This window comes from Engystomops pustulosus, chromosome 6 (assembly GCF_040894005.1).
Source record: "Engystomops pustulosus chromosome 6, aEngPut4.maternal, whole genome shotgun sequence".
Lineage (NCBI taxonomy): Eukaryota > Metazoa > Chordata > Amphibia > Anura > Leptodactylidae > Engystomops > Engystomops pustulosus.
Window position 1 is genome coordinate 2,850,764 of NC_092416.1, and position 68,825 is coordinate 2,919,588.

At 49.9% G+C, this 68,825-nt stretch overlaps 2 protein-coding genes across 4 annotated transcripts; one reads left to right on the forward strand and one right to left on the reverse strand.

Annotated features, from left to right (window-relative positions):
- Window positions 1-24,705: 24,705 nt before the first annotated feature.
- LOC140066219 (zinc finger protein 574-like) lies at window positions 24,706-31,634 on the forward strand. Its single transcript, XM_072113753.1, has 2 exons — window positions 24,706-25,009; window positions 28,267-31,634. The coding sequence occupies exon 2, from the start codon at window positions 28,284-28,286 to the stop codon at window positions 30,996-30,998; it is 2,715 nt and encodes a 904-aa protein (XP_071969854.1). The 5' UTR covers window positions 24,706-25,009; window positions 28,267-28,283; the 3' UTR covers window positions 30,999-31,634.
- Window positions 31,635-35,373: 3,739 nt separating this feature from the next.
- Window positions 35,374-59,631, reverse strand: GSK3A (glycogen synthase kinase 3 alpha). 3 transcript variants are annotated; one of them, XM_072113756.1, is made up of 11 exons: window positions 49,952-50,308; window positions 44,202-44,389; window positions 42,327-42,410; window positions 42,140-42,250; window positions 41,538-41,668; window positions 41,349-41,455; window positions 39,235-39,332; window positions 38,885-38,980; window positions 38,611-38,797; window positions 38,157-38,225; window positions 35,374-37,649 (listed from the first exon to the last, which is right to left on the reverse strand). In XM_072113756.1, exons 1-11 carry the CDS (start codon window positions 50,082-50,084, stop codon window positions 37,585-37,587), a joined length of 1,269 nt encoding a protein of 422 aa, XP_071969857.1. In that variant the 5' UTR covers window positions 50,085-50,308; the 3' UTR covers window positions 35,374-37,584. The 3 variants fall into 3 exon arrangements, with proteins under 3 accessions (XP_071969857.1, XP_071969856.1, XP_071969855.1); XM_072113755.1 differs by lacking the exon at window positions 49,952-50,308 and adding an exon at window positions 59,498-59,631 and having other exon boundaries at window positions 38,611-38,980; XM_072113754.1 differs by having other exon boundaries at window positions 38,611-38,980; window positions 49,952-50,323.
- Window positions 59,632-68,825: the final 9,194 nt, after the last annotated feature.

Below are 68,825 nucleotides of genomic sequence, written 5' to 3' on the forward strand. Positions count from 1 at the left end.
GCTGTCACTATTCTAGGCTGTACAGAGAAGGATAGAGCGGAGCTGTCACTATTCTAGGCTGTACAGAGAGGGATAGAGCAGAGCTGTCACTATTCTAGGCTGTACAGAGGGATAGAGCGGAGCTGTCACTATTCTAGGCTGTACAGAGAGGGATAGAGCAGAGCTGTCACTATTCTAGGCTGTACAGAGAGGGATAGAGCAGAGCTGTCACTATTCTAGGCTGTACAGAGATGGATAGAGCGGAGCTGTCACTATTCTAGGCTGTACAGAGATGGATAGAGCGGAGCTGTCACTATTCTAGGCTGTACAGAGAGGGATAGAGCGGAGCTGTCACTATTCTAGGCTGTACAGAGGGATAGAGCGGAGCTGTCACTATTCTAGGCTGTACAGAGAGGGATAGAGCGGAGCTGTCACTATTCTAGGCTGTACAGAGAGGGATAGAGCGGAGCTGTCACTATTCTAGGCTGTACAGAGAGGGATAGAGCGGAGCTGTCACTATTCTAGGCTGTACAGAGAGGGATAGAGCGGAGCTGTCACTATTCTAGGCTGTACAGAGAGGGATAGAGCGGAGCTGTCACTATTCTAGGCTGTACAGAGAGGGATAGAGCGGAGCTGTAACTATTCTAGGCTGTACAGAGAGGGATAGAGCGGAGCTGTCACTATTCTAGGCTGTACAGAGAGGGATAGAGCAGAGCTGTCACTATTCTAGGCTGTACACAGAGGGATAGAGCGGAGCTGTCACTATTCTAGGCTGTACAGAGGGGGATAGAGTGGAGCTGTCACTATTCTAGGCTGTACAGAGAGGGATAGAGCGGAGCTGTCACTATTCTAGGCTGTACAGAGAGGGATAGAGCAGAGCTGTCACTATTCTAGGCTGTACAGAGAGGGATAGAGCGGAGCTGTCACTATTCTAGGCTGTACAGAGAGGGATAGAGCGGAGCTGTCACTATTCTAGGCTGCACAGAGATGGATAGAGCAGAGCTGTCACTATTCTAGGCTGTACAGAGATGGATAGAGCGGAGCTGTCACTATTCTAGGCTGTACAGAGAGGGATAGAGCGGAGCTGTCACTATTCTAGGCTGTACAGAGAGGGATAGAGCGGAGCTGTCACTATTCTAGGCTGTACAGAGATGGATAGAGCGGAGCTGTCACTATTCTAGGCTGTACAGAGAGGGATAGAGCAGAGCTGTCACTATTCTAGGCTGTACAGAGGGATAGAGCGGAGCTGTCACTATTCTAGGCTGTACAGAGAGGGATAGAGCGGAGCTGTCACTATTCTAGGCTGTACAGAGAGGGATAGAGCGGAGCTGTCACTATTCTAGGCTGTACAGAGAGGGATAGAGCGGAGCTGTCACTATTCTAGGCTGTACAGAGAGGGATAGAGCGGAGCTGTCACTATTCTAGGCTGTACAGAGATGGATAGAGCGGAGCTGTCACTATTCTAGGCTGTACAGAGATGGATAGAGCGGAGCTGTCACTATTCTAGGCTGTACAGAGAGGGATAGAGCGGAGCTGTCACTATTCTAGGCTGTACAGAGGGATAGAGCGGAGCTGTCACTATTCTAGGCTGTACAGAGAGGGATAGAGCGGAGCTGTCACTATTCTAGGCTGTACAGGACAGAGAGGGATAGAGCGGAGCTGTCACTATTCTAGGCTGTACAGAGAGGGATAGAGCAGAGCTGTCACTATTCTAGGCTGTACAGAGAGGGATAGAGCGGAGCTGTCACTATTCTAGGCTGTACAGAGAGGGATAGAGCGGAGCTGTCACTATTCTAGGCTGTACAGAGAGGGATAGAGCGGAGCTGTCACTATTCTAGGCTGTACAGAGAGGGATAGAGCGGAGCTGTCACTATTCTAGGCTGTACAGAGAGGGATAGAGCAGAGCTGTCACTATTCTAGGCTGTACAGAGATGGATAGAGCAGAGCTGTCACTATTCTAGGCTGTACAGAGAGGGATAGAGCGGAGCTGTCACTATTCTAGGCTGTACAGAGAGGGATAGAGCGGAGCTGTCACTATTCTAGGCTGTACAGAGATGGATAGAGCGGAGCCGTCACTATTCTAGGCTGTACAGAGTCGTATAGAGCGGAGCTGTCACTATTCTAGGCTGTACAGAGAGGGATAGAGCGGAGCTGTCACTATTCTAGGCTGTACAGAGATGGATAGAGCAGAGCTGTCACTATTCTAGGCTGTACAGAGTCGTATAGAGCGGAGCTGTCACTATTCTAGGCTGTACAGAGAGGGATAGAGCGGAGCTGTCACTATTCTAGGCTGTACAGAGAGGGATAGAGCGGAGCTGTCACTATTCTAGGCTGTACAGAGATGGATAGAGCGGAGCTGTCACTATTCTAGGCTGTACAGAGAGGGATAGAACGTAGCTGTCACTATTCTAGGCTGTACAGAGAGGGATAGAGCGGAGCTGTCACTATTCTAGGCTGTACAGAGATGGATAGAGCGGAGCTGTCACTATTCTAGTCTGTACAGAGATGGATAGAGCAGAGCTGTCACTATTCTAGGCTGTACAGAGAGGGATAGAGCAGAGCTGTCACTATTCTAGGCTGTACAGAGAGGGATAGAGCGGAGCTGTCACTATTCTAGGCTGTAGAGAGAGGGATAGAGCGGAGCTGTCACTATTCTAGGCTGTACAGAGAGGGATAGAGCGGAGCTGTCACTATTCTAGGCTGTACAGAGAGGGATAGAGCGGAGCTGTCACTATTCTAGGCTGTACAGAGAGGGATAGAGCGGAGCTGTCACTATTCTAGGCTGTACAGAGAGGGATAGAGCGGAGCTGTCACTATTCTAGGCTGTACAGAGAGGGATAGAGCGGAGCTGTCACTATTCTAGGCTGTACAGAGAGGGATAGAGCGGAGCTGTCACTATTCTAGGCTGTACAGAGAGGGATAGAGCGGAGCTGTCACTATTCTAGGCTGTACAGAGATGGATAGAGCAGAGCTGTCACTATTCTAGGCTGTACAGAGAGGGATAGAGAGGAGCTGTCACTATTCTAGGCTGTACAGAGAGGGATAGAGCGGAGCTGTCACTATTCTAGGCTGTACAGAGAGGGATAGAGCGGAGCTGTCACTATTCTAGGCTGTACAGAGAGGGATAGAGCAGAGCTGTCACTATTCTAGGCTGTACAGAGACGGATAGAGCGGAGCTGTCACTATTCTAGGCTGTACAGAGAGGGATAGAGCAGAGCTGTCACTATTCTAGGCTGTACAGAGAGGGATAGAGCGGAGCTGTCACTATTCTAGGCTGTACAGAGATGGATAGAGCAGAGCTGTCACTATTCTAGGCTGTACAGAGATGGATAGAGCGGAGCTGTCACTGTTCTAGGCTGTACAGAGAGGGATAGAGCGGAGCAGTCACTATTCTAGGCTGTACAGAGAGGGATAGAGCGGAGCTGTCACTATTCTAGGCTGTACAGAGAGGGATAGAGCGGAGCTGTCACTATTCTAGTCTGTACAGAGATGGATAGAGCGGAGCTGTCACTATTCTAGTCTGTACAGAGATGGATAGAGCGGAGCTGTCACTATTCTAGGCTGTACAGAGAGGGATAGAGCAGAGCTGTCACTATTCTAGGCTGTACAGAGGGGGATAGAGCGGAGCTGTCACTATTCTAGGCTGTACAGAGAGGGATAGAGCGGAGCTGTCACTATTCTAGGCTGTACAGAGATGGATAGAGCGGAGCTGTCACTATTCTAGGCTGTACAGAGGGATAGAGCGGAGCTGTCACTATTCTAGGCTGTACAGAGAGGGATAGAGCGGAGCTGTCACTATTCTAGGCTGTACAGAGAGGGATAGAGCGGAGCTGTCACTATTCTAGGCTGTACAGAGATGGATAGAGCGGAGCTGTCACTATTCTAGGCTGTACAGAGAGGGATAGAGCGGAGCTGTCACTATTCTAGGCTGTACAGAGAGGGATAAAGCGGAGCTGTGACTATTCTAGGCTGTACAGAGAGGGATAGAGCGGAGCTGTGACTATTCTAGGCTGTACAGAGAGGGATAGAGCGGAGCTGTCACTATTCTAGGCTGTACAGAGAGGGATAGAGCGGAGCTGTCACTATTCTAGGCTGTACAGAGAGGGATAGAGCGGAGCTGTCACTATTCTAGGCTGTACAGAGAAGGATAGAGCAGAGCTGTCACTATTCTAGGCTGTACAGAGAGGGATAGAGCGGAGCTGTCACTATTCTAGGCTGTACAGAGAGGGATAGAGCGGAGCTGTCACTATTCTAGGCTGTACAGAGAGGGATAGAGCGGAGCTGTCACTATTCTAGGCTGTACAGAGAGGGATAGAGCGGAGCTGTCACTATTCTAGGCTGTACAGAGAGGGATAGAGCGGAGCTGTCACTATTCTAGGCTGTACAGAGGGGGATAGAGCGGAGCTGTCACTATTCTAGGCTGTACAGAGAGGGATAGAGCGGAGCTGTCACTATTCTAGGCTGTACAGAGAGGGATAGAGCGGAGCTGTCACTATTCTAGGCTGTACAGAGGGGGATAGAGCGGAGCTGTCACTATTCTAGGCTGTACAGAGATGGATAGAGCGGAGCTGTCACTATTCTAGGCTGTACAGAGATGGATAGAGCGGAGCTGCTGTCACTATTCTAGGCTGTACAGAGAGGGATAGAGCGGAGCTGTCACTATTCTAGGCTGTACAGAGACGGATAGAGCGGAGCTGTCACTATTCTAGGCTGTACAGAGAGGAATAGAGCGGAGCTGTCACTATTCTAGGCTGTACAGAGACGGATAGAGCAGAGCTGTCACTATTCTAGGCTGTACAGAGAGGGATAGAGCGGAGCTGTCACTATTCTAGGCTGTACAGAGAGGGATAGAGCGGAGCTGTCACTATTCTAGGCTGTACAGAGAGGGATAGAGCGGAGCTGTCACTATTCTAGGCTGTACAGAGGGATAGAGCGGAGCTGTCACTATTCTAGGCTGTACAGAGAGGGATAGAGCAGAGCTGTCACTATTCTAGGCTGTACAGAGACGGATAGAGCGGAGCTGTCACTATTCTAGGCTGTACAGAGAGGGATAGAGCGGTGCTGTCACTATTCTAGGCTGTACAGAGAGGAATAGAGCGGAGCTGTCACTATTCTAGGCTGTACAGAGATGGATAGAGCGGAGCTGTCACTATTCTAGGCTGTACAGAGAGGGATAGAGCGGAGCTGTCACTATTCTAGGCTGTAGAGAGAGGGATAGAGCGGAGCTGTCACTATTCTAGGCTGTACAGAGATGGATAGAGCAGAGCTGTCACTATTCTAGGCTGTACAGAGATGGATAGAGCGGAGCTGTCACTGTTCTAGGCTGTACAGAGAGGGATAGAGCGGAGCAGTCACTATTCTAGGCTGTACAGAGAGGGATAGAGCGGAGCTGTCACTATTCTAGGCTGTACAGAGAGGGATAGAGCGGAGCTGTCACTATTCTAGTCTGTACAGAGATGGATAGAGCGGAGCTGTCACTATTCTAGTGTGTACAGAGATGGATAGAGAGGAGCTGTCACTATTCTAGGCTGTACAGAGAGGGATAGAGAGGAGCTGTCACTATTCTAGGCTGTACAGAGAGGGATAGAGCGGTGCTGTCACTATTCTAGGCTGTACAGAGAGGAATAGAGCGGAGCTGTCACTATTCTAGGCTGTACAGAGATGGATAGAGCAGAGCTGTCACTATTCTAGGCTGTACAGAGATGGATAGAGCGGAGCTGTCACTGTTCTAGGCTGTACAGAGAGGGATAGAGCGGAGCAGTCACTATTCTAGGCTGTACAGAGAGGGATAGAGCGGAGCTGTCACTATTCTAGGCTGTACAGAGAGGGATAGAGCGGAGCTGTCACTATTCTAGTCTGTACAGAGATGGATAGAGCGGAGCTGTCACTATTCTAGTGTGTACAGAGATGGATAGAGAGGAGCTGTCACTATTCTAGGCTGTACAGAGAGGGATAGAGCGGAGCTGTCATTATTCTAGGCTGTACAGAGAGGGATAGAGCGGAGCTGTCACTATTCTAGGCTGTACAGAGAGGGATAGAGCAGAGCTGTCACTATTCTAGGCTGTACAGAGAGGGATAGAGCGGAGCTGTCACTATTCTAGGCTGTACAGAGAGCGATAGAGAGGAGCTGTCACTATTCTAGGCTGTACAGAGAGGGATAGAGCGGAGCTGTCACTATTCTAGGCTGTACAGAGAGGGATAGAGCGGAGCTGTCACTATTCTAGGCTGTACAGAGAGGGATAGAGCGGAGCTGTCACTATTCTAGTCTGTACAGAGAGGGATAGAGCGGAGCTGTCACTATTCTAGGCTGTACAGAGGGATAGAGCGGAGCTGTCACTATTCTAGGCTGTACAGAGAGGGATAGAGCGGAGCTGTCACTATTCTAGGCTGTACAGAGAGGGATAGAGCAGAGCTGTCACTATTCTAGGCTGTACAGAGAGGGATAGAGCGGAGCTGTCACTATTCTAGGCTGTACAGAGACGGATAGAGCGGAGCTGTCACTATTCTAGGCTGTACAGAGGGATAGAGCGGAGCTGTCACTATTCTAGGCTGTACAGAGAGGGATAGAGCGGAGCTGTCACTATTCTAGTCTGTACAGAGATGGATAGAGCGGAGCTGTCACTATTCTAGGCTGTACAGAGAGGGATAGAGCGGAGCTGTCACTATTCTAGGCTGTACAGAGAGGGATAGAGCAGAGCTGTCACTATTCTAGGCTGTACAGAGAGGGATAGAGCGGAGCTGTCACTATTCTAGTCTGTACAGAGAGGGATAGAGCGGAGCTGTCACTATTCTAGGCTGTACAGAGAGGGATAGAGCAGAGCTGTCACTATTCTAGGCTGTACAGAGAGGGATAGAGCGGAGCTGTCACTATTCTAGGCTGTACAGAGACGGATAGAGCGGAGCTGTCACTATTCTAGTCTGTACAGAGAGGGATAGAGCGGAGCTGTCACTATTCTAGGCTGTACAGAGAGGGATAGAGCGGAGCTGTCACTATTCTAGGCTGTACAGAGAGGGATAGAGCGGAGCTGTCACTATTCCAGGCTGTACAGAGATGGATAGAGCAGAGCTGTCACTATTCTAGGCTGTACAGAGAGGGATAGAGCGGAGCTGTCACTATTCTAGGCTGTACAGAGAGGGATAGAGCGGAGCTGTCACTATTCTAGGCTGTACAGAGGGATAGAGCGGAGCTGTCACTATTCTAGGCTGTACAGAGAGGGATAGAGCGGAGCTGTCACTATTCTAGTCTGTACAGAGATGGATAGAGCGGAGCTGTCACTATTCTAGGCTGTACAGAGAGGGATAGAGCGGAGCTGTCACTATTCTAGGCTGTACAGAGAGGGATAGAGCGGAGCTGTCACTATTCTAGGCTGTACAGGACAGAGCGGAGCTGTCACTATTCTAGGCTGTACAGAGAGGGATAGAGCGGAGCTGTCACTATTCTAGGCTGTACAGAGGGATAGAGCGGAGCTGTCACTATTCTAGGCTGTACAGAGAGGGATAGAGCGGAGCTGTCACTATTCTAGGCTGTACAGAGAGGGATAGAGCGGAGCTGTCACTATTCTAGGCTGTACAGAGAGGGATAGAGCGGAGCTGTCACTATTCTAGGCTGTACAGAGAGGGATAGAGCGGAGCTGTCACTATTCTAGGCTGTACAGAGATGGATAGAGCGGAGCTGTCACTATTCTAGGCTGTACAGAGAGGGATAGAGCGGAGCTGTCACTATTCTAGGCTGTACAGAGGGGGATAGAGCGGAGCTGTCACTATTCTAGGCTGTACAGAGATGGATAGAGCGGAGCTGTCACTATTCTAGGCTGTACAGAGATGGATAGAGCGGAGCTGTCACTATTCTAGGCTGTACAGAGAGGGATAGAGCGGAGCTGTCACTATTCTAGGCTGTACAGAGACGGATAGAGCGGAGCTGTCACTATTCTAGGCTGTACAGAGAGGGATAGAGCGGAGCTGTCACTATTCTAGGCTGTACAGAGACGGATAGAGCGGAGCTGTCACTATTCTAGGCTGTACAGAGAGGAATAGAGCGGAGCTGTCACTATTCTAGGCTGTACAGAGACGGATAGAGCAGAGCTGTCACTATTCTAGGCTGTACAGAGAGGGATAGAGCGGAGCTGTCACTATTCTAGGCTGTACAGAGAGGGATAGAGCGGAGCTGTCACTATTCTAGGCTGTACAGAGAGGGATAGAGCGGAGCTGTCACTATTCTAGGCTGTACAGAGAGGGATAGAGCAGAGCTGTCACTATTCTAGGCTGTACAGAGAGGGATAGAGCAGAGCTGTCACTATTCTAGGCTGTACAGAGATGGATAGAGCGGAGCTGTCACTATTCTAGGCTGTACAGAGAGGGATAGAGCGGAGCTGTCACTATTCTAGGCTGTACAGAGAGGGATAGAGCGGAGCTGTCACTATTCTAGGCTGCACAGAGAGGGATAGAGCGGAGCTGTCACTATTCTAGGCTGTACAGAGACGGATAGAGCGGAGCTGTCACTATTCTAGGCTGTACAGAGGGATAGAGCGGAGCTGTCACTATTCTAGGCTGTACAGAGAGGGATAGAGCGGAGCTGTCACTATTCTAGGCTGTACAGAGAGGGATAGAGCGGAGCTGTCACTATTCTAGGCTGTACAGAGAGGGATAGAGCGGAGCTGTCACTATTCTAGGCTGTACAGAGAGGGATAGAGCGGAGCTGTCACTATTCTAGGCTGTACAGAGATGGATACACCGGAGCTGTCACTATTCTAGGCTGTACAGAGAGGGATAGAGCGGTGCTGTCACTATTCTAGGCTGTACAGAGAGGGATAGAGCGGTGCTGTCACTATTCTAGGCTGTACAGAGAGGAATAGAGCGGAGCTGTCACTATTCTAGGCTGTACAGAGAGGGATAGAGCGGAGCTGTCACTATTCTAGGCTGTACAGAGAGGGATAGAGCGGAGCTGTCACTATTCTAGGCTGTACAGAGATGGATAGAGCAGAGCTGTCACTATTCTAGGCTGTACAGAGATGGATAGAGCGGAGCTGTCACTGTTCTAGGCTGTACAGAGAGGGATAGAGCGGAGCAGTCACTATTCTAGGCTGTACAGAGAGGGATAGAGCGGAGCTGTCACTATTCTAGGCTGTACAGAGAGGGATAGAGCGGAGCTGTCACTATTCTAGTCTGTACAGAGATGGATAGAGCGGAGCTGTCACTATTCTAGGCTGTACAGAGAGGGATAGAGCGGAGCTGTCACTATTCTAGGCTGTACAGAGAGGGATAGAGCAGAGCTGTCACTATTCTAGGCTGTACAGAGAGGGATAGAGCGGAGCTGTCACTATTCTAGGCTGTACAGGACAGAGCGGAGCTGTCACTATTCTAGGCTGTACAGAGAGGGATAGAGCGGAGCTGTCACTATTCTAGGCTGTACAGAGAGGGATAGAGCGGAGCTGTCACTATTCTAGGCTGTACAATGAGGGATAGAGCGGAGCTGTCACTATTCTAGGCTGTACAGAGAGGGATAGAGCGGAGCTGTCACTATTCTAGGCTGTACAGAGAGGGATAGAGCGGAGCTGTCACTATTCTAGGCTGTACAGAGGGATAGAGCGGAGCTGTCACTATTCTAGGCTGTACAGAGAGGGATAGAGCGGAGCTGTCACTATTCTAGGCTGTACAGAGAGGGATAGAGCGGAGCTGTCACTATTCTAGGCTGTACAGAGAGGGATAGAGCCGAGCTGTCACTATTCTAGGCTGTACAGAGAGGGATAGAGCGGAGCTGTCACTATTCTAGGCTGTACAGGACAGAGCGGAGCTGTCACTATTCTAGGCTGTACAGAGAGGGATAGAGCGGAGCTGTCACTATTCTAGGCTGTACAGAGAGGGATAGAGCGGAGCTGTCACTATTCTAGGCTGTACAGAGACGGATAGAGCGGAGCTGTCACTATTCTAGGCTGTACAGAGATGGATAGAGCGGAGCTGTCACTATTCTAGGCTGTACAGAGATGGATAGAGCGGAGCTGTCACTATTCTAGGCTGTACAGAGAGGGATAGAGCAGAGCTGTCACTATTCTAGGCTGTACAGAGATGGATAGAGCGGAGCTGTCACTATTCTAGGCTGTACAGAGATGGATAGAGCGGAGCTGTCACTATTCTAGGCTGTACAGAGATGGATAGAGCGGAGCTGCTGTCACTATTCTAGGCTGTACAGAGAGGGATAGAGCGGAGCTGTCACTATTCTAGGCTGTACAGAGAGGGATAGAGCGGAGCTGCTGTCACTATTCTAGGCTGTACAGAGAGGGATAGAGCGGAGCTGTCACTATTCTAGGCTGTACAGAGGGATAGAGCGGAGCTGTCACTATTCTAGGCTGTACAGAGTGGGATAGAGCGGAGCTGTCACTATTCTAGGCTGTACAGAGACGGATAGAGCGGAGCTGTCACTATTCTAGGCTGTACAGAGAGGGATAGAGCGGAGCTGTCACTATTCTAGGCTGTACATAGAGGGATAGAGCGGAGCTGTCACTATTCTAGGCTGTACAGAGAGGGATAGAGCGGAGCTGTCACTATTCTAGGCTGTACAGAGGGATACAGCGGAGCTGTCACTATTCTAGGCTGTACAGAGACGGATAGAGCGGAGCTGTCACTATTCTAGGCTGTACAGAGAGGAATAGAGCGGAGCTGTCACTATTCTAGGCTGTACAGAGATGGATAGAGCGGAGCTGTCACTATTCTAGGCTGTACAGAGATGGATAGAGCGGAGCTGTCACTATTCTAGGCTGTACAGAGAGGGATAGAGCGGAGCTGTCACTATTCTAGGCTGTACAGAGAGGGATAGAGCGGAGCTGTCACTATTCTAGGCTGTACAGAGAGGGATAGAGCGGAGCTGTCACTATTCTAGGCTGTACAGAGAGGGATAGAGCGGAGCTGTCACTATTCTAGGCTGTACAGAGAGGGATAGAGCGGAGCTGTCACTATTCTAGGCTGTACAGAGAGGGATAGAGCAGAGCTGTCACTATTCTAGGCTGTACAGAGAGGGATAGAGCAGAGCTGTCACTATTCTAGGCTGTACAGAGAGGGATAGAGCGGAGCTGTCACTATTCTAGGCTGTACAGAGAGGGATAGAGCGGAGCTGTCACTATTCTAGGCTGTACAGAGAGGGATAGAGCAGAGCTGTCACTATTCTAGGCTGTACAGAGAGGGATAGAGCGGAGCTGTCACTATTCTAGGCTGTACACAGAGGGATAGAGCGGAGCTGTCACTATTCTAGGCTGTACACAGAGGGATAGAGCGGAGCTGTCACTATTCTAGGCTGTACAGAGAGGGATAGAGCGGAGCTGTCACTATTCTAGGCTGTACAGAGAGGGATAGAGCGGAGCTGTCACTATTCCAGGCTGTACAGAGATGGATAGAGCAGAGCTGTCACTATTCTAGTCTGTACAGAGATGGATAGAGCGGAGCTGTCACTATTCTAGGCTGTACAGGACAGAGCGGAGCTGTCACTATTCTAGGCTGTACAGAGAGGGATAGAGCGGAGCTGTCACTATTCTAGGCTGTACAGAGAGGGATAGAGCGGAGCTGTCACTATTCTAGGCTGTACAATGAGGGATAGAGCGGAGCTGTCACTATTCTAGGCTGTACAGAGAGGGATAGAGCGGAGCTGTCACTATTCTAGGCTGTACAGAGAGGGATAGAGCGGAGCTGTCACTATTCTAGGCTGTACAGAGGGATAGAGCGGAGCTGTCACTATTCTAGGCTGTACAGAGAGGGATAGAGCGGAGCTGTCACTATTCTAGGCTGTACAGAGAGGGATAGAGCGGAGCTGTCACTATTCTAGGCTGTACAGAGAGGGATAGAGCCGAGCTGTCACTATTCTAGGCTGTACAGAGAGGGATAGAGCCGAGCTGTCACTATTCTAGGCTGTACAGAGAGGGATAGAGCGGAGCTGTCACTATTCTAGGCTGTACAGAGAGGGATAGAGCGGAGCTGTCACTATTCTAGGCTGTACAGGACAGAGCGGAGCTGTCACTATTCTAGGCTGTACAGAGAGGGATAGAGCGGAGCTGTCACTATTCTAGGCTGTACAGAGAGGGATAGAGCGGAGCTGTCACTATTCTAGGCTGTACAGAGAGGGATAGAGCGGAGCTGTCACTATTCTAGGCTGTACAGAGATGGATAGAGCGGAGCTGTCACTATTCTAGGCTGTACAGAGATGGATAGAGCGGAGCTGTCACTATTCTAGGCTGTACAGAGATGGATAGAGCGGAGCTGCTGTCACTATTCTAGGCTGTACAGAGAGGGATAGAGCGGAGCTGTCACTATTCTAGGCTGTACAGAGAGGGATAGAGCGGAGCTGTCACTATTCTAGGCTGTACAGAGAGGGATAGAGCGGAGCTGTCACTATTCTAGGCTGTACAGAGAGGGATAGAGCGGAGCTGCTGTCACTATTCTAGGCTGTACAGAGAGGGATAGAGCGGAGCTGTCACTATTCTAGGCTGTACAGAGGGATAGAGCGGAGCTGTCACTATTCTAGGCTGTACAGAGTGGGATAGAGCGGAGCTGTCACTATTCTAGGCTGTACAGAGACGGATAGAGCGGAGCTGTCACTATTCTAGGCTGTACAGAGAGGGATAGAGCGGAGCTGTCACTATTCTAGGCTGTACATAGAGGGATAGAGCGGAGCTGTCACTATTCTAGGCTGTACAGAGAGGGATAGAGCGGAGCTGTCACTATTCTAGGCTGTACAGAGGGATAGAGCGGAGCTGTCACTATTCTAGGCTGTACAGAGACGGATAGAGCGGAGCTGTCACTATTCTAGGCTGTACAGAGAGGAATAGAGCGGAGCTGTCACTATTCTAGGCTGTACAGAGATGGATAGAGCGGAGCTGTCACTATTCTAGGCTGTACAGAGATGGATAGAGCGGAGCTGTCACTATTCTAGGCTGTACAGAGAGGGATAGAGCGGAGCTGTCACTATTCTAGGCTGTACAGAGAGGGATAGAGCGGAGCTGTCACTATTCTAGGCTGTACATAGAGGGATAGAGCGGAGCTGTCACTATTCTAGGCTGTACAGAGAGGGATAGAGCGGAGCTGTCACTATTCTAGGCTGTACAGAGAGGGATAGAGCGGAGCTGTCACTATTCTAGGCTGTACAGAGAGGGATAGAGCGGAGCTGTCACTATTCTAGGCTGTACAGAGAGGGATAGAGCGGAGCTGTCACTATTCTAGGCTGTACAGAGAGGGATAGAGCGGAGCTGTCACTATTCTAGGCTGTACAGAGATGGATAGAGCGGAGCTGTCACTATTCTAGGCTGTACAGAGAGGGATAGAACGTAGCTGTCACTATTCTAGGCTGTACAGAGATGGATAGAGCAGAGCTGTCACTATTCTAGGCTGTACAGAGATGGATAGAGCGGAGCTGTCACTATTCTAGGCTGTACAGAGGGATAGAGCGGAGCTGTCACTATTCTAGGCTGTACAGAGAGGGATAGAGCAGAGCTGTCACTATTCTAGGCTGTACAGAGAGGGATAGAGCGGAGCTGTCACTATTCCAGGCTGTACAGAGAGGGATAGAGCGGAGCTGTCACTATTCTAGGCTGTACAGAGAGGGATAGAGCGGAGCTGTCACTATTCTAGGCTGTACAGAGAGGGATAGAGCAGAGCTGTCACTATTCTAGGCTGTACAGAGAGGGATAGAGCAGAGCTGTCACTATTCTAGGCTGTACAGAGAGGGATAGAGCGGAGCTGTCACTATTCTAGGCTGTACAGAGAGGGATAGAGCGGAGCTGTCACTATTCTAGGCTGTACAGAGAGGGATAGAGCAGAGCTGTCACTATTCTAGGCTGTACAGAGAGGGATAGAGCGGAGCTGTCACTATTCTAGGCTGTACACAGAGGGATAGAGCGGAGCTGTCACTATTCTAGGCTGTACACAGAGGGATAGAGCGGAGCTGTCACTATTCTAGGCTGTACAGAGAGGGATAGAGCGGAGCTGTCACTATTCTAGGCTGTACAGAGACGGATATAGCGGAGCTGTCACTATTCTAGGCTGTACAGAGATGGATAGAGCGGAGCTGTCACTATTCTAGGCTGTACAGAGAGGGATAGAGCGGAGCTGTCACTATTCTAGGCTGTACAGAGACGGATAGAGCGGAGCTGTCACTATTCTAGGCTGTACAGAGAGGAATAGAGCGGAGCTGTCACTATTCTAGGCTGTACACAGAGGGATAGAGCGGAGCTGTCACTATTCTAGGCTGTACAGAGACGGATAGAGCGGAGCTGTCACTATTCTAGGCTGTACAGAGAGGAATAGAGCGGAGCTGTCACTATTCTAGGCTGTACACAGAGGGATAGAGCGGAGCTGTCACTATTCTAGGCTGTACAGAGAGGGATAGAGCGGAGCTGTCACTATTCTAGGCTGTACAGAGAGGGATAGAGCGGAGCTGTCACTATTCTAGGCTGTCTATAGAGGGATAGAGCGGAGCTGTAACTATTCTAGGCTGTACAGAGACGGATAGAGCGGAGCTGTCACTATTCTAGTCTGTACAGAGACGGATAGAGCGGAGCTGTCACTATTCTAGGCTGTACAGAGAGGGATAGAGCGGAGCTGTCACTATTCTAGGCTGTACAGAGAGGGATAGAGCGGAGCTGTCACTATTCTAGGCTGTACAGAGAGGGATAGAGCGGAGCTGTCACTATTCTAGGCTGTACAGAGAGGGATAGAGCGGAGCTGTCACTATTCTAGGCTGTACAGAGATGGATAGAGCAGAGCTGTCACTATTCTAGGCTGTACAGAGAGGGATAGAGCAGAGCTGTCACTATTCTAGGCTGTACAGAGAGGGATAGAGCAGAGCTGTCACTATTCTAGGCTGTACAGAGAGGAATAGAGCGGAGCTGTCACAATTCTAGGCTGTACAGAGAGGGATAGAGCGGAGCTGTCACTATTCTAGGCTGTACAGAGACGGATAGAGCGGAGCTGTCACTATTCTAGGCTGTACAGAGAGGAATAGAGCGGAGCTGTCACTATTCTAGGCTGTACACAGAGGGATAGAGCGGAGCTGTCACTATTCTAGGCTGTACAGAGACGGATAGAGCGGAGCTGTCACTATTCTAGGCTGTACAGAGAGGAATAGAGCGGAGCTGTCACTATTCTAGGCTGTACACAGAGGGATAGAGCGGAGCTGTCACTATTCTAGGCTGTACAGAGAGGGATAGAGCGGAGCTGTCACTATTCTAGGCTGTACAGAGAGGGATAGAGCGGAGCTGTCACTATTCTAGGCTGTCTATAGAGGGATAGAGCGGAGCTGTAACTATTCTAGGCTGTACAGAGACGGATAGAGCGGAGCTGTCACTATTCTAGTCTGTACAGAGACGGATAGAGCGGAGCTGTCACTATTCTAGGCTGTACAGAGAGGGATAGAGCGGAGCTGTCACTATTCTAGGCTGTACAGAGAGGGATAGAGCGGAGCTGTCACTATTCTAGGCTGTACAGAGAGGGATAGAGCGGAGCTGTCACTATTCTAGGCTGTACAGAGAGGGATAGAGCGGAGCTGTCACTATTCTAGGCTGTACAGAGATGGATAGAGCAGAGCTGTCACTATTCTAGGCTGTACAGAGAGGGATAGAGCAGAGCTGTCACTATTCTAGGCTGTACAGAGAGGGATAGAGCAGAGCTGTCACTATTCTAGGCTGTACAGAGAGGAATAGAGCGGAGCTGTCACAATTCTAGGCTGTACAGAGAGGGATAGAGCAGAGCTGTCACTATTCTAGGCTGTACAGAGAGGGATAGAGCGGAGCTGTCACTATTCTAGGCTGTACAGAGAGGGATAGAGCAGAGCTGTCACTATTCTAGGCTGTACAGAGATGGATAGAGCGGAGCTGTCACTATTCTAGGCTGTACAGAGAGGGATAGAGCAGAGCTGTCACTATTCTAGGCTGTACAGAGAGGGATAGAGCGGAGCTGTCACTATTCTAGTCTGTACAGAGAGGGATAGAGCAGAGCTGTCACTATTCTAGGCTGTACAGAGAGGGATAGAGCGGAGCTGTCACTATTCTAGGCTGTACAGAGAGGGATAGAGCGGAGCTGTCACTATTCTAGGCTGTACATAGAGGGATAGAGCGGAGCTGTCACTATTCTAGGCTGTACAGAGAGGGATAGAGCGGAGCTGTCACTATTCTAGGCTGTACATAGATGGATAGAGCGGAGCTGTCACTATTCTAGGCTGTACAGAGAGGGATAGAGCGGAGCTGTCACTATTCTAGGCTGTACAGAGAGGGATAGAGCGGAGCTGTAACTATTCTAGGCTGTACAGAGACGGATAGAGCGGAGCTGTCACTATTCTAGTCTGTACAGAGAGGGATAGAGCGGAGCTGTCACTATTCTAGGCTGTACAGAGAGGGATAGAGCAGAGCTGTCACTATTCTAGGCTGTACAGAGAGGGATAGAGCGGAGCTGTAACTATTCTAGGCTGTACAGAGAGGGATAGAGCGGAGCTGTCACTATTCTAGGCTGTACAGAGATGGATAGAGCGGAGCTGTCACTATTCTAGGCTGTACAGAGATGGATAGAGCGGAGCTGTCACTATTCTAGGCTGTACAGAGAGGGATAGAGCGGAGCTGTCACTATTCTAGGCTGTACAGAGATGGATAGAGCGGAGCTGTCACTATTCTAGGCTGTACAGAGATGGATAGAGCGGAGCTGTCACTATTCTAGGCTGTACAGAGATGGATAGAGCGGAGCTGTCACTATTCTAGGCTGTACAGAGAGGGATAGAGCAGAGCTGTCACTATTCTAGGCTGTACAGAGAGGGATAGAGCGGAGCTGTCACTATTCTAGGCTGTACAGAGAGGGATAGAGCGGAGCTGTAACTATTCTAGGCTGTACAGAGAGGGATAGAGCGGAGCTGTCACTGTTCTAGGCTGTACAGAGAGGGATAGAGCGGAGCTGTAACTATTCTAGGCTGTACAGAGACGGATAGAGCGGAGCTGTCACTATTCTAGGCTGTACAGAGAGGGATAGAGCGGAGCTGTCACTATTCTAGGCTGTACAGAGAGGGATAGAGCGGAGCTGTCACTATTCTAGTCTGTACAGAGAGGGATAGAGCGGAGCTGTCACTATTCTAGTCTGTACAGAGAGGGATAGAGCGGAGCTGTCACTATTCTAGTCTGTACAGAGACGGATAGAGCGTAGCTGTCACTATTCTAGGCTGTACAGAGAGGGATAGAGCGGAGCTGTCACTATTCTAGGCTGTACAGAGAGGGATAGAGCGGAGCTGTCACTATTCTAGTCTGTACAGAGATGGATAGAGCGGAGCTGTCACTATTCTAGTCTGTACAGAGATGGATACACCGGAGCTGTCACTATTCTAGTCTGTACAGAGATGGATAGAGCGGAGCTGTCACTATTCTAGGCTGTACAGAGGGATAGAGCGGAGCTGTCACTATTCTAGGCTGTACAGAGAGGGATAGAGCAGAGCTGTCACTATTCTAGGCTGTACAGAGAGGGATAGAGCAGAGCTGTCACTATTCTAGGCTGTACAGAGAGGGATAGAGCGGAGCGGTCACTATTCTAGGCTGTACAGAGGGATAGAGCGGAGCTGTCACTATTCTAGGCTGTACATAGAGGGATAGAGCGGAGCTGTCACTATTCTAGGCTGTACAGAGAGGGATAGAGCGGAGCTGTCACTATTCTAGGCTGTACAGAGAGGGATAGAGCGGAGCTGTCACTATTCTAGGCTGTACAGAGAGGGATAGAGCGGAGCTGTCACTATTCTAGGCTGTACAGAGACGGATAGAGCGGAGCTGTCACTATTCTAGGCTGTACAGAGAGGGATAGAGCAGAGCTGTCACTATTCTAGGCTGTACAGAGAGGGATAGAGCAGAGCTGTCACTATTCTAGGCTGTACAGAGAGGGATAGAGCGGAACTGTCACTATTCTAGGCTGTACAGAGAGGGATAGAGCGGAACTGTCACTATTCTAGGCTGTACAGAGACGGATAGAGCGGAGCTGTCACTATTCTAGGCTGTACACAGAGGGATAGAGCAGAGCTGTCACTATTCTAGGCTGTACAGAGATGGATAGAGCGGAGCTGTCACTATTCTAGGCTGTACAGAGAGGGATAGAGCGGAGCTGTCACTATTCTAGGCTGTACAGAGAGGGATAGAGCAGAGCTGTCACTATTCTAGGCTGTACAGAGAGGGATAGAGCGGAGCTGTAACTATTCTAGGCTGTACAGAGAGGGATAGAGCGGAGCTGTCACTATTCTAGGCTGTACAGAGATGGATAGAGCGGAGCTGTCACTATTCTAGGCTGTACAGAGATGGATAGAGCGGAGCTGTCACTATTCTAGGCTGTACAGAGAGGGATAGAGCGGAGCTGTCACTATTCTAGGCTGTACAGAGATGGATAGAGCGGAGCTGTCACTATTCTAGGCTGTACAGAGATGGATAGAGCGGAGCTGTCACTATTCTAGGCTGTACAGAGATGGATAGAGCGGAGCTGTCACTATTCTAGGCTGTACAGAGAGGGATAGAGCAGAGCTGTCACTATTCTAGGCTGTACAGAGAGGGATAGAGCGGAGCTGTCACTATTCTAGGCTGTACAGAGAGGGATAGAGCGGAGCTGTAACTATTCTAGGCTGTACAGAGAGGGATAGAGCGGAGCTGTCACTGTTCTAGGCTGTACAGAGAGGGATAGAGCGGAGCTGTAACTATTCTAGGCTGTACAGAGACGGATAGAGCGGAGCTGTCACTATTCTAGGCTGTACAGAGAGGGATAGAGCGGAGCTGTCACTATTCTAGGCTGTACAGAGAGGGATAGAGCGGAGCTGTCACTATTCTAGTCTGTACAGAGAGGGATAGAGCGGAGCTGTCACTATTCTAGTCTGTACAGAGAGGGATAGAGCGGAGCTGTCACTATTCTAGTCTGTACAGAGACGGATAGAGCGTAGCTGTCACTATTCTAGGCTGTACAGAGAGGGATAGAGCGGAGCTGTCACTATTCTAGGCTGTACAGAGAGGGATAGAGCGGAGCTGTCACTATTCTAGGCTGTACAGAGAGGGATAGAGCGGAGCTGTCACTATTCTAGGCTGTACATAGAGGGATAGAGCGGAGCTGTCACTATTCTAGGCTGTACATAGAGGGATAGAGCGGAGCTGTCACTATTCTAGGCTGTACAGAGAGGGATAGAGCGGAGCTGTCACTATTCTAGTCTGTACAGAGATGGATAGAGCGGAGCTGTCACTATTCTAGTCTGTACAGAGATGGATACACCGGAGCTGTCACTATTCTAGTCTGTACAGAGATGGATAGAGCGGAGCTGTCACTATTCTAGGCTGTACAGAGGGATAGAGCGGAGCTGTCACTATTCTAGGCTGTACAGAGAGGGATAGAGCAGAGCTGTCACTATTCTAGGCTGTACAGAGAGGGATAGAGCAGAGCTGTCACTATTCTAGGCTGTACAGAGAGGGATAGAGCGGAGCGGTCACTATTCTAGGCTGTACAGAGAGGGATAGAGCGGAGCTGTCACTATTCTAGGCTGTACAGAGGGATAGAGCGGAGCTGTCACTATTCTAGGCTGTACATAGAGGGATAGAGCGGAGCTGTCACTATTCTAGGCTGTACAGAGAGGGATAGAGCGGAGCTGTCACTATTCTAGGCTGTACAGAGAGGGATAGAGCGGAGCTGTCACTATTCTAGGCTGTACAGAGAGGGATAGAGCGGAGCTGTCACTATTCTAGGCTGTACAGAGACGGATAGAGCGGAGCTGTCACTATTCTAGGCTGTACAGAGAGGGATAGAGCAGAGCTGTCACTATTCTAGGCTGTACAGAGAGGGATAGAGCAGAGCTGTCACTATTCTAGGCTGTACAGAGAGGGATAGAGCGGAACTGTCACTATTCTAGGCTGTACAGAGACGGATAGAGCGGAGCTGTCACTATTCTAGGCTGTACACAGAGGGATAGAGCAGAGCTGTCACTATTCTAGGCTGTACACAGAGGGATAGAGCAGAGCTGTCACTATTCTAGGCTGTACAGAGAGGGATAGAGCGGAGCTGTAACTATTCTAGGCTGTACAGAGACGGATAGAGGGGAGCTGCCACTATTCTAGGCTGTACAGAGACGGATAGAGGGGAGCTGTCACTATTCTAGGCTGTACAGAGAGGGATAGAGCGGAGCTGTCACTATTCTAGGCTGTACAGAGAGGTATAGAGCGGAGCTGTCACTATTCTAGGCTGTACAGAGAGGGATAGAGCGGAGCTGTCACTATTCTAGGCTGTACAGAGATGGATAGAGCAGAGCTGTCACTATTCTAGGCTGTACAGAGAGGGATAGAGCGGAGCTGTCACTATTCTAGGCTGTACAGAGAGGGATAGAGCGGAGCTGTCACTATTCTAGGCTGTACAGAGAGGGATAGAGCGGAGCTGTCACTATTCTAGGCTGTACAGAGAGGGATAGAGCGGAGCTGTCACTATTCTAGGCTGTACAGAGATGGATAATGCGGAGCTGTCACTATTCTAGGCTGTACAGAGAGGGATAGAGCGGAGCTGTCACTATTCTAGGCTGTACAGAGACGGATAGAGCGGAGCTGTCACTATTCTAGGCTGTACATAGAGGGATAGAGCGGAGCTGTCACTATTCTAGTCTGTACAGAGAGGGATAGAGCAGAGCTGTCACTATTCTAGGCTGTACAGAGAGGGATAGAGCGGTGCTGTCACTATTCTAGGCTGTACAGAGAGGGATAGAGCGGAGCTGTAACTATTCTAGGCTGTACAGAGACGGATAGAGCGGAGCTGTCACTATTCTAGGCTGTACAGAGAGGGATAGAGCGGAGCTGTCACTATTCTAGTCTGTACAGAGAGGGATAGAGCGGAGCTGTCACTATTCTAGGCTGTACAGAGAGGGATAGAGCGGTGCTGTCACTATTCTAGGCTGTACAGAGAGGGATAGAGCGGAGCTGTTACTATTCTAGGCTGTACAGAGAGGGATAGAGCGGAGCTGTCACTATTCTAGGCTGTACAGAGAGGGATAGAGCGGAGCTGTTACTATTCTAGGCTGTACAGAGATGGATAGAGCGGATCTGTCACTATTCTAGGCTGTACAGAGAGGGATAGAGCGGAGCTGTCACTATTCTAGGCTGTACAGAGATGGATAGAGCGGAGCTGTCACTATTCTAGGCTGTACAGAGACGGATAGAGCGGAGCTGTCACTATTCTAGGCTGTACAGAGACGGATAGAGCAGAGCTGTCACTATTCTAGGCTGTACAGAGAGGGATAGAGCGGAGCTGTCACTATTCTAGGCTGTACAGAGACGGATAGAGCGGAGCTGTCACTATTCTAGGCTGTACAGAGAGGGATAGAGCGGAGCTGTCACTATTCTAGGCTGTACAGAGACGGATAGAGCGGAGCTGTCACTATTCTAGGCTGTACAGAGAGGGATAGAGCGGAGCTGTCACTATTCTAGGCTGTACAGAGAGGGATAGAGCGGAGCTGTCACTATTCTAGGCTGTACAGAGAGGGATAGAGCGGAGCTGTCACTATTCTAGGCTGTACAGAGAGGGATAGAGCGGAGCTGTCACTATTCTAGGCTGTACAGAGAGGGATAGAGCGGAGCTGTCACTATTCTAGGCTGTACAGAGAGGGATAGAGCGGAGCTGTCACTATTCTAGGCTGTACAGAGATGGATAGAGCGGAGCTGTCACTATTCTAGGCTGTACAGAGAGGGATAGAGCGGAGCTGTCACTATTCTAGGCTGTACAGAGAGGGATAGAGCGGAGCTGTCACTATTCTAGGCTGTACAGAGAGGGATAGAGCGGAGCTGTCACTATTCTAGGCTGTACAGAGATGGATAGAGCGGAGCTGTCACTATTCTAGGCTGTACAGAGAGGGATAGAGCGGAGCTGTCACTATTCTAGGCTGTACAGAGAGGGATAGAGCGGAGCTGTCACTATTCTAGGCTGTACAGAGAGGGATAGAGCGGAGCTGTCACTATTCTAGGCTGTACAGAGAGGGATAGAGCGGAGCTGTCACTATTCTAGGCTGTACAGAGAGGGATAGAGCGGAGCTGTCACTATTCTAGGCTGTACAGAGAGGGATAGAGCGGAGCTGTCACTATTCTAGGCTGTACAGAGAGGGATAGAGCGGAGCTGTCACTATTCTAGGCTGTACAGAGAGGGATAGAGCGGAGCTGTCACTATTCTAGGCTGTACAGAGAGGGATAGAGCGGAGCTGTCACTATTCTAGGCTGTACAGAGAGGGATAGAGCGGAGCTGTCACTATTCTAGGCTGTACAGAGATGGATAGAGCGGAGCTGTCACTATTCTAGGCTGTACAGAGACGGATAGAGCAGAGCTGTCACTATTCTAGGCTGTACAGAGACGGATAGAGCAGAGCTGTCACTATTCTAGGCTGTACAGAGAGGGATAGAGCGGAGCTGTCACTATTCTAGGCTGTACAGAGAGGGATAGAGCAGAGCTGTCACTATTCTAGGCTGTACAGAGAGGGATAGAGCGGAGCTGTCACTATTCTAGGCTGTACAGAGAGGGATAGAGCGGAGCTGTCACTATTCTAGTCTGTACAGAGAGGGATAGAGCGGAGCTGTCACTATTCTAGGCTGTACAGAGAGGGATAGAGCGGAGCTGTCACTATTCTAGGCTGTACAGAGAGGGATAGAGCGGAGCTGTCACTATTCTAGGCTGTACAGAGGGGGATAGAGCGGAGCTGTCACTATTCTAGGCTGTACAGAGAGGGATAGAGCGGAGCTGTCACTATTCTAGACTGTACAGAGGGATAGAGCGGAGCTGTCACTATTCTAGGCTGTACAGAGAGGGATAGAGCGGAGCTGTCACTATTCTAGGCTGTACAGAGAGGGATAGAGCAGAGCTGTCACTATTCTAGGCTGTACAGAGAGGGATAGAGCGGAGCTGTCACTATTCTAGGCTGTACATAACCCCCCCAGCCGCCATCTCCCCCCCCCCCACACACCCCCAGCCTCCATCTCCCCCCCCCACACACCCCCAGCCTCCATCTCCCCCCCACACACACCCCCAGCCTCCATCTCCCCCCCCACACACCCCCAGCCTCCATCTCCCCCCCACACACACACCCAGCCTCCATCTCCCCCCACACACACCCCCAGCCTCCATCTCCCCCCACACACCCCCAGCCTCCATCTCCCCCCCACACACACACCCAGCCTCCATCTCCCCCCACACACACCCCCAGCCTCCATCTCCCCCCACACACACCCCCAGCCTCCATATCTCCCCCCACCAGCCTCCATCTCCCCCCCACACACCCTCAGCCTCCATCTCCCCCCCTACACCCCCAGCCTCCATCTCCCCCCCCACCAGCCTCCATCTCCCCCCCACACACCCCCAGCCTCCATCTCCCCCCCCACCAGCCTCCATCTCCCCCCCACACACCCCCAGCCTCCATCTCCCCCCCCTACACCCCCAGCCTCCATCTCCCCCCCCCACCAGCCTCCATCTCCCCCCCACACACCCCCAGCCTCCATCTCCCCCCCTACACCCCCAGCCTCCATCTCCCCCCCCCACACCCCCAGCCTCCATCTCCCCCCCCACACCCCCAGCCTCCATCTCCCCCCCCACACCCCCAGCCTCCATCTCCCCCCCTACACCCCCAGCCTCCATCTCCCCCCCCCACACCCCCAGCCTCCATCTCCCCCCCTACACCCCCAGCCGCCACCCCCCCCCACACCCCCAGCCTCCATCTCCCCCCCCACACACCCCCAGCCTCCACCCCCCCACACACACCCCCAGCCTCCATCTCCCCCCCACACACACCCCCAGCCTCCACCCCCCCCCCACACACACCCCCAGCCTCCACCCCCCCCCCCACACACACCCCCAGCCTCCACCCCCCCCCCACACACACCCCCAGCCTCCACCCCCCCCCCACACACACCCCCAGCCTCCACCCCCCCACACACACCCCCAGCCTCCACCCCCCCACACACACCCCCAGCCTCCACCCCCCCAGACACACCCCCAGCCTCCACCCCCCCCCCACACACCCTCAGCCTCCATCTCCCCCCCCACACACCCTCAGCCTCCATCTCCCCCCCCACACACCCTCAGCCTCCATCTCCCCCCCACCCCCAATCTCCCCCCCCACACCCCCAGCCTCCATCTCCCCCCCACCCCCATCCCCCCCCCCACACCCCCATCTCCCCCCCACACCCCCATCTCCCCCCCACACCCCCAGCCTCCATCTACCCCCCACCCCCAGCCTCCATCTACCCCCCCCCACCCCCAGCCTCCATCTCCCCCCCCACACCCCCAGCCTCCATCTCCCACCCCCCCCCCCCAGCCTCCATCTCCCCCCCCACACCCCCAGCCTCCATCTCCCCCCCCCCCCCCACACACACACCCCCAGCCTCCATCTCCCCCCCCCACACCCCCAGCCTCCATCTCCCCACACCCCCAGCCTCCATCTCCCCCCCCCCCACACCCCCAGCCTCCATCTCCCCCCCCAGCCTCCATCTCACCCCCACCCCCCCAGCCTCCATTGTTACATCACCTTCCCGCTCTGGCAGTGCCCCCCACCCCTCAGTAACCCCCCATCTCCTCCTGGCAGGATACAGCAGCACAGTATAATCTGCGGCTGCGCGCTCTGCAGAAGGATCTACGGCCGTCAGTCAGTCACGTGATACCGGGATTGGATTTGGCTGCTACATTCGCAGAGCACCGCAAAGCGTTCTGGGATCGCGCCGCCTCGTCCTGATCATCAGGTACGTCATCAGGAGAGGACTCCGCCCCCACGCCAGGCCCCGCCTCCCCATAGCAAGGCGAGCGGCAGCCAATCACTGGAGAGGATGCTGGAGGGTGCGCGGAGACACGGCAGCGGAGGAGGAGGAGGAGACGGCGAGTGTGAGAGCGGGAGAGCGGGAGGAGAGGCTCCGGAGCAACACATACACAGGCCGCCCGACCACAGGGGGCAGTATACACAGAGCCCGGCCATAGCCACCAATCAGCGGCCAGGGAGAGACGAGAGCCCGCATCTGATTGGCTGATGGTGAACTACAATCACAACAGCAGAATAGTGAGTGCAGCTCTGGGGTATAATACAGGATGTAACTCAGGATCAGTACAGGATAAGTAATGTCATGTATGTACACAGTGACTGCACCAGCAGCAGAATAGTGAGTGCAGCTCTGGGGTATAATACAGGATGTAACTCAGGATCAGTACAGGATAAGTAATGTCATGTATGTACACAGTGACTGCACCAGCAGCAGAATAGTGAGTGCAGCTCTGGGGTATAATACAGGATGTAACTCAGGATCAGTACAGGATAAGTATTGTCATGTATGTACACAGTGACTGCACCAGCAGCAGATAGTGAGTGCAGCTCTGGGTATAATACAGGATGTAACTCAGGATCAGTACAGGATAAGTAATGTCATGTATGTACACAGTGACTGCACCAGCAGCAGATAGTGAGTGCAGCTCTGGGTATAATACAGGATGTAACTCAGGATCAGTACAGGATAAGTAATGTCATGTATGTACACAGTGACTGCACCAGCAGAATAGTGAGTACAGCTCTGGAGTATAATACAGGATGTAACTCAGGATCAGTACAGGATAAGTAATGTCATGTATGTACACAGTGACTGCACCAGCAGCAGAATAGTGAGTGCAGCTCTGGGGTATAATACAGGATGTAACTCAGGATCAGTACAGGATAAGTAATGTCATGTATGTACACAGTGACTGCACCAGCAGCAGAATAGTGAGTGCAGCTCTGGAGTATAATACAGGATGTAACTCAGGATCAGTACAGGATAAGTAATGTCATGTATGTACACAGTGACTGCACCAGCAGCAGAATAGTGAGTGCAGCTCTGGGGTATAATACAGGATGTAACTCAGGATCAGTACAGGATAAGTAATGTCATGTATGTACACAGTGACTGCACCAGCAGCAGAATAGTGAGTGCAGCTCTGGAGTATAATACAGGATGTAACTCAGGATCAGTACAGGATAAGTAATGTCATGTATGTACACAGTGACTGCACCAGCAGCAGATAGTGAGAGCAGCTCTGGAGTATAATACAGGATGTAACTCAGGATCAGTACAGGATAAGTAATGTCATGTATGTACACAGTGACTGCACCAGCAGCAGAATAGTGAGTGCAGCTCTGGAGTATAATACAGGATGTAACTCAGGATCAGTACAGGATAAGTAATGTCATGTATGTACACAGTGACTGCACCAGCAGCAGAATAGTGAGTGCAGCTCTGGGGTATAATACATGATGTAACTCAGGATCAGTACAGGATAAGTAATGCCATGTATGTACACAGTGACTGCACCAGCAGCAGAATAGTGAGTGCAGCTCTGGGGTATAATACAGGATGTAACTCAGGATCAGTACAGGATAAGTAATGTCATGTATGTACACAGTGACTGCACCAGCAGCAGAATAGTGAGTGCAGCTCTGGAGTATAATACAGGATGTAACTCAGGATCAGTACAGGATAAGTAATGTCATGTATGTACACAGTGACTGCACCAGCAGCAGAATAGTGAGTGCAGCTCTGGGGTATAATACAGGATGTAACTCAGGATCAGTACAGGATAAGTAATGTCATGTATGTACACAGTGACTGCACCAGCAGCAGAATAGTGAGTGCAGCTCTGGAGTATAATACAGGATGTAACTCAGGATCAGTACAGGATAAGTAATGTCATGTATGTACACAGTGACTGCACCAGCAGCAGAATAGTGAGTGCAGCTCTGGGGTATAATACAGGATGTAACTCAGGATCAGTACAGGATAAGTAATGTCATGTATGTACAGTGACTGCACCAGCAGCAGAATAGTGAGTGCAGCTCTGGGGTATAATACAGGATGTAACTCAGGATCAGTACAGGATAAGTGATGTCATGTATGTACACAGTGACTGCACCAGCAGCAGAATAGTGAGTGCAGCTCTGGAGTTTAATACAGGATGTAACTCAGGATCAGTACAGGATAAGTAATGTCATGTATGTACACAGTGACTGCACCAGCAGCAGAATAGTGAGTGCAGCTCTGGGGTATAATACAGGATGTAACTCAGGATCAGTACAGGATAAGTAATGTCATGTATGTACACAGTGACTGCACCAGCAGCAGAATAGTGAGTGCAGCTCTGGGGTATAATACAGGATGTAACTCAGGATCAGTATAGGATAAGTAATGTCATGTATGTACACAGTGACTGCACCAGCAGCAGAATAGTGAGAGCAGCTCTGGGGTATAATACAGGATGTAACTCAGGATCAGTACAGGATAAGTAATGTCATGTATATACACAGTGACTGCACCAGCAGCAGAATAGTGAGTGCAGCTCTGGGGTATAATACAGGATGTAACTCAGGATCAGTACAGGATAAGTAATGTCATGTATGTACACAGTGACTGCACCAGCAGCAGGATAGTGAGTGCAGCTCTGGGATATAATACAGGATGTAACTCAGGATCAGTACAGGATAAGTAATGTCATGTATGTACACAGTGACTGCACCAGCAGCAGAATAGTGAGTGCAGCTCTGGAGTTTAATACAGGATGTAACTCAGGATCAGTACAGGATAAGTAATGTCATGTATGTACACAGTGACTGCACCAGCAGCAGAATAGTGAGTGCAGCTCTGGGGTATAATACAGGATGTAACTCAGGATCAGTACAGGATAAGTAATGTCATGTATGTACACAGTGCCTGCACCAGCAGCAGAATAGTGAGTGCAGCTCTGGGGTATAATACAGGATGTAACTCAGGATCAGTACAGGATAAGTAATGTCATGTATGTACACAGTGACTGCACCAGCAGCAGAATAGTGAGTGCAGCTCTGGGGTATAATACAGGATGTAACTCAGGATCAGTACAGGATAAGTAATGTCATGTATGTACACAGTGACTACACCAGCAGCAGAATAGTGAGTGCAGCTCTGGTGTATAATACAGGATGTAACTCAGGATCAGTACAGGATAAGTAATGTCATGTATGTACACAGTGACTGCACCAGCAGCAGAATAGTGAGTGCAGCTCTGGGGTATAATACAGGATGTGACTCAGGATCAGTACAGGATAAGTAATGTCATGTATGTACACAGTGACTGCACCAGCAGCAGAATAGTGAGTGCAGCTCTGGGGTATAATACAGGATGTAACTCAGGATCAGTACAGGATAAGTAATGTCATGTATATACAGTGACTGCACCAGAAGCAGAATAGTGAGTGCAGGTGTATTATGGACTATGATCAGTTCTGTTATTCATTGGTTTCCCGTTCTCTTCTTGCAGTCGTGCGGGAGACGTCCATGATGGCGGAGGGCGCTCAGGCTCCGGTGGTCTTCCAGCACCAGTACATGTGCTCAGAGTGTGGGCTTCTCTTCAATGCTCTGGAAGACGTCCTGGTCCATCAGCAGAACCATGTGGGCAGTGGTCTCCAGTCGACTCTCTCCCAGGACGTGTCCCTGCAGTTGGGGGAGCTGCAGGGTTTGGTGCAGGAGAGTCAGTACCAGTGCCTGGAGTGCGGTCAGATGCTGCTGTCCCCGGACGAGCTGCTTCATCACCAGGAGATGCACATGCGCGACTTCCCCCAGGCTCCGGCTTCTCCCTCCAATGGCCAGATCCACTATCAGTGCTCGGAGTGTAAAGATCTCTTCACTTCCCCAGAGCTGTGGCTCGCCCACCGCCAGAAACACGACAAGCCGGACCCTCAGCAGAGTGTGGTCCTCCAGACGGGATCTGGTGTGCAGACCGTGCTCAGCCTGCAGAACGTCCTGCTAGATGAGCGGACCCTGAACGGTTGGGGGGTGGAGGTCCCGGCTGTGGTGCCCTCCACTGACAACACTGCAGAACCTGTGCCAAGGAAGAGCGCCCCTGCAGCGCCAGCGCCGGGAGAGGTAGTGCATCCCTACGAGTGCTCTGAGTGCAGCCAGGTCTTCCACACCCCCGAGGAATTTCTCGATCACCAGGGTCGGCACTTTGTGGAATCCGAGAAAGAAAGTTCTGCGTCTCCACTTTATGGAAGTAACGACAGTGCGAACCCCTCCTCCAGTATCCTGGACAAACTGCGCAAAGACTGGATGATAGAAGATAGAGAGGAGCTGACCAGGGACAGGTTTGGGGTGGTGCATAGGGTGTACCAGTGCCAGGAGTGTAAGAAGGAGTGCGCCAGCCCTGAGGAGCTGCGGCGGCACCGCAAGGAGCACCAGAACGAGGAGTACCCGTGCCCCGACTGTGACCGTCTCTTCACCTCCGCCAGCAGGCTGCAGTCTCACCGGCGCGTGCACGTGGAGGGTACACTACAGTGTCCCAACTGCTACAAGGTCTTCAAAAAGGAGGCCTCGCTGGAGCAGCACATGCGGGTGCACCGGGGGGAGGCCCTCTACCTGTGTGTGGACTGTGGGGTAGGTTTTGGCACTGAAATCACCTTGGTCTTGCATCGGAAAAGCCACACGGCGGACCCTCTGCATCGCTGTCACTGCGGGAAAACCTTTAGTAACATGACAAAGTTCCTGTACCACAGACGGACTCATGTGGGTAAGAGCGGCACACGGGTCCCCAGAGCGGAGCGGCCCGCATGGCCGGGCATAGAGAAGCCGCTGGCGCTGGGCGACTTGTCACAGATTTCAGCAGTTCTGGCTCCACTGACCTCCCCCGCTCCTGTGACGTTAGTGGCCTCTCCTGTGGACCTACCAAACCCTAAAGAGAGCGGTGAAGCCAGAGAGAATGGAATCACCACCCACGTGACATCGGAAGAGCCTAAGACACTGCCGGGGCCTGAAAGCTTCAAGTGTCCGCAGTGCAGCAAAGAATTCCCCACCCGTCTTAAAATGGTGCAGCATCGGCGTGCGGTGCACGCAGCAGAGAGGAAGCACAAGTGCAGCGTGTGCGGGAAGCACTTCAAGAAGCAGGTGCACCTGCGGAACCACATGCGGACTCACACGGGCGAGCGCCCCTTCCAGTGTTCAGCTTGCGGCAAGGCCTTCGGTAGCCATGCCAATCTGACGCGCCATCACCTCACCCACACGGGAGAGAAGCCATACAAGTGCGAGGTGTGCGGCCGCAGCTTCACCCAGAACTCTAACCTGCAGCAGCACCGGATCCTGCACAGCGGCTCTCGCCCCTTCTCCTGCAAGGTCTGCGGTCTACAATTTAACCGAGCTTCCAAACTCGCCCTACACCAGATCAAGCACACGGGGGTCCTGCCCTACAAGTGTCCCGAATGCGACAAGACGTTCCTGCGCAAGAAGTTACTACAGCTTCATGAACTGGAGCACCAGGGTAAAGCGCCGATCCACTGCAAGGAGTGCGGTGCCGTGTTCATGGACGATGCGCTGCTGTCTGACCACCGATGCTACAGTAAAACCTTGCGCCAGTATATTTGTCCTACATGTCATAAGATGCTCAACTCGGAGTCCAGTCTGAGCCTCCACCTCCTCCTGCACACCGGGGAGCGCCCCTTTAAGTGCCTTGTATGCGCCAAATGTTTCACCACTAAGCGACAGGCGACGATGCACCAGAGGTGTCACTCCGGGGTGCGGCCTCACAAGTGCAACTTCTGCGGGAAATCCTTCTCTGCCTCGTTCAGTCTGCGGCTCCACCTCAGGATACACACGGGCGAGCGCCCTTATCCCTGCTCGGACTGTGGCAAAAAGTTCCGCCAAACCGCCCACTTACGGGAGCACCGGCGCACCCACACGGGCGAGAGGCCGCACCACTGCCAGGACTGTGGGATGACCTTCGTCCAGTCCCTGCATCTAGCAGAGCACAGACATGTCCATAGCGGAGAGAGACCGCACTCGTGTGTAGACTGCGGCAAGCGCTTCAAGTCGCTGTCTAATCTGCGGAGTCATGTAAAAAGCCACCAGCCCCTCCCCCCGCCGCAGCAGACTATCATGTGCACCGAGCTGGGGGAGACCATCGCCATCATCGAGAGCGTCGAGCCGCTCCCTCTAGCTGAAACCATTGAGATCTACCAGGCCGCCCTGGAGGGGAACCTACAGGTGGAGGACGTGGCGCTATAGGGGTCTCCTCACTGCATAGGGGGGGCGGGGGGGCTTGTGTTTTCTTAATGTGATAGAAAGTATTTATTCATAATATAAAAGCCCTTGATTTCTAACGAGTCGTCACTTCTTGTCTGGTGGGGCTGAGCTGTAATGTGAGCAAAGCATCATGGGAACTGGGACATAAACCCGGGTCCTAGGGGAGACTGTAAGACGCCGTTCACACGTGATGTTCCAAAACGCAATCCAAAGGCTCCAGCATTGATCATGGAGTCTACACCGTGTGTGATCGCTCTGGAGCCTTGAATTGTCCTGCTAACCACGCCCACACACAGTGATTGGCCACAAGCCTCCTTTTTACCCCGCCCACACACAGTGATTGGCCACAAGCCTCCTTTTTACCCCGCCCACACACAGTGATTGATGGCTTTCCCTTTAGTTCATGTGCACAGGGGGCGGTCACTCATCCTGTGTGGGTGGAGTAAGCAGGACTCTTCCCATCTCTCCCGGGAGTCCTGTCACCCTGTTCCAGGTTTGCTCCTGTGTGTGGGTGGTATAGGATTTGCCTCATCCCCTGGCAGTCATATTGTTGGCCAGGGAGGAGTCACCAGCTTCAGCCTGTAGTCTGAATACACACAGAGACATGAGGAGGTCATACTGTCATGGCAAACCCCAACAGAAGCCCCTGTCTAGTTCAATTCCCATCAGAAGCGGCTTGGCCACTGGGAGGGGGTGGAAGCGTGTCTTGGCCTGTGGGAGGGGGTGGAGGCGTATCTTGGCCACTGGGAGGGGGTGGGCGGAGGCATGTCTTGGCCACTGGGAGGGGGTGGGCGGAGGCATGTCTTGGCCTGTGGGAGGGGTGAAGGTGTGTCTTGGCCACTGGGAGGGGGTGGGTGGAGGCATCTCAGGCTGTGGGAGGGGGTGGAGGCGTGTCACGGCCTGTGGGAGGGGGTGGAGGCATGTCTTGGCCACTGGGTGGGGGAGGGTGGAGGCATGTCTTGGCCTGTGGGAGGGGTGAAGGTGTGTGTTGGCCACTGGGCGGGGGTGGGTGGAGGCGTGTCACAGCTGCTGGGATGGGGTGAGTGGAGGAGTCTCTGGCGCTGGGAGGGGGGGGTGTTGGGATGTCTTGGGCTGTGGGAGGGGGTGGAGGCGTGTCTTGGCCTGTGGGAGGGGGTGGAGGCATGTCTTGGCCTGTGGGAGGGGTGAAGGTGTGTCTTGGCCACTGGGCGGGGGTGGGTGGAGGCGTGTCACAGCTGCTGGGATGGGGTGAGTGGAGGAGTCTCTGGCGCTGGGAGGGGGGGGGTGTTGGGATGTCTTGGGGGGTGGTGGATGTCTTGGCCACTAGGAGGGGGTTGGTGGAGGCATCTCTGTAGCGCTGGGAGGGGGGTGTTGGGGTGTCTTGGGCTGTGGAAGGGGGTGGATGCATCTCGGCTGTGGGAGGGGGTGGGTGGAGGTGTGTCTAATCCGCTGGGGGGGGGTGGAGGTGTGTCACAGCTGCTGGGAGGGAGTGGGTAGAGGAGTCCCTGTGGCGCTGGGAGGGGGGGGGTTGGGGTGTCTTGGGCTGTGGGAGAGGGGGGGGTTGGAGGAGTCTCCGTGTCTCCATATTAGATACAAGGTTTCTGAAGCAGGATGTATATGATTTATTGTGTTACTGAAGGATCAGACTCCTGCAGACCAATCACAGGACAGGGATTTGCATGTAGAACCTGAAGATTCCCAGAATGCAGCAGCAATGTATTTCTCAGCCTCTAATGTGGGAATATAAGTCACATGTATAGACTGTTCCAGGACAGTAGTCAGGTGGGAGGGGCCTCCTAGCATCATGTGATCTATAAGTACCAATAGGTCCTGCTCTCCGCACAACCACTGAGACAGGAAACACTGTCTGCAAATAGCGCCATCAGCAGGGGGCGGGGCCACGGGGAACCTGAAGGCACCTGGTGGCAGGGCAGGGCCACGGGGAACCTGACGGCACCTGGTGGCAGGGCGGGGCCACGGGGAACCTGACGGCACCTGGTGGGTGCCTGCTGTATTATACTACAGGCTAATCAGTGCTATTAACCCCTTGATAATCATGACTTACCTCCTCTACCACCCATCAGTGTATTACACACCAGAAAACACGGGCCACGACCTCTGGGGTCACTTGTTCCAAGGTCTCTGCCGGGGCAGGAAAGTCCTGGAATTATTAGTTCTAAACGGATCCTCACCTAAAGCTACAGAGACCCCCATGAGCTGAAAATATTGAGGTACTGGGCTCAGGTAGGTCCTCACACTGCTGTGTTCGGAGCCTCCCCCAGATGCTCAGCAGTGAGTGTTCTGAGATCGTGCTCCATGCACCGGCAGGAGTTTACGGGCTGAACCAAAATGATGAGTCCAGAACCAGTTATAAGCTTTAGGCAGTGCCTCAGAGCACAGCAGTGTGAGGACACACCCCCTGTGCACTTGGAAGAGTTAAGATCTATGGATTTATAAGCCATGATCACAGTCCTGCTGCTACTAACACTTTACACAATGGTATAATTACACATCTCTCCAGGGACAGTACATTAAACTGGCTGCAGAGAGCACAGAGCATAGCAGTGTGAGGTCTGATTACACATCTCACCAGGGACACTACATAACACTGGCTGCAGGGAGCACAGAGCACAGCAGTGTGAGGTCTGATTACACATCTCTCCAGGGACAATACATAACACTGGCTGCAGAGAGCACAGAGAACAGCAGTGTGAGGTCTGATTACACATCTCTCCAGGGACAGTACATGTGTAATCAGACCTCACACTGCTGTGCTCTGTGCTCTCTGCAGCCAGTATTATGTATTGTCCCTGGAGAGATGTGTAATAACACTGGCTGCAGAGAGCACAGAGCACAGCAGTGGGAGGTCTGATTACACATCTCTCCAGGGACAATACATAAGACCTCACACTGCTGTGCTCTCTGCAGACAGTATTAAGTCTGATTACACATCTCTCCAGGGACATTACATAACACTGGCTGCAGAGAGCACAGAGCACAGCAGTGTGAGGTCTGATTACACATCTCTCCAGGGACAATACATAAGACCTCACACTGCTGTGCTCTCTGCAGACAGTATTAAGTCTGATTACACATCTCTCCAGGGACATTACATAACACTGGCTGCAGAGAGCACAGAGCACAGCAGTGTGAGGTCTGATTACACATCTCTCCAGGGACAGTACATAACACTGGCTGCACAGAGCACAGCAGTGTGAGGTCTGATTACACATCTCTCCAGGGACAATACATAACACTGGCTGCACAGAGCACAGCAGTGTGAGGTCTGATTACACATCTCTCCAGGGACAGTACATAACACTGGCTGCAGAGAGCACAGACGTTCCATACAAGATAGGGTCCGGTGGTTTGTTCTTAAGTTGAATTTGTATGCAAGTTGAATCTGTATATTTTATCATTGTAAATCCAGACAAAAAAAAAAAAATTTTGGCCCCAGTGACAATTGGAGTTTAAACATTTTTGCTGTAACGGGACCAAGGATGATGAATAAGTCTTCATTACAGACACCTTACAGGCTGGGACTATAGTAACATCCAGAGAGGTCAGAGGGGTCTGTCTGTAACTATGTAAGTTGGGTGTCCTTAAGTAGGGGACCGCCTGTACATAGCACTGGCTGCAGTCTACATGGTCACACTTGCAGGCGGGTTCCCTATCAGTGCATGTGCACCCTGTGTGGCTACTCCTCGGGTGCTGCAGGACACGGCCGTGACCTCGTCTGCTTCTTGCGGGTAATGACTTTCCAGGAGAATGTGCCGGGGTCACTGAACATCTCTGAGGTTAATGAACTGGATCTACAGCTCGGCCTGTGCTCTGCGGTGTAAGGTACAGCAGCCGGAGAGACATCCCCTTAAAGGGGAAGTGTCCATGGACAACCAAGAAGCCGCCGTGGAGGATGTGCAGAGAGGGGGCCCCACAATCCAGAGAGTCCGTGCCCCCCTAGAGGAAAACATGAACCTCTTATCAGACCAGGGGACCCATCATCTCCCCCTCACTGTCTCCAGAGCCTAATCCTATGCCCCTGATTGACCATCAGCCAGTGTGACCACCTGTAGAATCCAGCACCAGGTGTGACCAGTGACAGGAGCAGAGGCCCAACTAGGAGAGACCAGGACTGGGGCCCCTCCACTAGAAAGGGGTTCATAGGGCCAAAACTATTAGGATTTATCCCAATTGGTATCCGGGTATCACATGGGGCAGCTGGAGGTGCACAGTATGGAGAGCGCAGCTTCCCGGGCACCACCTCCCTAAATAACTGGGTCCAGTCATGTGATCGGAGGCTCCACCAATCAGGATCTGCAGATAAGAGTTTCCTAATCAAATGGAAGACACAAGAAAAATCAGCGGCAGAGAAACCGAGTGAAACGTCTTCATGCCAATAATTTATTGAAGATTGCTGTACATATCCAGGAGCTGCGGCCCCCAGGGGCCCGGCTCCACCAACTACATCCTGGCTTTAGGTTTTTCTTCTACAACAATACAGTATTTCACGTCTCGATTCTAAAACAGGAATTTAAAAAGAGGGAGGGGTCAGAGAAAGGGGGTGGGGCTTCTAAGGGCAGGGGGGGAGGGGCAGAGGCTAAAAATGGGCAGAGAAAAAAAAAAAAAATGAGAAAAATAAATCAAGGACTCAACATCTTCATTAAGAAAAATAAAACAAATGAACATATTTACAGAGAAAAATCGGCGAATCCCGGAGCGAGCGCAACGCCGAAATATTTACAAGAGGAGAGGCCCCGAGGATCAGAAAAGGGGGTGGGGGGACAGGGCAATGGAGGCAGGTGACCCCCGACCCTTGAACTATACAGTAATAGGGCGGGGCCACGTGTGGAGTGCAAAGACTCACCACATCCTACAGGACCCGGGGCACTTACCACTCACAATCTAATGCAACCAAACAGAGAAAGGGGGAACCATCGGCCGGTGCTGACCCAGGAGAGACGTGCAATCCTCCCCCGCAGGACTGGACTCACACTGCTGTGCTCTCATATCTCTGCATCCACAGACACTGCCCTCTGTATACAAGCTGGAGCCGACATTGGGTTGATTTGCACAGCAGTTACTCAGAGCAGTGGGGGAGGGGGCTGTAGAGTAGGACAATGCACAGACCCCAGAGCACAGCAGTGTGAGGAAACACCCCCTGCAACATTACTGGAATATAAATCCATATATTACAGTCCTGCTGCTACTAACATAATAAGATATGAGTACACATCTCTCCAGGGACAGTACATGCTGGCAGCACAGAGCACAGCAGTGTGAGGTCTGATTACACATCTCTCCAGGGACAGTACATACTGGCAGCACAGAGCACAGCAGTGTCAGGACACCACCCCAGTACAATCCTGGACTATAACTCCACTGACACAGTCCTGCTGCTACTAACATACACATTACGGTTACACAGATCACCAAGGCCAATACCCAGCGCTGGCTGCAGCCGCTCTTAAAGGTGAGGCTTAGTGCACATGGTGGCAGGTGTGTGCTCTCTGGAGCATCAGAGGTGACCTTCCCCTTTAAGACCCCGGTGACTTCTGCAGGAGTTGCGTGTGGTCATTCATTTACATCAGGTGACATGATCGTGAGGCCCTGACCCCGAGTCACACATGAGCAGTCAGGACTGGATGTTACAGAGGAACAGAAACCCTCTATTAAAGGGGCGGCATCACTAAACTTGTAGGAAGGGGGAAGCTATTTTTGGAAGGAGCCATTTTTTGCCTTTCACTCCTCTGCAATCCTCATCTCCTGCCAAAAATCAATGTGGGGGTCCTCCCTCACATCTGTCCCCCCATAACCAGACAGAGCCAAGGAGGTTTCTTTTCCATCTTTTAAACTATTCAATTTTGGGGGAAACAAAGCAAAATATACAATTAACCTTAAAAATCCCCAAATCAGACGACGGAACAGAGACCCCCGGGGCCCAGGATAAAACCTATGTAAAAGCCTGTAGCCGCTACCACATATGGGGGTACAGTACAGGAAGATGGGGGTTATGATCTCCACTTATGAGCATGGTCCTACAACAAGGACTAGTCACAGCAATGGCCATAGCCCCCCGCACACTCCCTGTGAGACTATAGAGATCGCCCCCTCCCCTGTAAGAGCAGCACGAGGAGTCAAGTATGAGGAGGCTCAGACTGCACCCCCTCCCCCGCGGTACATGGAGGCACCGGCTCCCCTAACATCAGCACATTGGGGAGCCCAACGCAATCCACGACCTTCATGGAGGGTCCCGGGGGTCAGGAAGTTAGTTTGCAGGGAGGACGATCATTCGGTGACATGGAGGGGGAGGGGATGGAGGGGGAGGGGGACGGTGGAGTTTTTGCACCTTTGCCCAGTTCAACAAAATAAGAAAAAACAAAAAACCCAACACTTCACAACATGACGGAAGTCTGAGGCCTCGGGGTGATCCGCCATCAGTGTGAGATATCGGGGGGACGACTGCCACAATCATCCAAAGTCAGAGAGAAGAAACGTCATCCCCAGGAGCCACGACGTCCCCCACACGTGGGCAAGATGGCGGCCGGGAAGGGGAGTGCTAACAGGAGGGGCCGGGGACAGGGGGCGCTCCTCAGGAGGTGCTCAGCTCTGCTACATCGCTGGTTTTCAGTCTGTCAGATCCGGGTCTCGCGTCACCTGTAGGAACACAAGATCCAATTACAACATACAGCTCCCCCTGCAGGCGGCACAAGACCTACACCAGACTGAAGAGCTTACACTCCAGACAGCAGGACCTTCCCTGAGCTCCACTTACATAAATCGTGTCTAAAGCTGCTGTAACAGGTCCGCAGGGGCGGAGCATGAGCGTCAGGCATTGCCCCGCCCCCGAGGGAATGCTGCAGCTCACACACAAGCCCCCAACAGCAGCCAGACATTTAACCCTTTCATCAAGGTAACCTTACACGCTGCACATGTGATGTCTGACACTACGGCTGCACTGGAGGCCACAGAGCGGCTAAAGGGGTTGTGCAGGATTAGAAACACAACCCCCCCCCCCCCCTCAGGTCACGTCTGATCAGTACCAGACACAACCCACAGACCGTGGTGGCACCAGTTATAGTACAAAGCAGCCATGTTATCCCAGTCCTGTACAGGACCCTCCTGCGGGGCCCGGGGACTATAGCGCCACCACCAGACACGTACCGTGCAAATGACTCTGCTGCAGGTGAGGAGGTATGAGGACGGTGTTCAGCGAAGGCTCAATGGAGAGCTCTGCAGACGAGAAGCACAAGTCACAATACACATCCATGAGTGAGCCCCCGACACTGCAGACAGACCCCCACAAGCAATGCCGAAACCCCTCCTCCCCCGCGACACTGCTGTGCTGGGAATGTGGGGGTCTCACTGTCCTGCAATGCTGAACCCTGCCCTCCCAGACACTGCACAAGAGATACAGACCCCACAAGCTCCATCACCAACCCACAAGCAAAGCAGAGACCCCCCTCAAATCCAACCACAGAGACCGCCCAGAAATACAGAGACCCAACCCCCTCCCCAGACACACCCCTCACACCCAACCCCCACAGCAATGGCTCCCTCCACCACCCCCCAGCCCAGACACCCGGTCGGCAGTCACTGCACAGCACCGGCCTCTCACCTACAGAGCTGAAGTTGAAGATGGGGGGCAATTCCCTGCCGCTCGGGAGACGTGTGTTGGGGTCGCGTAGCTCATCGAAGAAGGAGTGTGCACAGGCTTGTAGGGGCGAGAGGCGGGTGTCCGGGGTGTACTCCAGCAGCCGGCTGCACAAGGTGATGGCTTCTGGGGAGGTGCGGGGCTTGAACACCTGTCCAGGAGGGGGCAGCAGTGAGAACAGCAGCGAGTACCACCTGTGGTGACAGTGATGTGGGGGGGGGGGGGGGGGGGCACTTACCTTCGTCCAGGGATGTGCTTTGATTTGAGGGAATTTGAATTCTGTGTAATTTGGGTTCATCTCGCGGATTTGTTCCCGTGTGGGGGTTCCCAGCACCTGCACAAGGAAAAGACATTCAGAGGACCTTAAGGGGCAAATACATCCACAAGTCTCCTGTAGCTGCACCATGATGGCCGATGGACCGCCCTATGCTCCTCCTACACGGCACCAGGCTTGTGGGTCTGTTCTAGAGATATTAAAGATCCGTTTCCTCTTCAATCGTCAGTTCTGAATGACATTTGGCCTTTACAATGACACCAGAACCGTGGCAACCCTCCGACCACAAGATAAGGCTCCCCGGCAGGACTTACCTTTATGATCTCCACCAACTGGTCAACTCCACTGTCCCCCGGGAAGATGGGCTGCCCGAGGAGCAGCTCCGCCAGGACACAGCCGGCCGACCAGATGTCTGCAACAAGGGGAGAATGTTAGGATAAGAACAGCGCTACCCCCAACACGTGGCCTGTGACTGATACTGCACCATGCCACAGAACTGCAATACAGGCCACAGTATATAGTGGCGCTGTAGCTGAGAACCAGGTACTATACAATCAATGAGGACAATAATGAGTGCAGGCAGCTTATGGCAAGTCACTGTGCAGGGCACCCACCACAACAGAAATACAGCGACCACCCCACCCAGGGATACAGCCGCCACTATGTACTCACAGGTACAGCTACCTCCCCATCCAGGGATACAGCCGCCACTATGTACTCACAGGTACAGCTACCTCCCCATCCAGGGATACAGCCGCCACTATGTACTCACAGGTACAGCTACCTTCCCACCCAGGGATACAGCCGCCACTATGTACTCACAGGTACAGCTACCTCCCCACCCAGGGATACAGCCGCCACTATGCACTCACAGGTAGAGCTACCTCCCCATCCAGGGATACAGCCGCCACTATGTACTCACAGGTACAGCGACCACCCCACCCAGGGATACAGCCGCCACTATGTACTCACAGGTACAGCTACCACCCCACCCAGGGATACAGCCGCCACTATGTACTCACAGGTACAGCTACCTTCCCACCCAGGGATACAGCCGCCACTATGTACTCACAGGTACAGCTACCTCCCCACCCAGGGATACAGCCGCCACTATGTACTCACAGGTACAGCTACCTCCCCATCCAGGGATACAGCCGCCACTATGTACTCACAGGTAGAGCTACCTCCCCATCCAGGGATACAGCCGCCACTATGTACTCACAGGTACAGCGACCACCCCACCCAGGGATACAGCCGCCACTATGTACTCACAGGTACAGCTACCACTATGTACTCACAGGTACAGCTACCTCCCCACCCAGGGATACAGCCGCCACTATGTACTCACAGGTACAGCTACCACCCCACCCAGGGATACAGCCGCCACTATGTACTCACAGGTACAGCTACCACTATGTACTCACAGGTACAGCTACCTCCCCACCCAGGGATACAGCCGCCACTATGCACTCACAGGTACAGCTACCACTATGTACTCACAGGTAGAGCCACCTCTCCACCCAGGGATACAGCCGCCACTATGTACTAACAGGTACAGCTACCTCCCCACCCAGGGATAGAGCCGCCACTATGTGCTCACAGGTACAGCTACCTCCCCACCCAGGGATAGAGCCGCCACTATGCACTCACAGGTACAGCTACCTCCCCACCCAGGGATACAGCCGCCACTATGCACTCACAGGTACAGCTACCTCCCCACCCAGGGATACAGCCGCCACTATGTACTCACAGGTACAGCGACCACCCCACCCAGGGATACAGCCGCCACTATGTACTCACAGGTACAGCTACCTCCCCACCCAGGGATACAGCCGCCACTATGTACTCACAGGTACAGCTACCTCCCCACCCAGGGATACAGCCGCCACTATGTACTCACAGGTACAGCTACCTCCCCACCCAGGGATACAGCCGCCACTATGCACTCACAGGTACAGCTACCTCCCCACCCAGGGATACAGCCGCCACTATGTACTCACAGGTACAGCTACCTGCCCACCCAGGGGTACAGCTACCTCCCCACCCAGGGATACAGCCGCCACTATGTACTCACAGGTACAGCTACCACCCCACCCAGGGATACAGCCGCCACTATGTACTCACAGGTACAGCGACCACCCCACCCAGGGATACAGCTGCCACTATGTACTCACAGGTACAGCTACCACCCCACCCAGGGATACAGCCGCCACTATGTACTCACAGGTACAGCTACCTCCCCACCCAGGGATACAGCCGCCACCATGTACTAACAGGTAAAGCTACCTCCCCACCCAGGGATACAGCCGCCACTATGTACTCGCAGGTACAGCGACCTCCCCACCCAGGGATACAGCCACCACTATGTACTCACAGGTACAGCTACCTCCCCACTACATAAGAATGACATGACACCACATCCTCTTACCGATGTTTGCAGTATAATCAGTGGCTCCAAATATGAGCTCCGGTGCCCTGTAATATCGGGAGCAGATGTAGGACACATTCGGTTCGCCTCGTACCAGCTGTTTTGCACTGTAAGAGGTAATGGTTGAGTCTGCAGTATATACACAGTCACAGCCTCCCCCCCCCCCCTAACCCTGCACCCGGTACTCACCTGCCAAAGTCACAAAGCTTCAGCACCGCAGTATCGGGATCCACCAGCAGGTTCTGAGGCTTTATGTCCCGGTGACAGACGCCTTGAGAATGGATATAAGCCAAACTGCGGAACAGCTGATACATGTAGACCTGAAGGGAGGAGGAGATGGCTCATAACGGGGGTCAGAGACCGCCCGCACCCACCAGCACCCCTGCCAGGCCCCTCCACCTGCTACCGCACCCACCAGCACCCCTGCCAGGCCCCTCCACCTGCTACCGCCCCCACCCGCCAGGCCCCTCCACCTGCTACCGCACCCACCAGCACCCCTGCCAGGCCCCTCCACCAGCTACCGCCCCCCACCCGCCAGGCCCCTCCACCGGCTACCGCCCCCCCACCGGCTACCGCCCCCCCACCCGCCAGGCCCCTCCACCTGCTACCGCCCCCCCACCCGCCAGGCCCCTCCACCTGCTACCGCACCCACCAGCACCCCTGCCAGGCCCCTCCACCAGCTACCGCCCCCCCACCCGCCAGCCCCCTCCACCGGCTACCGCCCCCCACCTACCAGCCCCTCCACCTGCTACCACCCCGCACCAGCCCCCACCGGCACCCTTGCCCCTTACCTTCACATAGATGGACGGGAGCGTGGATTTGGCCTTTGCAAAATGCCGTGCAACGCGATACACTGTCTCCGGGACAAAATCCAGGACGAGGTTCAAATAAACTTCATCTTTCTGTAGAGACAGAGGATTAGAAATCAGTGAGGCCCCTGGTGGTGGGGGGGACACAGGTAGGTAAGGGGGTCCTGACCTTCTCTCCGCTGGAGTAGAAGAAGTATCGGAGCCGCACAATGTTGCAGTGATCCAGTCGCCGCATGATCTGCAGCTCCCGATTCTGAAGGGAAAAAAAATAAAATTATACACAAAACCATAAAATTACCAGAAGAAAATAAGAGCCTGCAGAGCATCGCACCATCCACCTCCTCGTCTGGGATCTAGGTCCCCCACAGTACTGAGGAGCCTATATAGTGCAGGATCTAGGTGCCCCATAGTACTGAGGGGTAGGAGCCTATATAGTGCAGGATCTAGGTCCCCCACAGTACTGAGGGGTAGGAGGAGCCTATATAGTGCAGGATCTAGGTCCCCCATAGTACTGAGGGGTAGGAGGAGCCCATACAGTGCAGAATGTAGGTCCCCCATAGTACTGAGGGGTAGGAGGAGCCCATATAGTGCAGAATGTAGGTCCCCCATAGTACTGAGGGGTAGGAGGAGCCTATATAGTGCAGGATCTAGGTCCCCCATAGTACTGAGGGGTAGGAGGAGCCCATATAGTGCAGGATCTAGGTCCCCCATAGTACTGAGGGGTAGGAGGAGCCCATATAGTGCAGAATGTAGGTCCCCCATAGTACTGAGGGGTAGGAGGAGCCCATATAGTGCAGAATGTAGGTCCCCCATAGTACTGAGGGGTAGGAGGAGCCCATATAGTGCAGAATGTAGGTCCCCCATAGTACTGAGGGGTAGGAGGAGCCCATATAGTGCAGAATGTAGGTCCCCCATAGTACTGAGGGGTAGGAGGAGCCTATATAGTGCAGGACCTAGGTCCCCCATAGTACTGAGGGGTAGGAGGAGCCCATATAGTGCAGGATCTAGGTCCCCCATAGTACTGAGGGGTAGGAGGAGCCTATATAGTGCAGGACCTAGGTCCCCCATAGTACTGGGGGGAGGAGTCCATATAGTGTGTGTGGGGGGGGGGGGGGATCTAGTTCCCCCGTAGTACTGGGGGGAGGAGTCCATATAGTGTGGGGGGGGGGGGGGGGGGATCTAGGTCCCCCATAGTACTGAGGGGTAGGAGGAGCCTATATAGTGCAGGATCTAGGTCCCCCATAGTACTGGGGGGAGGAGTCCATATAGTGTGGGGGGGGGATCTAGGTCCCCCATAGTATTGGGGGTAGGAGGAGCCCATATAGTGTGGGGGAGGGGGTATCTAGGTCCCCCATAGTACTGGGGGGAGGAGTCCATATAGTGTGGGGGGGGGATCTAGGTCCCCCATAGTATTGGGGGTAGGAGGAGCCCATATAGTGCGGGGGGGGGGATCTAGGTCCCCCGTAGTACTTGGGAACTAACAGCCCCAGGCTGAAGTAGCAGAGCACTGGAGTGTGACCCATACATAGCTCAGCTCCCCCCGGATACCACAGCGCCAGCACTGAGGGGTCTCACTGGGGTGACACGTCCTCCTGAGCCCATGTGTCTGCTGGAGCTCGGCTCTTGTGTGAGGGGGTAGATCTGTAACCTGATATCAGCTCCCTGCCAATAGACTGCCATGCTGGAGCGCTGTGCCCTGAGGGGCTCACCCAGAGCACCGGCCAAGGAAAACTGGAAAGAAGCAGCATGACCACTGGGGAGCCCAATCATCAGGTACATAGCGGGAGCTCCTATAGTGTTACACAGGGGAGGGGGCGTCCCATTGATGTTACTTCATCACACCTGAATAAGGGGCATTGTTTTCTCCCCCCCCCTCTACCTACAGAACCGGTCCGGTTACATGTACTTGGCCCAAGACCCGAGAGATAGGATCCAAGATCACAGCAGCTCATGTTACACTAATAATGACAGCTCGATGCTCAGAGGCTCAGCCCGGGGGTCCTGCCGCACAAGCCCCCCCATGGATGATGTGTCGGGTCAGCACCTTGAACCTCTTGTCCTGCAGGACCTTCTTAATGGCCACCATTTCTCCGCAGTCCACGAGCCGCGCCTGGTACACCACTCCGAAGGAGCCGTTACCGATGACTTTGATGTCGGTGTAGGACACTTCCTGCGGGCGGTCCGGCCCCTGGCCTGGGGTGGCCACCACCGTCGTCACTTTCCCATTGTCCCCTGGAAGAGAATGAGACGTATTATAAAGTGGCCTCAGCGTCATGTGATCCGGAGCACAACTCCCAACATTACAGAATGAAGACACAACCCATTCCCTGGGGAACCGGACGGGATCCAATGAGGGGAACAGATTTAAAACCCCGATACCGATTGTAAATGTTCTCCAATTCTACTTTATCACATGTCCCCACATCAAATCACTAGCAAAGAGGGAACTGGTGACATCACCTGTGGTACTTCTATGGGAGAGTAGTGGGCATGCTCTGAGCTGCGCAGGTACTTCTATGGGAGAGTAGTGGGCATGCTCTGAGCTGCGCAGGTACTTCTATGGGAGAGTAGTGGGCATGCTCTGAGCTGCACAGGTACTTCTATGGGAGAGTAGTGGGCATGCTCTGAGCTGTGCAGGTACTTCTATGGGAGAGTAGTGGGCATGCTCTGAGCTGTGCAGGTACTTCTATGGGAGAGTAGTGGGCATGCTCTGAGCTGCACAGGTACTTCTATGGGAGAGTAGTGGGCATGCTCTGAGCTGTGCAGGTACTTCTATGGGAGAGTAGTGGGCATGCTCTGAGCTGTGCAGGTACTTCTATGGGAGAGTATAGTGGGCATGCTCAGAGCTGTGCAGGTACTTCTATGGGAGAGTAGTGGGCATGCTCTGAGCTGCACAGGTACTTCTATGGGAGAGTATAGTGGGCATGCTCTGAGTTGCGCAGGTAATTCTATGGGAGAGTATAGAGGGCATGCTCAGAGCTGCGCAGGTACCTCTATGGGAGAGTATAGAGGGCATGCTCTGAGCTGTGCAGGTACTTCTATGGGAGAGTAGTGGGCATGCTCTGAGCTGTGCAGGTACTTCTATGGGAGAGTAGTGGGCATGCTCTGAGCTGCACAGGTACTTCTATGGGAGAGTATAGAGGGCATGCTCTGAGCTGTGCAGGTACTTCTATGGGAGAGTATAGTGGGCATGCTCTGAGCTGCGCAGGTACCTCTATGGGAGAGTATAGATGGCATGCTCTGAGCTGCACAGGTAATTCTATGGGAGAGTATAGTGGGCATGCTCTGAGCTGCACAGGTACTTCTATGGGAGAGTATAGAGGGCATGCTCTGAGCTGTGCAGGTACTTCTATGGGAGAGTATAGTGGGCATGCTCAGAACTGCGCAGGTACCTCTATGGGAGAGTATAGATGGCATGCTCTGAGCTGCGCAGGTACTTCTATGGGAGAGTATAGAGGGCATGCTCTGAGCTGCACAGGTACTTCTGTGGGAGAGTAGTGGGCATGCTCTGAGCTGCACAGGTACTTCTATGGGAGAGTATAGTGGGCATGCTCAGAACTGCGCAGGTACCTCTATGGGAGAGTATAGAGGGCATGCTCTGAGCTGTGCAGGTACTTCTATGGGAGAGTAGTGGGCATGCTCTGAGCGGCACATGTACTTCTATGGGAGAGTAGTGGGCATGCTCTGAGCAGCGCAGGTACTTCTATGGGAGAGTAGTGGGCATGCTCTGAGCTGCGCAGGTACTTCTGTGGGGGAGTAGTGGGCATGCTCTGAGCTGCGCAGGTACTTCTGTGGGGGAGTAGTGGGCATGCTCTGAGCTGCGCAGGTAATTCTATGGGAGAGTAGTGGGCATGCTTTGAGCTGCGCAGGTACTTCTATGGGAGAGTATAGAGGGCATGCTCTGAGCTGCGCAGGTACTTCTATGGGAGAGTATAGTGGGCATGCTTTGAGCTGCGCAGGTACTTCTATGGGAGAGTATAGAGGGCATGCTCTGAGCTGTGCAGGTACTTCTATGGGAGAGTAGTGGGCATGCTCTGAGTTGCGCAGGTACTTCTATGGGAGAGTATAGTGGGCATGCTCAGAGCTGCGCAGGTACTTCTATGGAAGAGTATAGAGGGCATGCTCTGAGCTGCACAGGTACTTCTATGGGAGAGTATAGAGGGCATGCTCTGAGCTGCACAGGTACTTCTATGGGAGAGTATAGTGGGCATGCTCTGAGCTGCACAGGTACTTCTATGGGAGAGTATAGAGGGCATGCTCTGAGCTGCGCAGGTACTTCTATGGGAGAGTAGTGGGCATGCTCTGAGCTGCGCAGGTACTTCTATGGGAGAGTAGTGGGCATGCTCTGAGCTGCGCAGGTACTTCTATGGGAGAGTAGTGGGCATGCTCTGAGCTGCGCAGGTAATTCTATGGGAGAGTAGTGGGCATGCTCTGAGCTGCGCAGGTAATTCTATGGGAGAGTAGTGGGCATGCTCTGAGCTGCGCAGGTACTTCTATGGGAGAGTAGTGGGCATGCTCTGAGCTGCGTATCCACCACTGAGCTCGTCCTTGCACTGAATACATGTTTAGGACTCCATTTGCCGGGGGTAACCCTAGTCCTGAAGTGTACGGGCACTTATAATACTCCAGGCCCCGCTGCTGACAGGTATAGCATGGAGGTTGCTGGTACCAGGCCTTCCACAAGGTCCAGTACACGTGAGACATAGGACCAGTCAGAGACAAAACATGTTCAGTCACATCTTCTGCAGGCGACATCCTGATTGGTGGGACCTGGGAGGGGGCACAGCACCCCCTCCCCCCTCCGTCTAACCCCGGGTCCTGGGCCAGGATAGACGTCTGCCCGACCACATCTAGGACCCCCCTACGTTATACACCTCCGGGGGGCCGCGTGCTGGACCGCCCCCCCCCCCCTCTGTGGGGGAGTAGTGGGCATGCTCTGAGCTGTGCAGGTACTTCTATGGGAGAGTATAGAGGGCATGCTCTGAGCGGCACATGTACTTCTATGGGAGAGTATAGAGGGCATGCTCTGAGCTGCGCAGGTACTTCTATGGGAGAGTATAGAGGGCATGCTCTGAGCTGCGCAGGCACTTCTATGGGAGAGTATAGAGGGCATGCTCTGAGCTGCGCAGGTACTTCTATGGGAGAGTATAGAGGGCATGCTCTGAGCTGCGCAGGTACTTCTATGGGAGAGTATAGTGAGCATGCTCTGAGTTGCGCAGGTACTTCTATGGAAGAGTATAGAGGGCATGCTCTGAGCTGCGCAGGTAATTCTATGGAAGAGTATAGAGGGCATGCTCTGAGCTGCGCAGGTACTTCTATGGGAGAGTATAGTGGGCATGCTCTGAGCTGCGCAGGTACTTCTATGGGAGAGTAGTGGGCATGCTCTGAGCTGCACAGGTACTTCTATGGGAGAGTATAGTGGGCATGCTCTGAGCTGCGCAGGTACTTCTATGGGAGAGTATAGAGGGCATGCTCAGAGCTGCGCAGGTACTTCTATGGGAGAGTATAGAGGGCATGCTCTGAGCTGCGCAGGTACTTCTATGGGAGAGTATAGAGGGCATGCTCTGAGCTGCACAGGTACTTCTATGGGAGAGTATAGAGGGCATGCTCTGAGCTGCACAGGTACTTCTATGGGAGAGTAGTGGGCATGCTCTGAGCTGTGCAGGTACTTCTATGGGAGAGTATAGAGGGCATGCTCTGAGCTGCGCAGGTAATTCTATGGAAGAGTATAGAGGGCATGCTCTGAGCTGCGCAGGTACTTCTATGGGAGAGTATAGAGGGCATGCTCTGAGCTGTGCAGGTACTTCTATGGGAGAGTAGTGGGCATGCTCTGAGCTGCGCAGGCACTTCTATGGGAGAGTAGTGGGCATGCTCTGAGCTGTGCAGGTACTTCTATGGGAGAGTATAGAGGGCATGCTCAGAACTGCGCAGGTACTTCTATGGGAGAGTATAGAGGGCATGCTCTGAGCTGTGCAGGTACTTCTATGGGAGAGTAGTGGGCATGCTCTGAGCTGCGCAGGTAATTCTATGGGAGAGTATAGAGGGCATGCTCTGAGCTGCGCAGGTACTTCTATGGGAGAGTATAGTGGGCATGCTCTGAGCTGCACAGGTACTTCTATGGGAGAGTAGTGGGCATGCTCTGAGCTGTGCAGGTACTTCTATGGGAGAGTAGTGGGCATGCTCTGAGTTGCGCAGGTACTTCTATGGGAGAGTATAGTGGGCATGCTCAGAGCTGCGCAGGTACTTCTATGGAAGAGTATAGAGGGCATGCTCTGAGCTGCACAGGTACTTCTATGGGAGAGTATAGAGGGCATGCTCTGAGCTGCGCAGGTACTTCTATGGGAGAGTATAGTGGGCATGCTCTGAGCTGCACAGGTACTTCTATGGGAGAGTATAGAGGGCATGCTCTGAGCTGCGCAGGTACTTCTATGGGAGAGTAGTGGGCATGCTCTGAGCTGCGCAGGTACTTCTATGGGAGAGTAGTGGGCATGCTCTGAGCTGCGCAGGTACTTCTATGGGAGAGTAGTGGGCATGCTCTGAGCTGCGCAGGTACTTCTATGGGAGAGTAGTGGGCATGCTCTGAGCTGCGCAGGTACTTCTATGGGAGAGTAGTGGGCATGCTCTGAGCTGCGCAGGTAATTCTATGGGAGAGTAGTGGGCATGCTCTGAGCTGCGCAGGTACTTCTATGGGAGAGTATAGAGGGCATGCTCAGAGCTGCGCAGGTACTTCTATGGGAGAGTAGTGGGCATGCTCTGAGCTGCGCAGGTAATTCTATGGGAGAGTAGTGGGCATGCTCTGAGCTGCGTATCCACCACTGAGCTCGTCCTTGCACTGAATACATGTTTAGGACTCCATTTGCCGGGGGTAACCCTAGTCCTGAAGTGTACGGGCACTTATAATACTCCAGGCCCCGCTGCTGCCAGGTATAGCATGGAGGTTGCTGGTACCAGGCCTTCCACAAGGTCCAGTACACGTGAGACATAGGACCAGTCAGAGACAAAACATGTTCAGTCACATCTTCTGCAGGCGACATCCTGATTGGTGGGACCTGGGAGGGGGCACAGCACCCCCTCCCCCCTCCGTCTAACCCCGGGTCCTGGGCCAGGATAGACGTCTGCCCGACCACATCTAGGACCCCCCTACATTATACACCTCCGGGGGGCCGCGTGCTGGACCGCGCCCCCCCCCCCCGGGCGATGTGACCCGTTTATAGAAACCGATAATAAAATCTCAGTGTTCCCCAGAAAAACCGAAACCAACACACCTGTGCGAGTCCAGGGCTGGGACTTACTGAGCCCCCCCAGAACTGCATCACCAATTACATGATCCCCCCCCCCCCCCCCAAGGGATTGTGGGTAACTTACCCAACACCAGGGGGTCCAGGCAGAGGAGAGGTCACCCCGATATAGAAGACCGTGGACAGTGGTCACAGCCTCCAATCCTGACACCGCACAATTCCCCCCCCCACCCCCTTTACCCCACAATTCCCCCCCCCACCCCCTTTACCCCACAATTCCCCCCCCCCACCCTCCTCAGCACCCCAGAACAGGACCCCCGTTACCTCACAAACCCGCCCCCGCACCATACGCCCCTCAGCACTGCCCCCCCCCCTCAGCACCGGAGCCCCGGTACCACATAATCCCGCCCCCTCAGCACCGGGGCCCCCGGTACCACATAATCCCGCCCCCTCAGCACCGGGGCCCCCGGTACCACATAATCCCGCCCCCTCAGCACCGGGGCCCCCGGTACCACACTAGGCCGCCGCCTCCCTCCCCCGGGCCTCGGATACTCACTGCCCAGTTTGATGGCGCTGAAGCCCGCGGGCACAGAGGAGGCGCCCCCCGTAGCTCCTCCGGGGCCCTTGGCAGCTCCAGGCGGAACTTGGTCACCGAAGACGTCGCTCCGGGTCCGGTTGACGCCGCTCATGCTGAGGAGCGAGGAGCACAGACGCTGAATGGTGGCCGGGCTCGGCGGCTCCCTCCCCGCGGCCGCCACACACACTCAGCCCCCGGGGCTCCAGGCCGCTACGCGGAGGTCGCTGGGAAGTAGAGTCCGTCCCTGGCTCCAGCCAATCACAGGAAACCCCTCCCGGGACTACAACACCCGGCGTGCCTCGCGGCAGGGGAACAGGAGCGCTGGCGCAATGCACGCCGGGAGCCCGAGTGCACGTACACTCAGGAGACGAGCATAGAGGTGACAGCGCGAGACTACGAGTCCCAGAGTGCACCGCGCGGCGCCATGCACGCCGGGAGAACACGTCACCAGTCACACAGCGACTACACTACCCAGAGGCCAGCGCGGCAGACAAAGAACTGTAACCCCCAACAACAAGTCCATGAAACGTCCTGAAGAGAATGGGCGTGGCCACCACGTCTGACAGAGGCGTGGCCAGAGCGGCCATTACTATATAGGGCGGAAGTGGCGGGAAATGAACAGTGTCATTACAACCCGGCTCAGACGACATGAGTGAGGGGACACAGCAAGGCAACAAACTCACAATGTGCACAGCGCTCCCTACACGCGCCCTCGGGCGCCAATACACGAGGCAGAACGCCCTCGGGCGCCAATACACGAGGCAGAACGCCCTCGGGCGCCAATACACGAGGCAGAACGCCCTCGGGCGCCAATACACGAGGCAGAACGCCCTCGGGCGCCAATACACGAGGCAGAACGCCCTCGGGCGCCAATACACGAGGCAGAACGCCCTCGGGCGCCAATACACGAGGCAGAACGCCCTCGGGCGCCAATACACGAGGCAGAACGCCCTCGGGCGCCAATACACGAGGCAGAACGCCCTCGGGCGCCAATACACGAGGCGGCGCTCCCCACACGCTCCCTCAGGCGCCAATACACGAGGCGGCGCTCCCCACACGCTCCCTCAGGCGCCAATACACGAGGCGGCGCTCCCCACACGCTCCCCCAGGCACAAAATACACAAGGCGGCGCTCCCCACACGCTCCCCCAGGCACAAAATACACGAGGCGGCGCTCCCCACACGCTCCCTCAGGCACAAAATACACAAGGCGGCGCTCCCCACACGCTCCCCCAGGCGCCAATACACGAGGCGGCGCTCCCCACACGCTCCCTCAGGGGCCAATACACGAGGCAGAGGACTCCGCAGAGCATCTCCACCCAGAAGCAGGAGGCAAAGCCAAGCAATATGCAAGGTGCCAGGACTCCGCAGAGCATCTCCACCAGAAGCAGGGGGCAAAGCCAAGCAATATACAAGGTGCCAGGACTCCGCAGAGCATCTCCACCAGAAGCAGGGGCAAAGCCAAGCAATATACAAGGTGCCAGGACTGAATCTGAAAAGTGCAATGAAGTTGCCGTAGCGTTACATTTTCTCCATTTTTATGGCTTTCACTGTGAGCTCCTTGTGACAACTCCTTGGGTCTAGACAATCACGGGTTTTATAACGTTTCCCCTTATTCTGACACCAATGACGTTCATACTACAGCATACGGACCGGTGCGAGGTATCAAAGTTTAATAACATTTTCACTTTTTTGGACCCCCCAGGGTACTTTAACCCACAGGGGTCTGATTGCATTTTTTTTGCTTTAATAATGGCAAGAAAAATGTGTGTAGAAAACACTTGTGCCGGGTCTCAGGAGCTGAACACACCCCCGGGGTTTCCCGGATCTCACCTATAGTCAGGCAAGTTACATGGATTTAGTCACCTGCACCATGGAGTGCGGAGGTCCTCCAGGTGCAGATTGGTTTACATGGAGATCCACATGGCCATCACAGAGACGCGGGCTCCCTCCACAGGATCAGAAATCACTAGAGGGATCTGAATGGAAATGTCCCAGTGTTGGATAAGGAGGATCAAAAATAATCCAGTCTCCACCTATCCGTGTGATGAGACTCTGTGGCTCCTTTCAAAATGGGAAGAGCACTTGCCAAAACCAAAGTACATCAACTCAAGACCTGTGGGAGAATAGTATGCCGCCTTCACCAGCTAGCAAGGATTTATATTCAGCTTCCCGAAACATAAGACTGACCGATCTGTGACACCTCAGGGAGAAGTTCAAGTCTCTTCATTGCGTTGGTGAAAGCCGACATCCTCAGGGACTGACAGACGGCAGGAGGAGAGATTGTGACAAAGGGTCCCATGGTGGAGCAAAGGCTTTCAAAAGGGCCTCATTTCTGGAGAATTGAGAGCAAGGAGACCAAGTAATACCATAGCTGTGGAGCCCTCCACTTTCAAGAGTCCGTAAGACCCATGAGCCACTGTAGATAACCAATTAGAAGCTTTTATGAAGTGCTCTGCTCCGAATTTACCAGCCCCTCTCCACTGCCCGATGATAAGGTCCCCCCAGGAGAAATCTTGATGACCTAGGAACAGGTAAAAAGGTAACTGCTGGGGCAAGAGGCCTTCCCTCACCATCCGCGCCTGACAACAACGAGTAGTCAGGCTTATAGGGGAGGGGGGTTTGAAGTAATCGTTGTGTTAGTCTGTGCTACTTCCCCTGTGGGTGGCGCGTGGTTACAAAGCTGCTCCAGGCGCATCCGAGGCTTCAAAGTAGAATTACAACTTCAATCTAGGACGATTGCCAGGTGGGCAGCCCAAACGTGGAGCCCCTAAGGCAAATCCTTCAAATGTCATTGTTCGGCTACATTTACATGACCGTTGGGGGGGGGGGGGGGGGGGGGAATATATATTATATACATATAGCCCCCATATATACGTCCCCCATAGGCCAGCAGTGAGCGCAGAGCGGTGCGGTGCTCCATACCCGGAGAAAAGATAAGACATGTCCCATCTCTCCCTGTAATACAGCACCGTGTATCTCTGGAGAGGGGCGAGCAGCACTTACCTCCTCTTCCGTCCACCTTACTATGAGTATGGTGGAGATGGGGACGCCCCCTTTCCTCTGTCTGGCACTGACACACCACAACGTTCCCTCAGGCGCAGAGGGATAGGAGAGCAGAGGCGTGACCCAATGAAAAGTTCTGTTCCAAATCCCACATTTACAAATTACTTAGGCCACGTAAAGCTCAGTCTGTAAGGAGCCTTGTCCACGTGGCTGGATAACAGCACCAGCAGCAGATTTGGTGGCATCTCAAGCTTCTCTACCCAAGATGGTGCCGATCACTTGGGTCAGGCATTAAGTAGAAGAGGAGCCAATCTCATCGCGAGGAGCCGGATCCCTTCTCCCATATACAGACGTATCCGACTTACAGACGACCCCTGGTGAAGTCTCCGGATGCTTTATTATAGTCCCGGGCGGCAATGATCAGCTTCTAGGTGAAGCTTTATTGATCATCTTCGTTCCCATGACAGCACGAAATTTTGAAAACCCAATTGTCACAAACAAAAAACCCAATTTTACTTGGATACAAATTCAAACTTTAGGGACAAACTTAAATACCTTGTCCTGTGTGTAACGTGGGGGCGGCCTGTACTGAGATACTACAGCGTTACTGTATATGGCGGTGTTATAGTGATTGGGCTGAATGACTGTATAGAACAGATGCCGTAGCATCCAATGCCCCCCCCCCCCTCACCCACCCAATGACCTAACAGGGGAGGGGGTGGGGGTGCGGTGGGTATGGCGAATGATTGAATCCGAGATTTGCCAGTGCCATTTACATGGTGCCACCACTCATGTTACCCCCACCCTTAGCTTAGCCCATGAGCCGCCTCCATACCCACCGGAAGGGTGCGTCACATGGGGAGGGGGCCGCAAGTGTTCTGTGAAAAGTCTCACTATTCCACCATTTTGCAGGTGGTGACGTTTCCAAAATGTTGTCCCTTGTTGGGCGGTTTCCATTGTTGTGGGGTAATTCCTGTTTTTCTGTATTGTTAGACTTTTTTGGCGCCTTTGTGGAGACATTTTGTGATGTCAGTAAATCACATTTATCATTTCATATTGTCTAAAATTTGTGAAATGTTTTGGCGCAAAAAAATTCCAGACTAACCCATACTTAAGGAAAACGTAGAAAATGTTAAGTAGAGACCTGAGACATTTCTGAGACATTTTTAACAAAAGTCTCAGACGTGAAAAAATAAATCCATTTAACACAAGGAGAAAGTGAGATTAGTAATTACCAAAGAAGCAGACGGAAAAGACAGGCAAAAAAACCCCAGATAAGACAAATGACCCCCGAAGACACCAAAGTGTTCAGAGATTTTTTTTTTTATATATTTAGGGGAAAGTTATAAGGGAGAGAGATTATCCCCCCACCCCCTCAATGGGGAAAAAGAAAAAAACAAACAAACAAACAGTGGAGCTCTGCACACAGTACTGATCCCGAGTTACATCCTGTATTATACCCCATAGCTGCACTCACTATTCTGCTGCTGGTGCAGTCACTGTACATACATGACATTACTTATCCTGTACTGATCCTGAGTTACATCCTGTATTATACCCCAGAGCTGCACTCACTATTCTGCTGCTGGTGCAGTCACTGTACACATACATGACATTACTTATCCTGTACTGATCCTGAGTTACATCCTGTATTATACCCCAGAGCTGCACTCACTATTCTGCTGCTGGTGCAGTCACTGTACACATACATGACATTACTTATCCTGTACTGATCCTGAGTTACATCCTGTATTATACCCCAGAGCTGCACTCACTATTCTGCTGCTGGTGCAGTCACTGTGTACATACATGACATTACTTATCCTGTACTGATCCTGAGTTACATCCTGTATTATACCCCAGAGCTGCACTCACTATTCTGCTGGTGCAGTCACTGTACATACATGACATTACTTATCCTGTGCTGATCCTGAGTTACATCCTGTATTATACTCCAGAGCTGCACTCACTATTCTGCTGCTGGTGCAGTCACTGTGTACATACATGACATTACTTATCCTGTACTGATCCCGAGTTACATCCTGCATTATACCCCAGAGCTGCACTCACTATTCTGCTGCTGGTGCAGTCACTGTACATACATGACATTACTTATCCTGTACTGATCCTGAGTTACATCCTGTATTATACCCCAGAGCTGCACTCACTATTCTGCTGCTGGTGCAGTCACTGTGCACATACATGACATTACTTATCCTGTACTGATCCTGAGTTACATCCTGTATTATACTCCAGAGCTGCATTCACTATTCTGCTGCTGGTGCAGTCACTGTGTACATACATGACATTACTTATCCTGTACTGATCCTGAGTTACATCCTGTATTATACCCCAGAGCTGCACTCACTATTCTGCTGCTGGTGCAGTCACTGTGTACATACATGACATTACTTATCCTGTACTGATCCTGAGTTACATCCTGTATTATACTCCAGAGCTGCACTCACTATTCTGCTGCTGGTGCAGTCACTGTAAACATACACGAGTATGTATAAAAGTCTTCCCCGTACATCATACTGAATCCATTTTTGTCAACTAACTCGAAGCATCACGCAGCACAGGACCAGCGACTCTAGGGCAGCACAGACATGATAATACAGCACAAGATAATTATGTTTTACGATGCCTTCCGAGCTGCGTAAAGAATATAACTACTATAATCCTGCCCCCTATGTACAGGAATATAACTACTATAATCCTGCCCCCTATGTACAGGAATATAACTACTATAATACTGCCCCCTATGTACAGGAATATAACTACTATAATACTGCCCCCTATGTACAAGAATATAACTACTATAATACTGCCCCCTATGTACAGGAATATAACTACTATAATACTGCCCCCTATGTACAGGAATATAACTACTATAATACTGCCCCTATGTACAAGAATATAACTACTATAATACTGCCCCCTATGTACAGGAATATAACTACTATAATACTGCCCCCTATGTACAAGAATATAACTACTATAATACTGCCCACTATGTACAGGAATATAACTACTATAATACTGCCCCCTATGTACAGGAATATAACTACTATAATACTGCCCCCTATGTACAAGAATATAACTACTATAATACTGCCCCCTATGTACAGGAATATAACTACTATAATACTGCCCCCTATGTACAGGAATATAACTACTATAATACTGCCCCCTATGTACAGGGATATAACTACTATAATACTGCCCCCTATGTACAGGGATATAACTACTATAATACTGCCCCCTATGTACAGGGATATAACTACTATAATACTGCCCCCTATGTACAGGAATATAACTACTATAATACTGCCCCCTATGTACAGGAATATAACTACTATAATACTGCCCCCCTATGTACAAGAATATAACTACTATAATACTGCCCCCTATGTACAGGAATATATCTACTATAATACTGCCCCCTATGTACAGGATTATAACTACTATAATACTGCCCCCTATGTACAGGAATATAACTACTATAATACTGCCCCTATGTACAGGAATATAACTACTATAATACTGCCCCCTATGTACAAGAATATAACTACTATAATCCTGCCCCCTATGTACAGGAATATAACTACTATAATCCTGCCCCCTATGTACAGGAATATAACTACTATAATACTGCCCCCTATGTACAGGGATATAACTACTATAATACTGCCCCCTATGTACAGGGATATAACTACTATAATCCTGCCCCCTATGTACAGGAATATAACTACTATAATACTGCCCCCTATGTACAAGAATATAACTACTATAATACTGCCCCCTATGTACAGGGATATAACTACTATAATACTGCCCCCTATGTACAGGGATATAACTACTATAATACTGCCCCCTATGTACAGGAATATAACTACTATAATCCTGCCCCCTATGTACAAGAATATAACTACTATAATCCTGCCCCCTATGTACAGGAATATAACTACTATAATACTGCCCCCTATGTACAGGAATATAACTACTATAATCCTGCCCCCTATGTACAGGAATATAACTACTATAATCCTGCCCCCTATGTACAAGAATATAACTACTATAATCCTGCCCCCTATGTACAAGAATATAACTACTATAATCCTGCCCCCTATGTACAAGAATATAACTACTATAATCCTGCCCCTATGTACAGGAATATAACTACTATAATACTGCCCCCTATGTACAAGAATATAACTACTATAATACTGCCCCCTATGTACAGGGATATAACTACTATAATACTGCCCCCTATGTACAGGGATATAACTACTATAATACTGCCCCCTATGTACAGGAATATAACTACTATAATACTGCCCCCTATGTACAGGAATATAACTACTATAATACTGCCCCCCTATGTACAAGAATATAACTACTATAATACTGCCCCCTATGTACAGGAATATATCTACTATAATACTGCCCCCTATGTACAGGATTATAACTACTATAATACTGCCCCCTATGTACAGGAATATAACTACTATAATACTGCCCCTATGTACAGGAATATAACTACTATAATACTGCCCCCTATGTACAAGAATATAACTACTATAATCCTGCCCCCTATGTACAGGAATATAACTACTATAATACTGCCCCCTATGTACAGGAATATAACTACTATAATACTGCCCCCTATGTACAGGGATATAACTACTATAATACTGCCCCCTATGTACAGGGATATAACTACTATAATCCTGCCCCCTATGTACAGGAATATAACTACTATAATACTGCCCCCTATGTACAAGAATATAACTACTATAATACTGCCCCCTATGTACAGGGATATAACTACTATAATACTGCCCCCTATGTACAGGGATATAACTACTATAATACTGCCCCCTATGTACAGGAATATAACTACTATAATCCTGCCCCCTATGTACAAGAATATAACTACTATAATCCTGCCCCCTATGTACAGGAATATAACTACTATAATACTGCCCCCTATGTACAGGAATATAACTACTATAATCCTGCCCCCTATGTACAGGAATATAACTACTATAATCCTGCCCCCTATGTACAAGAATATAACTACTATAATCCTGCCCCCTATGTACAAGAATATAACTACTATAATCCTGCCCCCTATGTACAAGAATATAACTACTATAATCCTGCCCCCTATGTACAGGAATATAACTACTATAATACTGCCTCCTATGTACAAGAATATAACTACTATAATACTGCCCCCTATGTACAGGAATATAACTACTATAATACTGCCCCCTATGTACAAGAATATAACTACTATAATACTGCCCCCTATGTACAGGGATATAACTACTATAATGCTGCCCCCTATGTACAGGAATATAACTACTATAATACTGCCCCCTATGTACAGGAATATAACTGCTATAATACTGCCCCCTATGTATAAGAATATAACTACTATAATACTGCCCCCTATGTACAAGAATATAACTACTATAATACTGCCCCTTATGTACAGGGATATAACTACTATAATACTGCCCCCTATGTATAAGAATATAACTACTATAATACTGCCCCCTATGTACAGGAATATAACTACTATAATACTGCCCCCTATGTACAGGAATATAACTACTATAATACTGCCCCCTATGTACAGGAATATAACTACTATAATACTGCCCCCTATGTACAGGAATATAACTACTATAATACTGCCCCCTATGTACAAGAATATAACTACTATAATACTGCCCCCTATGTACAGGAATATGACTACTATAATACTGCCCCTATGTACAAGAATATAACTACTATAATACTGCCCCCTATGTACAGGAATATAACTACTATAATACTGCCCCTATGTACAAGAATATAACTACTATAATACTGTCCCCTATGTACAAGAATATAACTACTATAATACTGCCCCCTATGTACAGGAATATAACTACTATAATACTGCCCCCTGTGTACAGGGATATAACTACTATAATACTGCCCTCTATGTACAAGAATATAACTACTATAATACTGCCCCCTATGTACAGGAATATAACTACTATAATACTGCCCCCTATGTACAGGAATATAACTACTATAATACTGCCCCCTATGTACAGGAATATAACTACTATAATACCGCCCCCTATGTACAGGGATATAACTACTATAATACTGCCCCCTGTGTACAGGGATATAACTACTATAATACTGCCCCCTGTGTACAGGGATATAACTACTATAATACTGCAGGTGATTACAGATAACCTGTCAGACATGTCTCTATACACACTATACAGGTATCTGCCCCTCCCCCTCTGTACTGCCCCCAATTATTCTTAAACTCTCAGTAAGAAAAACCCGCTGTAGCATAACAATAGCTGTCCTCCATCTTGCTACACCCTCTGCTGCACGTGCACACGTACACCCGGAAGTCAGTGGCCTCCATGTTACTACATCAGACAGAGCTGAGCTGTCGGGAGGCCGCAGCCCGGCTCCGCACGTCTGGGCGGGTGACACTTACTGTGTAGCCGCTTCCCCCGGTATCTCGGTTGGACGTACATGATGTTCCCGGTTCCCTCGCTGGATGCATTAGGCAGGGCTTTATGTAGTCGTTGGGAACTACAATTCCCGTCATGCATCTCTGGAGCTGCGACGGCGGCGTATTGGACGCACGTAATGACGTCACAGCGATGGGACGTTAAAAGAGCTTAAAATCGAATCACGTGACGGTCCTCTCTCCAGGAGACATTTTGTGGACGTTTCTCTTTATAGTGAGATCTGCAGAGACGGATCCGAGCAGCCATAACCCTGCCAGGTGCAACATTACACATCTTCCTGCAGATGGCGGCAGCGAGACACAGATCCCAACACAGTGTAACGTATCCTCTCCTGTAAGAAGTGCTGATACTCCATAGGGGGCAGTATTATAGTAGTTATATTCCTGTACATAGGGGGCAGTATTATAGTAGTTATATTCCTGTACATAGGGGGCAGTATTATAGTAGTTATATTCCTGTACATAGGGGGCAGTATTATAGTAGTTATATTCCTGTACATAGGGGGCAGTATTAAAGTAGTTATATTCCTGTACATAGGGGGCAGTATTATAGTAGTTATATTCTTGTACATAGGGGGCAGTATTATAGTAGTTATATTCTTGTACATAGGGGGCAGTATTATAGTAGTTATATTCCTGTACATAGGGAGCAGTATTATAGTAGTTATATTCCTGTACATAGGGGGCAGTATTATAGTAGTTATATTCCTGTACATAGGGGGCAGTATTATAGTAGTTATATTCCTGTACATAGGGGGCAGTATTAAAGTAGTTATATTCCTGTACATAGGGGGCAGTATTATAGTAGTTATATTCTTGTACATAGGGGGCAGTATTATAGTAGTTATATTCTTGTACATAGGGGGCAGTATTATAGTAGTTATATTCCTGTACATAGGGAGCAGTATTATAGTAGTTATATTCCTGTACATAGGGGGCAGTATTATAGTAGTTATATTCCTGTACATAGGGGGCAGTATTATAGTAGTTATATTCCTGTACATAGGGGGCAGTATTATAGTAGTTATATCCCTGTACATAGGAGGCAGTATTATAGTAGTTATATTCTTGTACATAGGGGGCAGTATTATAGTAGTTATATCCCTGTACATAGGGGGCAGTATTATAGTAGTTATATTCTTGTACATAGGGGGCAGTATTATAGTAGTTATATTCCTGTACATAGGGGGCAGTATTATAGTAGTTATATTCCTGTACATAGGGGGCAGTATTATAGTAGTTATATTCCTGTACATAGGGGGCAGTATTATAGTAGTTATATTCCTGTACATAGGGGGCAGTATTATAGTAGTTATATTCCTGTACATAGGGAGCAGTATTATAGTAGTTATATTCCTGTACATAGGGGGCAGTATTATAGTGGTTATATTCTTGTACATAGGGGGCAGTATTATAGTAGTTATATTCCTGTACATAGGGGGCAGTATTATAGTAGTTATATTCTTGTACATAGGGGGCAGTATTATAGTAGTTATATTCTTGTACATAGTGGGCAGTATTATAGTAGTTATATTCTTGTACATAGGGGGCAGTATTATAGTAGTTATATTCTTGTACATAGGAGGTAGTATTATAGTAGTTATATTCCTGTACACAGGGGGCAGTATTATAGTAGTTATATTCTTGTACATAGGGGGCAGTATTATAGTAGTTATATTCTTGTACATAGGAGGTAGTATTATAGTAGTTATATTCCTGTACATAGGAGGCAGTATTATAGTAGTTATATTCTTGTACATAGGGGGCAGTATTATAGTAGTTATATCCCTGTACATAGGGGGCAGTATTATAGTAGTTTATATTCTTGTACATGGGGGCAGTATTATAGTAGTTATATCCCTGTACATAGGGGGCAGTATTATAGTAGTTTATATTCTTGTACATGGGGGCAGTATTATAGTAGTTATATTCCTGTACATAGGGAGCAGTATTATAGTAGTTATATTCCTGTACATAGGGGGCAGTATTATAGTAGTTATATTCCTGTACATAGGGGGCAGTATTATAGTAGTTATATTCCTGTACATAGGGGGCAGTATTATAGTAGTTATATTCTTGTACATAGGGGGCAGTATTATAGTAGTTATATTCCTGTACATAGGGGGCAGTATTATAGTAGTTATATTCCTGTACATAGGGGGCAGTATTATAGTAGTTATATTCTTGTACATAGGGGGCAGTATTATAGTAGTTATATTCTTGTACATAGGAGGTAGTATTATAGTAGTTATATTCCTGTACATAGGGGGCAGTATTATAGTAGTTATATTCCTGTACATAGGGGGCAGTATTATAGTAGTTATATTCCTGTACATAGGGGGCAGTATTATAGTAGTTATATTCCTGTACATAGGGGGCAGTATTATAGTAGTTATATTCCTGTACATAGGGGGCAGTATTATAGTAGTTATATTCTTGTACATAGGGGGCAGTATTATAGTAGTTATATTCTTGTACATAGGGGGCAGTATTATAGTAGTTATATTCTTGTACATAGGGGCAGTATTATAGTAGTTATATTCCTGTACATAGGGGGCAGTATTATAGTAGTTATATTCCTGTACATAGGGGGCAGTATTATAGTAGTTATATTCATGTACATAGGGGGCAGTATTATAGTAGTTATATTCCTGTACATAGGGGGCAGTATTATAGTAGTTATATTCTTGTACATAGGGGTTAGTATTATAGTAGTTATATTCTTGTACATAGGGGGCAGTATTATAGTAGTTATATTCCTGTACATAGGGGGCAGTATTATAGTAGTTATATTCCTGTACATAGGGGGCAGTATTATAGTAGTTATATTCTTGTACATAGGGGGCAGTATTATAGTAGTTATATTCTTGTACATAGGAGGTAGTATTATAGTAGTTATATTCCTGTACATAGGGGGCAGTATTATAGTAGTTATATTGTTGTACATAGGGGGCAGTATTATAGTAGTTATATTGTTGTACATAGGGGGCAGTATTATAGTAGTTATATTCTTGTACATAGGGGGCAGTATTATAGTAGTTATATCCCTGTACATAGGGGGCAGTATTATAGTAGTTATATTCTTGTACATAGGGGGCAGTATTATAGTAGTTATATTCTTGTACATGGGGGCAGTATTATAGTAGTTATATTCCTGTACATAGGGGGCAGTATTATAGTAGTTATATTCCTGTACATAGGGGGCAGTATTATAGTAGTTATATTCTTGTACATGGGGGCAGTATTATAGTAGTTATATTCCTGTACATAGGGGGCAGTATTATAGTAGTTTTATTCCTGTACATAGGGGGCAGTATTATAGTAGTTATATTCCTGTACATAGGGGGCAGTATTATAGTAGTTATATTCCTGTACATAGGGGCAGTATTATAGTAGTTATATTCCTGTACATAGGGGGCAGTATTATAGTAGTTATATTCTTGTACATGGGGGCAGTATTATAGTAGTTATATTCCTGTACATAGGGGGCAGTATTATAGTAGTTATATTCCTGTACATAGGGGGCAGTATTATAGTAGTTATATTCCTGTACATAGGGGGCAGTATTATAGTAGTTATATTCCTGTACATAGGGGGCAGTATTAAAGTAGTTATATTCCTGTACATAGGGGGCAGTATTATAGTAGTTATATTCTTGTACATAGGGGGCAGTATTATAGTAGTTATATTCCTGTACATAGGGAGCAGTATTATAGTAGTTATATTCCTGTACATAGGGGGCAGTATTATAGTAGTTATATTCCTGTACATAGGGGGCAGTATTATAGTAGTTATATTCCTGTACATAGGGGGCAGTATTATAGTAGTTATATCCCTGTACATAGGAGGCAGTATTATAGTAGTTATATTCTTGTACATAGGGGGCAGTATTATAGTAGTTATATCCCTGTACATAGGGGGCAGTATTATAGTAGTTATATTCTTGTACATAGGGGGCAGTATTATAGTAGTTATATTCCTGTACATAGGGGGCAGTATTATAGTAGTTATATTCCTGTACATAGGGGGCAGTATTATAGTAGTTATATTCCTGTACATAGGGGGCAGTATTATAGTAGTTATATTCCTGTACATAGGGGGCAGTATTATAGTAGTTATATTCCTGTACATAGGGAGCAGTATTATAGTAGTTATATTCCTGTACATAGGGGGCAGTATTATAGTGGTTATATTCTTGTACATAGGGGGCAGTATTATAGTAGTTATATTCCTGTACATAGGGGGCAGTATTATAGTAGTTATATTCTTGTACATAGGGGGCAGTATTATAGTAGTTATATTCTTGTACATAGTGGGCAGTATTATAGTAGTTATATTCTTGTACATAGGGGGCAGTATTATAGTAGTTATATTCTTGTACATAGGAGGTAGTATTATAGTAGTTATATTCCTGTACACAGGGGGCAGTATTATAGTAGTTATATTCTTGTACATAGGGGGCAGTATTATAGTAGTTATATTCTTGTACATAGGAGGTAGTATTATAGTAGTTATATTCCTGTACATAGGAGGCAGTATTATAGTAGTTATATCGTTGTACATAGGGGGCAGTATTATAGTAGTTATATCCCTGTACATAGGGGGCAGTATTATAGTAGTTTATATTCTTGTACATGGGGGCAGTATTATAGTAGTTATATTCCTGTACATAGGGAGCAGTATTATAGTAGTTATATTCCTGTACATAGGGGGCAGTATTATAGTAGTTATATTCCTGTACATAGGGGGCAGTATTATAGTAGTTATATTCCTGTACATAGGGGGCAGTATTATAGTAGTTATATTCTTGTACATAGGGGGCAGTATTATAGTAGTTATATTCCTGTACATAGGGGGCAGTATTATAGTAGTTATATTCCTGTACATAGGAGGCAGTATTATAGTAGTTATATTCCTGTACATAGGGGGCAGTATTATAGTAGTTATATTCCTGTACATAGGGGGCAGTATTATAGTAGTTATATTCCTGTACATAGGGGGCAGTATTATAGTAGTTATATTCCTGTACATAGGGGGCAGTATTATAGTAGTTATATTCCTGTACATAGGGGGCAGTATTATAGTAGTTATATTCTTGTACATAGGGGGCAGTATTATAGTAGTTATATTCTTGTACATAGGGGGCAGTATTATAGTAGTTATATTCTTGTACATAGGGGCAGTATTATAGTAGTTATATTCCTGTACATAGGGGGCAGTATTATAGTAGTTATATTCCTGTACATAGGGGGCAGTATTATAGTAGTTATATTCATGTACATAGGGGGCAGTATTATAGTAGTTATATTCCTGTACATAGGGGGCAGTATTATAGTAGTTATATTCTTGTACATAGGGGTTAGTATTATAGTAGTTATATTCTTGTACATAGGGGGCAGTATTATAGTAGTTATATTCCTGTACATAGGGGGCAGTATTATAGTAGTTATATTCCTGTACATAGGGGGCAGTATTATAGTAGTTATATTCTTGTACATAGGGGGCAGTATTATAGTAGTTATATTCTTGTACATAGGAGGTAGTATTATAGTAGTTATATTCCTGTACATAGGGGGCAGTATTATAGTAGTTATATTGTTGTACATAGGGGGCAGTATTATAGTAGTTATATTGTTGTACATAGGGGGCAGTATTATAGTAGTTATATTCTTGTACATAGGGGGCAGTATTATAGTAGTTATATCCCTGTACATAGGGGGCAGTATTATAGTAGTTATATTCTTGTACATAGGGGGCAGTATTATAGTAGTTATATTCTTGTACATGGGGGCAGTATTATAGTAGTTATATTCCTGTACATAGGGGGCAGTATTATAGTAGTTATATTCCTGTACATAGGGGGCAGTATTATAGTAGTTATATTCTTGTACATGGGGGCAGTATTATAGTAGTTATATTCCTGTACATAGGGGGCAGTATTATAGTAGTTTTATTCCTGTACATAGGGGGCAGTATTATAGTAGTTATATTCCTGTACATAGGGGGCAGTATTATAGTAGTTATATTCCTGTACATAGGGGCAGTATTATAGTAGTTATATTCCTGTACATAGGGGGCAGTATTATAGTAGTTATATTCTTGTACATGGGGGCAGTATTATAGTAGTTATATTCCTGTACATAGGGGGCAGTATTATAGTAGTTATATTCCTGTACATAGGGGGCAGTATTATAGTAGTTATATTCCTGTACATAGGGGGCAGTATTATAGTAGTTATATTCCTGTACATAGGGGGCAGTATTATAGTAGTTATATTCCTGTACATAGGAGGCAGTATTATAGTAGTTATATTCCTGTACATAGGGGGCAGTATTATATTAGTTATATTCCTGTACATAGGGGGCAGTATTATAGTAGTTATATTCCTGTACATAGGGGGCAGTATTATAGTAGTTATATTCCTGTACATAGGGGGCAGTATTATAGTAGTTATATTCTTGTACATAGGGGGCATTATTATAGTAGTTATATTCCTGTACATAGGGGGCAGTATTATAGTAGTTATATTCCTGTACATAGGGGGCAGTATTATAGTAGTTATATTCCTGTACATAGGGGGCAGTATTATAGTAGTTATATTCCTGTACATAGGGGGCAGTATTATAGTAGTTATATTCCTGTACATAGGGGGCAGTATTATAGTAGTTATATTCTTGTACATAGGGGGCAGTATTATAGTAGTTATATTCCTGTACATAGGGGGCAGTATTATAGTAGTTATATTCCTGTACATAGGGGGCAGTATTATAGTAGTTATATTCCTGTACATAGGGGGCAGTATTATAGTAGTTATATTCCTGTACATAGGGGGCAGTATTATAGTAGTTATATTCCTGTACATAGGGGGCAGTATTATAGTAGTTATATTCCTGTACATAGGAGGCAGTATTATAGTAGTTATATTCTTGTACATAGGGGGCAGTATTATAGTAGTTATATTCCTGTACATAGGGGGCAGTATTATAGTAGGTATATTCCTGTACATAGGAGGCAGTATTATAGTAGTTATATTCCTGTACATAGGGGGCAGTATTATAGTAGTTTTATTCTTGTACATAGGAGGCAGTATTATAGTAGTTATATTCCTGTACATAGGGGGCAGTATTATAGTAGTTATATTCCTGTGCATAGGTGGCAGTATTATAGTAGTTATATTCTTGTACATAGGGGGCAGTATTATATTAGTTATATTCCTGTACATAGGGGGCAGTATTATAGTAGTTATATTCCTGTACATAGGAGGCAGTATTATAGTAGTTATATTCCTGTACATAGGGGGCAGTATTATAGTAGTTATATTCCTGTACATAGGGGGCAGTATTATAGTAGTTATATTCCTGTACATAGGGGCAGTATTATAGTAGTTATATTCCTGTACATAGGGGGCAGTATTATAGTAGTTATATTCTTGTACATAGGGGGCAGTATTATAGTAGTTATATTCCTGTACATAGGGGGCAGTATTATAGTAGTTATATTCCTGTACATAGGGGGCAGTATTATAGTAGTTATATTCCTGTACATAGGGGGCAGTATTATAGTAGTTATATTCTTGTACATAGGGGCAGTATTATAGTAGTTATATTCCTGTACATAGGAGGCAGTATTATAGTAGTTATATTCCTGTACATAGGGGGCAGTATTATAGTAGTTATATCCCTGTACATAGGGGGCAGTATTATAGTAGTTATATACTTGTACATAGGGGGCAGTATTATAGTAGTTATATTCTTGTACATAGGGAGCAGTATTATAGTAGTTATATTCTTGTACATAGGGGGCAGTATTATAGTAGTTATATTCCTGTACATAGGGGCAGTATTATAGTAGTTATATTCCTGTACATAGGGGCAGTATTATAGTAGTTATATTCCTGTACATAGGGGCAGTATTATAGTAGTTATATTCCTGTACATAGGGGGCAGTATTATAGTAGTTATATTCTTGTACATAGGGGGCAGTATTATAGTAGTTATATTCTTGTACATAGGGGGCAGTATTATAGTAGTTATATTCTTGTACATAGGGGGCAGTATTATAGTAGTTATATTCTTGTACATAGGGGGCAGTATTATAGTAGTTATATTCCTGTACATAGGGGGCAGTATTATAGTAGTTATATTCTTGTACATAGGGAGCAGTATTATAGTAGTTATATTCTTGTACATAGGAGGCTGTATTATAGTAGTTATATTCTTGTACATAGGGGGCAGTATTATAGTAGTTATATTCCTGTACATAGGGGGCAGTATTATAGTAGTTATATTCCTGTACATAGGGGGCAGTATTATAGTAGTTATATTCTTGTACATAGGGGGCAGTATTATAGCAGTTATATTCCTGTACATAGGGGGCAGTATTATAGTAGTTATATTCCTGTACATAGGGGGCAGTATTATAGTAGTTATATTCCTGTACATAGGGGGCAGTATTATAGTAGTTATATTCCTGTACATAGGGGGCAGTATTATAGTAGTGAGGGTGCACATCATGTTGTCCTCCTGCAGCTGTCCGGCCTGGAAGAGGTTAATGTTGGGTGCCTCGGTGCCCCCGCCATGTAGCAGCCTGTGTGGTAGAGGCTGGAGGTCCCGGGAGGTGCTGGGAGCAGCACATGCTGTAATTGTTGCATAAGCCCAGTGGCTCCTGGGAAGGGCAGTCGTGGGATTTGGAGCGAAGGGCGGGTCGGGAGAGGTCGCTGCTGAGAATAGAGACTGTACACCGACCCTTATATAATGGAAGGTGACCCCAATCCACAGCGGCTCAGACGCTACAAGCCGCAGGACATATGGCCAGGGATCCTCAGGCTGGAGCAGGACTACAAGTCACAGCATGGACTGTCTGCTGTCTGAGCTCCAGGAGGGGCAACAGGACTCCCAGCACTGGAAGAGAGGGGGCGCCACATGGAGGGCCCCAAATACAGGGGATGTATAGAATAAACCAGCGCCCCACGTACTCACAGGTCACATGCGCTAGTGCAGCTCAGCCCTACTCACATCAATGACACTCAACTGCAATATCCGACACTGCCTGATGGCAGAGGGGGCGCTGTTACCTCATGGCATCAGCTGGGATCACATAAATCCTTGTATCCAGTCTATCACTGGAGAGATGTGCAATCCTCACACTGCTGTGCTCTCTGAAGAGGAGATGTACAATCAGACTATTGTGTAGCAGCAGGTCTGTGATATACGGATTTATATTCCAAGACTTCAGCTCCTCCAATGTACTATAGGGGGGGGGGGGGGGGGGGGGGTCCTCACACTGCTGTGCT

Excerpts from the sequence above, each read along its gene's own strand:
- LOC140066219 (XM_072113753.1), top strand. The coding sequence starts at position 28,284 with ATGATGGCGGAGGGCGCTCAGGCTCCGGTGGTCTTCCAGCACCAGTAC.
- GSK3A (XM_072113754.1), bottom strand. The coding sequence starts at position 50,084 with ATGAGCGGCGTCAACCGGACCCGGAGCGACGTCTTCGGTGACCAAGTT. Across the intron at positions 42,411-44,201 it reads TGCAGGACAAGAGGTTCAAG|AATCGGGAGCTGCAGATCAT; the intron begins GTGCTGACCCGA and ends TTTTCCCTTCAG. Across the intron at positions 37,650-38,156 it reads GCAGCAGAGTCATTTGCACG|GTGACGCGAGACCCGGATCT; the intron begins GTACGTGTCTGG and ends GTGTTCCTACAG.